Genomic DNA, 57923 nt, shown 5'->3' on the forward strand with positions numbered 1-57923 from the left:
CTGGCCCCCTAGCCCTCGTGCCAAGCCAGGCCGGGCTGGGTCGTAGGGCAGGGGGGGAGTCGGGACCAGGGGCACCGGGCCGGACTGGGCTGCAGGCGGTGCCACATTCCGGAGAACCAGCATTCGCTGGCGGCCGGTGCCAGCAGGCGTTGGCAGGTTTGGAGCTTTGCAGCGATTCCAGGCACAGATGTTCTTGTTTTAACTCCTCGGTGATGGAGCCTGGCAGGCCGGGCGGGGGGAGGGGGCGGCTCGACCGCCCCCGGAGCGACGGGGACCGCTGCCAACCCAGCCCACCCCGGCCACGGCTCCGGGGACCCCAGCCCTCCGGTTTCCCCATGGCACAAACCCGGGGTCAGCCCCCCCGCCCTTCGAACTCCTGGGCCCCCACCCCCTGCCTCCCCGGGCAGCCCCCGGACCCCTGAGTGGGGCCACCGGGGCCGCCCTCTCAGCGCGACGAGCGCCCGGCGCCAGGAGCCTCCTTTTTTTTTTGTTGGCTATTGTTTTTGGGTTTTTTTTAGTGTTTTTTTTTTTTTTTTTATGGCATCTGCAATTTTGGCAGAAATCTGTCTTTAATTTAGCCGTCCATATAAAAATCCGCACTGTATAATAATGAACAGATGCCATGAAATTTAAACTAAAGCAATGACTCCTCCCTCCCCCCGCGGCTGGCACTCGCCAGTGGCAGCGGCGACCCAGAGCTGGCGCTCGCCCCATGCCCTCGCCGCGTTCCGCCGGGCCGAGCCGGGGGCACCGGGGGCACCAGGGGCGGGGGGACGGGGGGACGGGGGAGGTGAAACCCACCTCCCCATCTAATCATGCCTGAAAATAGGGGAGCTGAGCCCGGGTGAACTCGGATTCCTTCCCGGTGCTGACCCCGCTCCGGTCCTCCCCGACCGAGACGTGTGAGGTCCCCGGTAACACCCCCAACCCCTTTCCCGAGGTGATTTTGATCCGACGATCACGCAAAACCCTCGCAGAGCCCGGCGGGTCGCGGCGGGTCGCGGCGGCAGCTCCCCACCTCCTGCCTCTCTCCTCGGGAGCGGCTGGTCACCGCCTCAGAACATCGAAGCCGCGGTCTGGGCCGACCAAGCACTGGGGTCGAGCGTCGGAGACAAGTATTGGAGCCTTTTACCGAGGCCATGCACCAGAGCTCTGCACAGGAACGTGCACCGGAGCTTTGCAACGAAGCCATGCACCGGGATCGTTTTTCTCCTGAGCTTTGCACCAGGACCGTGCATCGAGTGCGGGGCTACATTGCAGGGCCGTTCCGTGATGGAGTAACTGGGAGTATTCCCGCATCCCTTCTTCTTGTCGGGGCCGGGGAAACAAAAATATGGTGAATTGAAGGCAAACAGCAGCCTCGCCACCGGGACCAGTACCCCCGGCACAGCCGGCCTCGAGCCCTTCCCGGGAACAGATTTTGGCGGCCCTCCCGCAGCCCCCGGGACCCCGCGTCCCCTTCCCTTCAGTTGAGGCATCCGCCCTTCGCCACCGCATCTCCGGGACGCGGCCCCAGTGCCGTCGGTTGCAGGTGACGGCCCAACGGCCGCGCATCCCGCCCCGGGCCCCACGGAACGCCGGCCCGGGCTTCCTCCAGGGGCTTTTTTTTTTCAGGAAAAACGAGGCCCTCCCTTCCAGGAAGAACGCTCGGGCCGGGGCCGTCGGAAGAGGCTTCTCTCCTCCATGAAGAGCGGCGATCACCGGGGCTCGGCCGGGAGGTCTCCGTGGGGCCTCGGGGGCCGCGCTCCGCTGTAGCAGCTCAGACGGTCAGTTTCCCGCTGGCCCCTTTCCCGGGCTGGGCCCGTCACGTCGGGGCTTTGCTGGAGCCATTTCCCATTTTCAGAAGTTTCCAGCCCCGGGTCCGGCCAGGCTAGGGGGTCCCGGGCAGACCCCAAATCTGTCCAGATTTTCCCGAAAAGGGTGCGGGTACTCACGACCTCTTCTGGGAGGTAACCGGGGACTCTGTCCTCTCGGCCCCAGTGCTGCCCCGACTCCCGCTGCCTCCCGCGAGGAACCGTCCCGCCGCGACCCGTGTGTACGTGGGCAGCAACACCGTGCGATCGGGAGCCTGGTCCCGACCCTGCCCGGAGCTCGGTGCCGTCGGGCGGTGATGAGCCCCGGTGGCGGGGATGGTAGATAAACCAACACCCGTGGTCCTGGGGAGTCGACGGGGCCCGGGCGTTCGTTCAGCACTGGCGCAGCGGACAGCTCCACACCGGGCCCAGGCAACCGGCACCGGGAACCAGGCACTGCGCTCGGGCTCCAACGGGCACCGGGAACCGAGCACCGATACTTGGACACCGCGCCGGAGCTCCAACAGAGACCGACATAGGCACCGAGACCAGGCGCGGCGCCGGGGCTTCCGGGGCTCCAACGGGAACTGGCAGCGGGAACTGTGCCGGAAGCCGACCGGGTACCGGGGCTGCCTCCGAGGAACTCGGCCTTGGCCAGCGCGCACTCTCGCCGAAGACACTGTCACGGCGGCCCGGTGCCAGCTCCGGGCACCAGTCTCCGAGCTACCGATCCTAGGGGAACCGGAGCAGTGTCACCGCCGCGGCTCGCCCGTGACGGCGGAGCCGGGGCCTAGCCGGGCTGTCGCTTGGCGGGGGAGTGGGGGGGACACACTGCCTCCCCGGTCTCAAGGGGGAGACCCGTGGGGCAGAGCCGCGTTATATCAGCGCCGCCCCACCGCGGGCCGCTCACTCGCTCGGCGGGAGCAGTGAAGGTCCAGGCACCGGCCGAAAGGCACCGAGGGCTGCCCCGGCAGTGGCGACGGGGGTCGGGCCGGTGCCCCACCATATCCCGGGGCGAAAAGAAAGTGGAGAAAGAAAACCTCGGAATCAACATTGAATATTTATTAATCGCCGTCGGAGGACGCTTGGTAATTACAGGTTGGCCGCGAATCGCACCGGCGGCAGCTCGTCACGGCCGACGAGTCCTTGGCGGGGCCACCCCGCCGGGGACCGGGCTGCAAGCGTCCGGCGAGGCGAGAGGGGAAGCCTGGAAGGAGGCTGGGAGTGCGCCCCGGGGGAGGGGGGGGAGACGGTGCATGCAGTATCGCCAGATCCCGCGGCCCCCCGCCCCCGCGCTCTTCCGCCGCCAAAGCAAAGTGTCCGCGGCGGCGGGACCGGGGAGCGGGAAGCGGCTTCCGGCGCGGGGCGATCTTGCATATCGTTAGTCATAAATATTTATTAATCGAAACGAAACAGAACAGAAACACGAAAGCACTTCTGGTGTCAGGCAGGCAAGTCCCCTTTGCTACAACGGTTTGTGGCTTCTTTCTCTTTTTTTTTTTTGGTTGTTTTTTTGTTTTCTTTTTTTCCCGGCTTTTTTTTTTTTTTTCAAAATTTGTTTGTTTGTTTTAGGGTTTTGTGGGTTTCTTTTTTCGTTTTGAAAACATTTATCAGAAATCCTCCTCCTCCTCCTCCCTGGTCTCTAAAAATGCTGGTTTCTCGAAGGTGGCGCGGGCAAGTTCCAAAAAAAGGAAAAAGAACAGAAATCGCGTGTTCTCTCTCGCTGTGCGGCGTCTCCTGACCGAGGAGATACAGTGAATCGGGGCGAAGACCCACGATGGGGGAGAATTGGCCCCGCCAGCCTCCCCGGCCCCCGCTTGCATAGCTGCGGGCTGCCCGACTGCGGCCAGCTCGGGAAAACCGCGACGGCTCCGCGGGGCGGGGCATTTCATTTTTTTTCTTTTTTTTTCTTTTTTTCTTTTTTTTCTTTTTTTTCTTTAAATTTTCTTATTTTGTTTGTTTGTTCGTTTTCTGTTTCAAGTCTTTAAAACAGGTAAAAAACCGTCCTGACACAGGCGCTGCGAGAGGAGGCTGTCGGGGGGCGGGAGCGGGGCCGGGACCCCCCCCAAAGCAAAGTGCATCCCGGAGCGTCCGCCGGGCGGGCCCGCTTGCATAGATAGAAACGTGGGATCCTCCCTTCGCCTCGTTATTGCTTCGGAAAGGTTCGCTCCTCTCACTCCCACGGGCCGGGGCGGCGGGGGTCCGATGTCGGGGGGGGTGAGTGGGATGGGGACGGCGGTGGAGGGGAGAAACAGCTCAAAATCGGTGTGGGGAGAGGAAGGAAAAAAAAAATAAAACGAAGTGAAAAGGAAAGGAGGCGGCTCGAGCCAGTGGGACGAGCGGCTCACTCCTCAGGGATAATGATAATAATAATTATTATTATTAATAGTAATAATGTATTAAATAAAACTAATAACAACAATAATAAAAACTATTATAAATTATTATTTAAATTATAATAATCATTTAAGGGGAAAGGGAAATACTCCCAAAAAAGCACTTTGACCCCACGGGGTGCAGAGACCCGCCACCGGAGACGAGTCCCCATATTGCACCAAAACTCGTGGCAGAATCCCTGGGACCGGTCCGCGGGACAGCCGCGGGTGTCCCCCGTGTGCCCCGCCACCACCTCCAGGGATGGGGCGGCTGGGAGGGGAGTGGGCTCGGGGCATGGGGGGGTTAGGTGTAGAGATGGGGGGTCAGTCAGTTGTGGAAGAAGGTATTGAGCTCCTCGTACATGGGGCCCCGCTCGTGCGGGAGGTGCATGTCATAGGGGAAGATGTTCTCGGAGTGGACCCCCCCGCGCATCCCCGCCGAACCGAAGACCAGGTTGTGGGCGGCGGGCCGGGAACCGGGCAGCGCCGAGTAGTGCATAGAGTAGTGATAGCTTTTCTCGTGGTCGGGGGAAGAAGAGTCCTGCTTGAGGGAGAAGTTACCATTGATGCAGAGCGGGGGACTGAGCCCACCGTCGTACTCCGAGCTGTTGTAGTCGGGGGACGCGTTGCCGTAGAGGCTCTCGTAGGCGGCGGCGCAGTAGCTGTGTGTCCTCAGCCCGTGGGAACCGGGACCGGCGGCGGGCGGGCACTGCGCCGCGGCCAGCCGCGAGCAGGGGTAGGAGTAGGGGTGGACGGCGAAGGAGGCGTTGGGGCCGTGGAAACGGCCTCCCTCCTGACCCTGCTCCGTCAGGAAATTGCGGGAATTGAGCTGCAAGCAACCGGCCACCAGATTGGTGGTGGGCTGGGAGAGCCCCTTGCACAGAGTCTGCACGTAGGAGACCAGGTCGGGCCGTTTGCCCGAACGTAGGATCTCGGAAAGAGCCCAGATGTAGTTCTTGGCCAAACGAAGGGTCTCGATTTTAGAGAGCTTTTGGGTTTTGGAATAGCAGGGAACCACCTTCCGAAGGTTGTCCAGGGCCGCGTTCAGGTCGTGCATTCGATTCCGCTCCCGGGCGTTCGCCTTCTGCCGCCGCAGCTTGGAGCGCTCCAGCCGCGCCTTGGTCATCTTACGCTTCTTGGGGCCGCGTTTCTTGGGCCGCTCGCCCTCCGCCTCCTCCAAACCTTCCTCCTCCTCCTCTTCCTCCTCCTCCTCTTCGTCCCCGCCTAACTCCCCTTCCTCCTTGCTCTCCCCAAGAGAACCCTCGTGCGGTTCCTCGGGGAGGGAGCAGCCCTTCCCCACCCGCGCCTCCTTCTCGCTGCGGGCATCCTCCTCGCAGTCCTCGGCCCAACCGGCGAATTTCGGGACTTCGGGGACCAGGCTGGGCTCGCTGAAAAGTCGCGTCAACATGGTGGCTGCAGCGGGGGGCAAAGAGCCAGGCGTTACCGGTAGTCTCGCCGTCCCCCCTCCTTCCGCGCCTTCCTCGCCTCCTCCACCACCCCGCGCTCTCCGGGAGCGGCTCCGTGGAACCGAGACAGGCGAAAACGAATTGGGTGTGGGGACGCCCGCTGCCACCGCCCACCTCAGCCATCCAACCCCGGGGACACCGGATCTCCCTTTGGGCGCAGCAACGACTCCCGTGCCCCGATATCCACCCTCCTCGCCGGGGCTCCCGGCGGCCGCCGCCCGCGTCCCGCTCCCCGGACCCGGCGCCCGCCGCGGTGGCGTCCCCCCGGCCCAGTCGGTGCTCTCCCCACCCCCGGTGCCCCACGGGCCGGGCCCGGTGCCGCCGGCCACTCTTTGACGCCTCGAACTTTTCCTCGCCGCGGGCGCGGAGCGGCCCTCTCCACGGCTCAGTCACCACCGTCCCGGGGCCGGCGCGTCAAGGCGCGGCCGCCGCCTTTACCCCCCAGCCGGCCCCATACGCTCTCCGGCCCGGTCAGCCCCGCCCGGGGGCCCCTCGCCCCGGGGCTCCTCCCGGCCACCGGAGCGTGGCCCGTAAAATGCGGCGGCATCAAACGGCGACGCGGCGGGAGCAGCCGCGGCCAGTCCCCCCCCCCCATCCCCGGGGTCAGCGCGGAAGTGTCGAGCAGCGACACTGCCGGGGTCGCCTCCGGGACCGGTGGGCGCGGCGGGGTCGGAGCTGGGGAGCCAGGGGAGGACGCCCGGGGCGGAGGCCACGTGCGCAGCGGGGAAGTGGGGACGTGGCCCTGCCGGACCTGGGACCCGGGAGTGGCGGCGCGGCGGCTCCGTGCCGATTTCGTTGATGCCGCTGGGCCACCACTGCCCACTCCGTCCCGCCGGGATCGCACCGCCCCGGACGCGCCCAGCCGCGAGGAGGGGGCCTGGGAGGGGAGCGAGGAGGAGAGGGGGTCGAAGCCCCAACAATCCTCTCACCTCGGGGAGGGGAGAGTGCTTCGGGGGTGGGATGGGGCGAACCCCCATCGACGGGGTCGGCGGGGAGCAGGAGAAGCGAGGGCCGAGGGAGAATGAAAGATGGGGGGAAAAAAAGATGTGGAGGAGAAACACAATCAACATGGAAGTTGCCTTTTCTCCATGCAAGTTTCCTCGCTGCCCTCCCAGCCCTCCACTTCTTACACAACTCACCTTTGGGCGGACCGGAGGAATTCTTATTTCATTGTTCCCAGCATCTTCTGGTACTGGGACGCGGCTCCTTGAGGTGCTCCAGCCTCCTGCAGTCCTCTATCCAAAAGGAGGCGAGAGTGGCATCTCTACCCAGCAAAGGGGGTACCAGCTCTGCTGCCAGTGCCATATGGTTGGCACGTCATGCGCGAGAGCTATCACATGAGAGCTAATGATTGACATGCGCTTGCATTCAGGGAGATTTGTCTCTCTGGGGAAGGAGGACTCGCCATCTGTCACTCTGTTCTCAAAAAAAAAAACCCCTCTTCCAAATCTCCATCTCTGCCTACACGCCGCAAAATGGGACCCGGGCGAGATGCAGGCGATGGCGGGGCCATGCTGAACAATGGATCCAGCGGGAGGGTGGCAGGGGAGATCAACCATCCTGTCTGGGCCAAGCGTGTTTGGGGTGGCGGATAGGCACCAGGGCGAGGCGGGAGATGCTACAGGGACCCTCACTGGGAGCTGGCATCTGCGGTTGGCCGCAAAATAGACTCACCTGGGTCCATCCCCACCCTCAGCCACTAGCGGAACAGGGATGGCTGTGGTGCCGAGGGCTTGGCATGGGCTGCAGGCTGTGGCTAGGCAGGGACTGAGGGGGAGGTGGTGGTGGTGGCAGTGCCCAGTTTGGTCACACTGGCATGGACAGGGGACTGCAGGTGTGGGTATGGGCAGGGCTGGTGACTGCAGGGCTGTGGGTCCCACACAGGTGGCATATGGCTCCTCTGGCTTCCTGCTGCCCCATGGCCCCCACTGACACCCTCCTCAGCCATAGAGCTGTGCCAGCCTCAACTGCAGAGCCTGGTGTGCATAGACACAGCCAATCCTTGGCACACACACCCTACACGCACATACAGGCATGCACACACATGTGCACACTCATGCCCTCCCCTGTGCACACAGGGCCGAAGCCCTCTGTGGATGACAGTCTCATGGTGGCGGAGGTCTGGCCATGCCATGGCACAGCCAGTGAGGCCTTTGTGTGATGGCACCTCCTCACCTGCTGTGGCCCTGTGCAGAGGCATCATCACCTGCCTGGCAGAGGCATTATCACCCCCTGGCCTCCAAATCTGTCCCCACCAAAGTGTGTGTGGAAAAAAATTGCTGCAGCCCTTTCCCTTGTGCTTGAAACTGGTGGCAGGCAGCAGCAAGGCCAGGGAGGTCATCACAGGGGTGTTGTGCTCCTGAGAGCTGGATCTCGACCCCCTGGCTACAGCCGTTGGGACTGAGCCGTGGGACATTCCCAGGATATCCTCTGTCCCCACAAGCCTGATAGGGCCGGGACCTGCCCAGCACATGCTGGCCATAGATCACAGGCAAAGGCAATGTGGCCACGGTGTGGGCACGGCTGGGACGTGGTGGCAGTGATGGCTGGGGGCTGGCCATGCCCAGCTGTCAGGTCTGTGCCAGTGGTGTTGGTGTCGCCTAACTCCCCCAGTGCAGGTGCCAGGGCTGGCATGTGATAGAGGGGCCTCCACTGGCAGCAAGCATCCCCCCCCCCTACACTCCTGCTGCTGAACCCTCCAACTGTCACTCATGGCTGCAGTTGAGCAGATGGCACCTGGGCTGGGGACGGCCCCCAGGGATGGCTGCAGGGCTCACCCCAGCCCTTGCTGGTGCTGGTGTCATGCTAGGGCACCAATTCCTGGGCAGCCCTCCTGGCACAGCGCAGGCCTTCCCTGCAGCACTGTTCAGCTCCTTCTGTTGCTGCCATCTTCATTTAGCAGGTGGGTGCTGAGTGAGCATCACCATGCCCTCGGAGCCCACCCTTGCCTGGTGACCATGGTGCATCAGTGCTGCCTGTTCCTGCCAGCTCTGGGTAAGTTCCCACTCTGCTGTTCTCAGTCCCCAAATCAGGGTATCCCCCAACCCTTGGCAGGTTACACGGCCCAGCTCCAGCCTGACTGCACCCCTGACATCTGGGCAGAAAAACCAGCGGTGCCCCAGTTCCTGACATCATGCGGGAGGTGCAGGGACACCAGGGCTGCCTGAGGCTGAGGAGATGCCACAGCTAGGCTGGCTGGTGTGGGGACAGGGATGGGGACAGGAGGTAGCCACAAGCCCCTGGCCTGGTGCATCCATTCCAGCTTAATTAGCAGCCGGCGAGCGGCGAGGGTGGGCGCCGGTGTGAGACTCACCAGCATGCACAGCGCTTGGAGGGAGAAGAAAGTGGAGACATGAAACGAGGACTGGAGATGAAAGGGGAGCAGGGAGATGAAAACCCAAACGGCTGCATTGTGCTGGGGCAGGGCAGGCATAGCCGACCTGTGCCGGGACAGGGCCTGTGGTGCAGGCAGGAGGGATGCTGGTGCCAGTCCTGGTGCCGTCCCCTCTGCCGCAGCTGATGATGGTACAGAGCAGAGGCACCCTGGTCTCTGGGTGCCTTTGGAGTTGGAGGGTTCATCTGAGGTGGTGAGTGGGGCTTCCAGCATCATGGCACGGGGGCTGGAGGAGCAGGATCTGGCCTCAGGGGAGATGGCGTGACCCTGGGCAGTAGGAGGAAGTGAGTTTGATGTGAATTCAGGACTAGGCACAGCTGGAGGGGGGGGGGGGGGCGGGGCAGGGGAACAGAGGCAGGGCTGGGTGCTGGTTCTTTGGGTGCAGGGCTGGGTCAGCAGGTTCCTCCGTCCCCAGCAGGTCGGGGTTGAGGCAGCTGGGCCCGACCTCATCTCTGGTCCCCATCCTGCTGCTGGTCCTTGCGTGCAGGGACCAGTTTTCCCAGCACTGCCACCTCCACTCCCTGGCCACCCCAGCCATGTCCCCTGGGATCTTGCTGCCCAGTGGGTGCCACAGTGCATTTGGCTGGTGCATTTGGCTGGTGCTTTCCTCCTCCAAAATCCATCTTTCATGCCCCTTCCCCTCTGTCTAACAGGAGATGATGGATAGGGATGAGGACCCTGTCTGGAATAGTGGCCACTGCATCGCAGAGGTGGGTGCCCAGGGCACATGTGGCATCCGGAGGGACATGACAGGGGCACAGAACTGGGTCGGCGCTGGCAGAGCCGGGGATGAGAGCTGGGTGCTGGATGGTGTGGGGACCCGGCTGGGAGCCAGCTGGGCCCGAGGTGGCTCCCGGGAGCCTTGTGTGGGAAGAGTTTGCCATGGCTCAACCGACTGCCGCATCCCCAGCGTGGGGCTGGTGCGTGGCATTGCAGCCTCCTGCCTCCGCCCGGCCGCACCGTCCCTCCCTGGCATGGGACAGGGATACTCGAACTGTCCCCCTCCCCCGTGCCACCTTTGTGGGGTCGAACCACGCAGGGCCCGTGCGGAGGAGCCGGCGGCGGTGTCTCCCCGCGAGTGGCGGCAGGGGGAGGCGGGGGCCGCGCTGCCAGATGGAGCCGGCTGCAATATTTCTGGGAGGTGAAGGCTGGGGAGAGATGGATGCGCAACGCGCGGCGGAGCCACCGCCGGGAATGTCAGCCGAGGGGAAGAGAGCAGCGGGAGCGCAGCCCATCTCTGGCCCCGTCCCCACTGCCTGCGGGGATGGAGCGGCCGTGGGGCGGGTCCCCGGGGTAGCATCCGCTTATGGGACCCGTCCCCGGGCATCTCCCGGGGTGAGTCATCGGGTGAGCAGGGCCCCATCTGCGTGGGACTCGGGGGGACAGGGATGGGGATGTGGATGTGTCCCTAAAGGTCCCTGCAATGAGGAATGCGAGGTCATGGGTGGGTTGAAGAGCCTGGGGGGAGGAAGTTGATGGTGGAGAGAAACTGAGGCACGGAGGGAGGGAGGAAAGGGGCGGTCCTGACGCAGCTTGAATGGGGGGAGCTTTATCAAAGCCCCTCTTCTTTTGCTGGAGGATGGGTAGATGTTGTGCCAGCCTCAAGACTCAGGTGCCAGTGCCAAGCAAAGCCCCCAGATTGCAGCCGTGGGGCAAGCAGACACTCTTCTTGTGCCCCCCAACCTGTGCTCCCCCTGTCCACTACTGCTTGCAGACTGGGGGCTTAGCAAGTGGATTTTAAGCCCCATTTAGGCAAACAATGCCCTGGGAATTGGCCAGTGGGAAACTGATGGAGCTGCAGTGGCATGTGGGCAGCTGAAGATGAGTGGTCCCTGGGTGGTCCCAGGGGACTTGTGTCCCCCTCCTCGTGCTCCTCCATCACTCCACAGTCACTGGGTTCATCCCTGTCGGGGTCAAATGCTTTTTGGGGACAGTGGAGTGGGTGGGACGGGGGCCCAAGCCCAGGATGCATGGCTGGAGGGGACTGCCATTCCTGCCAGTGAGGTAAGAAGGCTGCTCTGGTGAGGCCACAATGGGCTATGACATCACAACCACTGGCTTTTGATGTCACAAGGCCCCAGGAGTGGACGGGAAATCTCCCATGGTCACAGTATCCCTCCCTATGGCTGCCCTAGCTGGGTCGGGGGGGCATGGGGGGGCGGCATGCAGCGTGGTGGTGCCACCAGCACAGGCACGGTGCAGATGAAGGAGTGCTGTTGGCACTGGCCCCCAGCCCTCCCATGGCAGATGGCGGCCACTTGGGCTCATTTCAGTGGGATCTGGTGGGGGGGATGTGGGATGTTGGGGCTGCCTGAAGCCAGATCTTCTTCCATCACCTCCCCACTGCCCCTCTTGCCTGCACCCTTCAGCGTTGATGTCCCCAAAGCTGGGGGAAGGCAGCCAGTGTCTCTCCCAGATATGTACCGAGTGGTGTCAGGCCTCAGCAGGGAAGGTGGGCACAGGAGTCATGGGTGAGAGGGGACCAGGATGGCACCAGGGCTGGATTTGGGGCTGGAGGGGACAGATCTCTGACCTGTGAGAGACTTGAGTACCTGGCTCTCAAAGGCTGATTCAGCCTGTTGCAGGGCTTGGCTGTCCTTGCCAGCTTCATCAGGCTGGGGGGACTACCAGCATCAGGCACCCTTAGGCCCTCGCTCTCATCCTGGGGTGCTCTGAGGGGAGGTCTCATCCTTGGGGACTTTGGGGACCCTCAGACTGGGGAGCAGCATCCCCACCCCAACACCCAGAACCATGGAGGGGTTGGGGGAATCCAGCAGGGAGTGGATTTGGGGTGGATGGGGGAGTCTCCGTGGTGACAGGGTGCTGATGACGACAGTCGCCATGGTGAGGCTGCATAGCCTGGCCCGTTGCCATGGTGATGCGCCTGGCACAGCGAGTCGTCATGGAGATGGTCAAGAGAGGGATGGCTGGCTGGCTGGCTGGCTGGCTGGATGGATGGATGGAGCAGCCCCCATGGTTGAGGCCTAGGGCCAGGTTAGGCCTTTTGCTAGGGGTATGTGGGGGTCCCTGGGGGGAGGGATGAGCTCCCTGAAACTCCCACGCGTAGAGCCTGGTGCCCTCCTAGCGTCGAGTGGGATCAGTGCCGCTGCTTGCCTGATGCTGCCACCCGGATTCATTTGCACGAGGCTTTTCCACTCCAGTTCACACTACCATCTGACAAGCCCAACTTCTCATTTTCAGAGTAATCACTCCACTGCACTAATTGCACATGCAAATATGCAAATTCATATTAATTAATTACTATACTAATTAGTTCTGTGGTATTTGTGAGTAATAAATCATTTGGAGGGGAGCGGGAAGCTGGAGACCTGGCCCATTTACACTTCGCATAAAATTTTAATAGGAGCTCTGGCTGATCCAGGGCAGCTTCAGCTTAAAGGCACAGAGCTGCCGTGCCATGATCTGGCCACGCTGCCCAGCTCAGGAGGCACTGGCCTCCCTGGCCCTGGGGTCTGGGAGAGGGTGAAGGGAAAGAGAAATAGGGAGGGAAAAGGGAAGAAGGGAATGGAATAGAATCAAATCACTTTGATTGGAAAAGCCCTTTAAGCTTATGGAGTCCACTCCTTGCCCTCACAGTGCCCAGCCCATCACTAACCCATGGCCCTCAGCACCTCAGCTCCACGGCTTTGCAATAGCTCCAGGGATGGGGACTCCCCCACCTCCCTGGGCAGCCTGGGACAGGGGCTGACAACCCTCTCAGGGAAACAGTTCTGCCTCAGCTCCAATCTAAACCTCCCCTGGGGCAACTTGAGCCCATTTCCTCTTGTCCTGTCACTAGTTACCAGGGAGCAGAGACCAACCCTCACCTCACCACAGCCTCCTGTCAGGGAGTTGCAGAGTGCTCATATGTCCCCTCAGCCTCTTCCCCAGGCTGAACACTCCCATTCCCTCAGCTGCTCCCAATCAGACTTGTGCTCCAGCCCCTTCCCCAGCTCCATTGCCTGTCTCTGGACACACTCCAGCCCCTCAGTGTAGATTTTGTAGTGAGAGGCCCAGAAGTGGAGAAGAAAATGGCTGTGGGGAGGAGGGGCAGGAGTGGCATGATGGTTCTATGCCCGGTGGCTACAGTAGCTTCAGCGATCTCCTCCTGGAGAAACTGAGGCATGTGCTGCCATTAAGCAGGATCTTGACCAGCTTGAGAGTTGGGCAGAGAGGAACTTCATGAGGTTCAACAAGAACAAGTGCAGATTCCTGCATCTGGGTAGGAACAACCCCATGCACCAGTACAGGCTGGGGGTTGACCTGCTGGAGAGCAGCTCTGCAAAGAGAGAGACCTGGGAGTGCTCATTGATAATAAACTAATCTTGAGGGAGCAATGTGCCCTTGTGGCCAAGAAGGCCAATGGCATCCTGGGATGCATCAAGAAGAGTGTGGCCAGTAGGTCAAGGGAGGTTCTGCTCCCCCTCTACTCTGCCCTGGTGAGGCCTCATTTGGTGTCCTGTGTCCAGTTCCGGGCTCCTCAACTCAAGAGGGATAGGGAACTTCTGGAGAGAGTCCAGCACAGAGTCACCAATATGATCAGGGGACTCTTCCTTATGAGGAAAGGCTGCAGGGAGAGAGCCCCAAAGATGGGGTACACCCAGGGCACTCTGATTTGCGGCTGCTCCAGATCCTACTGGCCCACATCACCCCAGTGAGCACGCCAGCCCCACACAACCGCTCCCTGCCACCACCTTTGGGGATTTGTCATAAGCACAGATTAATTAAGCAGCAATAAACACAAAACCATGCATTATTGATGAATAAGGGTGAGTTCAGGTTGATGCAAACGCAATTAAATATAAACCTGAAGTTGCCCGTTGTTAACGGACAAATTATACCCCTATCATGACATGTTGGGGCACATGGCTGGGAAGGTGCTCTGGCCCCATGGAGAGGGGATGTGGGGAGGTGTGGGAGTGGGGTCCCCCCACCTGGTCCTGCTCTCCAGGGCCCTCTCTGTCTGCATCCATCCCAGCTGGGTGAGGAGGATGTTCCACAGCAGCACCCCCAGGAGGGGGCTTCTGTCGGGAGGGACACACACAAAGGGGTTGGGCACAAGCACATGCATCTGGTATGCTCTTGGACATATGCACATACACACACAGAGTCCTGTGCATACTCCTGGCACATCCGTGCAAGCAACCCCCCCACCCCCCCCATACACACACACATATGGATGAACACACATTCCTATCCCTGCAGACACATACAGAGCCCTGGCACATGCACATGCTCAGCCCTGACATACACATGCATACACACACAAAGTCCTAGCACATATACACACATCCATGGCACATATGCACAAACACACCTGTGCACACACATGTATGCACACACATGCACAGTCCTGGCACACACACATTCCTGGGCACCCATGCACAGCCCTGGCACATGCACACACATCCATGGCACATATATACATTAATGCACAGACATGCACTTACACACATGCACACATGGATGTACACACCTGCAGAGCCCTGGCACATACATGCACCCCGCCCCCCCTGCACCCTGGTTCCCCCTACAGCAGCACCCCCTCCAATTCTCCCCTTGGCATGGCAGACCCCCATGTCTCCACCTCTCCTACCCATGCACACTCCCACATCCCCATTGCCAGATGGCATGGCTGTGCCATCCTCCCCATGAGCACTAGGGTCTCCCCAACAAACTCCATCCCTTTGGGCAGCCACACCCCCTGGGGCCTCCACTGTCACTGGGACCAGTGACAATGACACTGTGGGATCACTAGGAGGGCAGGTGAGCCCAGCCAACTGCACATGCCCACTCCCCCATGCCCCTCACCCAGGCGGGGGCTGGCAGCTGGTAGCTATTTATTAACCAGTTATGGTTAAATTGGTTTATAAATTAACAAATGTTTTAACTTTACTTTTTCTTCTGGAAATGGAGACAGCAAACTGGGCTGTGCTGGTATCCAGGCCCCCTCCCAGGGAGGATCTCAGTGATTGGGGAAGGTCAGAGCAGGGCTCCAGGATGGGCTTTTGGGTCCCTGAAGTCACAGGTCCCTGAGGAAGGGGGCTTAAGCCATGGAGGGCCTGTGATATAGGTGAGTAAACACCACATCCATCACTGATGTCCCCCCAAGAAGAGGAGACACATCCTTGCCCCTGGCTGCCTCCCCCGATCTCACTGCTGTGTCTCCTCCCTCCCCAGAACCTCTGGGCTTGTACCTCCCCTATATCCCCCCCTGTATCCCCCCCCAAGGTTTTCATCCTCCCTGGGACAGACAGACCCCGTATGCACATCCCCACTCCCAAGCACAAGGACCCTCACCTCAAGTTGTTGTCCCCCCTATGGGTGCTGGGTGGGATGCCCACCCCAGGGGGTGATGTCCCAGGACCCCTCAGTGCCCCCAGCCCCGGTGGCAGCCCCCACTCCCCCCCCCCCAGCTGGATGTGGGCACAAGGCTTGGTGTGGGCCAGAGGTCAGGGACTGCCAACTGGGATGGCTCTGGTCACCCTGTGCCAAGCTCTTAAGCCTATGCTCAGGCCTGAGCTCGCCATGCAGCTGTGCCAACCTGAGGGTGGCTGTGCCAGCCCGGCCTTGCCAGCATCGGGCACCACCATGACAGCATCGTGATCAAAATGGATGGTATCAGCTGGCAGCATGCTGCAGCACCGACGGACACCACCAGGCTGGCAAGGGCACCAAGGCTGGACACAGCCCCCTGCCCACCCCACTCCTCCTCATCCTGCCAGGACACCAGCATTCCTGGTGCATTCCTGGGGGTGAGGGGGGGGAGTCAAAGCCCCCCCACCCTGTCCCACTGGAGATGTGGGGACATGTCCTCTCCTCATCCTGGGGTTGAAGCCCCCAGGGATATGGGAGTTGCATCCCCCTTGTGCTGGGGATGTGGGGTTGTAGCCCTCTCCCCCCCCCTCCCCCGGCCGTGGTGGGCTTATGGGCTTGCAGCCCCCCGAAGTCCTGCCATTGCTTCAGTTTCCACACGGCACCCTCCCCAGCCACCATGCCGCAGTGCTGCCCAGAACAATGCTACTGCCAGTGGGGATGCCACTATGAGGTGGCACGTCCCCAGCTCTCCTCATGCAGCCCTATTTGGGGAGGGGGCCGACCCCAGGTCACTCTTCCTTCTCCTCTGCAGCACCCCAGGTTTGTCGCTGGATGGGGGGTGCTCCCAGCAGGGAAGGGGTTAAGGTCCCCGAGCGCCACCCCCCTGCCTCCCGCCGCCCCCTCGGGCTCCCACGTGCGTTCCCACACATGTTCTCACTTCCACACCTCCTCTGCGCCCAGGGGAGCATCGTCCGCCTCCGCTGCAGCTCCGGGTTGGGGGGGTTACCTGAGTCCCGGGGTGCGTTAGGGCTCGGGGTGCACAGCTCCGGGGGAGCGGCGGGGGGGGGGGGAGAGAAGACACCGTGGCGGGGGGGAAGAGGCGTGGAGGTGGACAGCCAGAGTGAGGGGCACTGGAGGGGTCCCGGTACCCACAGCCCCCCTCCCCTGCTGAGCCCCTCCCCCTCCATGGCCCAGCCCCCCCACCTTTGTGAGCGGACGTCCTACTGTCCTCTTGTCCCCGCCATGCCCCGTCCTCACGATGCCCTGTCCCCATGGCACCCCGTCCCCACCGTGCTCCCTCCCTGGTGTCCCCCTGTCCCCACGATGCCTCGTCCTCAGTGTGCCCCATCCCCAAGACACTTCATCCCTGATGTACTCTATCCCCATGATGAACCATTTTCATGGCACCCTGTCCCCTTGGCACCCTATCCCCAGTGTGTCTTGTCCCCAGGGTGCTCTGTCCTCACAATGACCCATCCCCATGGCATCCCAGCCCCACGATGCCCATCTCTGTGGTACCTCATCCCCACAGCACCCCATCCTCATGGCACTCTGTCCCCATAATGCCCCATTCCTGTGGCACCTCCTCTCCACAATGCCCTGTCCCCACGGCATCCCATCCCCATGATGCCCCATCTCCACAACACCCTGTCCCAACGACACCCCGTCCCCATGATTCCCTGTCTCCCCATGCACTCTCCCTCCACCTCGATGCCCCAGCCCCATGGCCCCTCCGTGCCCACTCCCTTGGCCTCGCTGGTGCCCACTGCCAGGGGGCGAAGAGCTGAGCACTGCTTTCCCCAACCTACTACTTTTGCTCTCTCTGCAGGAGGATTCACTGCTGTGCAGAGCTGCAGCCCCCACCACATGGCACAGCATGGCACAGCACGGCATGCCATGGCCATGACACAAACACTGGTGCCTCTGCACCTGCATGCCATGGAGAGTGCCAGCGCATGCCCATGGTGCCAGGATAGGACTGACCCAGTGAGGAGCAGAGCCATGCATGGCACACATGAGCCTGGAGCTGCATGGCAGAGATGGGGCTCGGGCACTGTGTCCCCTTCCTGGCACAGTGCGGTACCCCCTGCACTGAGCTGCGTGGGTGCCAGTGCGGGCGGTGCGTGCCGTTCACAAGGGGCTGTGGGTGCTGCTGTTACTGCAGTGCAGGGAGGGGAGGGGGGACGGGCCACCCCCTCACACGGTGCCTTCACAGGCAGGGGAACAAAAAAGGCAGTGGGAAGGAGCCTGAACCTGTTGCCATAACAACTTGGGATGGGGACAGGGATGATGCTCAGAGCCTGACATGGGCACCCTGACATAGGCAACCTGGCACAGGACCAGCTTGGCCATGGAGTCATCAAGGGACCCTGTGTCCCCCCACAGCTCAGCCCTTAGTCCCTTCCACAGGCACATGGGCTCTGTGGGTACCCAGCCCTGGGCTGTCCTCACCTGGGGTGGGCACTGCTGTGTGGATTGTACTGTGCCACAGGGCCAAGCTTGGCTGCCCAGAGCCTGGTTTTGCCACGCAGAGCTGAGCTTTGCCATGTTTTGCTGTGCAGAGCCAAGCTCTGCCGCGTTGTGCCACACAGGGCTGGGTGGTCAGGAGGCTGGTCCATGGCATGGTGCCACTCGGGTAAATATTTTGCTGGAGCGGTGGCTGCTGGCCCGCGGCCACTCGCAACCGTTGGAGCACCAGGAGATCCGGGGGTCAGAATCAGCTCCTGACTCCCCTTTCCTCTTTCCTCAGAGGCAGCTTCCTCAGCCCCAGCTCCCCGTGACACCATCCCAGTCCCCTGGCAGGACACCCCATGAGGGGACGAGTGCCACCTCACTGTCCTCCTGCATGGGGATGCCCCCTCATCTGTGCCCCTCTGATGGGGCTGTGAGAGGTGCCCTTCGACAATCAGGTGCTGGCTGGCACATGCAGTGCCTGGGGGGGGAGAGCCCCTGTTTTCCTGGGGAAAACTTCAGGTTTGCTGGAATTTTCCACCAGGAAAATCACCGAGGACAGGGGCATAGGGCACAGCACTGGGCAAGGGCACAGTCCCCTTCTTCTGGCACACCCCAGTGTCACCAGGGTTATGACTGGTGGTGGCAGGAGATCCCTGGCACATGAATGTTGGGGTATTTTAGGGGTCTCATGTCTCCCTTGGCCATATTCCCCCGGGGCTCCTGTTCCTGCTGGAGCATGGTCTCTGTCTCATGTGGCACAGGGCAGCTGAGGAGGATTTTCCCCTTTGCCCATCCAAGGGGAGTGGGGAGAGTGGCTGGTGCCCCTCACACACCAGTGGTTCTGTGGCGAAACTGAGGCACGAGGGATGAGGACTCACATGGAATCACCTGTTCCCACCCTCATCCCATCCCAACTGGCCACCACATTCAGGGGACATCCTCCTTGGCAAGGAAGGGGTTAAGCTCCCCCACCTCCCCGAGTTGGCTGAACCCCCTCAGGGGCTCCCCAAGGGCTCATTACCTAGGCCTCAGCCCCCCTACCCGGTGTGTGTATGTGTGTGTGTGGGGGGGATGAATAATTCAGCGCCTGGTAGGAGACATGTCCTCCCTCCCTCTCCTTCCTCCTCCTCCTTGCCGGCTCTGCCTTCTCCACCTCCTGCCGCTCTCAGTTCTCACTGTACCCAGTCCCGGGTGCTACTGAACTCTGCTCGGCACCAGTGACAGAGGAGATCTCCCCTCCTACCCATCCCCCCCTTCAAGCCTTCCAGCTCTGTGACGGTCAAGGCCATGGACCCCAAGGACCACAAGAAGATCCAGTTCTCAGTGCCAGCCCCTCCCAGTCAGCTGGACCCCCGTGCCGTCGAGATGGTGAGGGTGGGAATCAGGGTACAGGATCGCTTTGGGGGAACCTTCATCACCCCAAGGTCACCAGCAGCACTCAGCGCTGCTGGTGACCTCAGGGTGATGAGGGACCCCTAGTGTAACTTGAGGGGGGGTACAGGAGAGCCCCAAAGTGTTGGTGGGAGAGGGATGGGGCCAGATGGGATGGGGCTGGTGGGACAGGAGGGATGGAAGTGAGACAAAGGGGATCAGAAGGGACAGAGCACAGGATGGGAGGGACGGAGGGGACAGGATGGGATGGGTGGGAGACAGGGAGAGATGAGAGAGCTCTGAGGTCCATGTGTGAGCTGTCAATCCACAGAGGAGAGTTGTGCAGGGGGACAGGGATGAGATAGAGGGGACAGGATAAGGACAGGGATGTGACAGGAGGGAAGAGATGGGACAAAGGGGACAGGATCCAACCAGTTGTGCCTGGCTCAAGGGAATGTCCCCAGGACACACAGGACCCAGAACCTCCATGGAGGGGCCAGACAGGAACTGGGGCTCTCGTGGAGCTGGGAGGGACCTGGGATGCTGGGAGGATGGGGCCATGGCAATGCTGGTGGGACTCCCGTCCTATCCCAAGCTAGGTGCCCACATCCCCTCTTCCCCACTGGTGGCCCTGGGCTGGGTGCTCCCCTCCCCATGCCGGGCGGGTGCATGGCCTCGCACACTCCCTGCCTACTCACATGCATCCATGCACTCACACGCACACAGGCATTTGCATGGGGCCTCAGTGCTGGGACACAGGGCAAGGGACAGGGGAGCTTGGGTGTCCCCGAGTGGTGACACCCCACTGACACCCAGATCCGTCGGCGGAGGCCCACACCAGCCATGCTGTTCCAGCTCTCTGAGCACTCCTCCCCAGGTGAGTGGGACAGAGAGCAGCACCAGCCGGGGGTGGGACACAGGGCAGGGATAGATGTGGTGGTGGAGAACATCTGGTCCAGAGACAGGAGGTGGTGGCAGGGATGGGACATGGTGTCACTGAGAAGATGAGGTGGCAGGGAGGGGATGCAGTGTCATGTACTATATGAGATGTCCTCAATGGGATGTGGTAGCAGGAAGGGGACATGGTGGTGAGTAGGGGATGTGGTGGCAGGGAGGGGATGTGGTGTCATGTATGGTATGGGATGTCCATGATGAGTGGTGGTGGTGGGGATGGGACATGGTGGCAGTGACAGGGAGGGGATGTGGTGGGGGAGAGGGGACCTGGTGGTGGGACAGGGCATGGTGCCACCTATGGTATGGGCTATACAGAATGGGATGTTGTGTCAGAGAGGGAACAGGGTGTCACACATGGAAGGGGTTAGCAAGGACAGGCCATGGTGGTGGGACAGGAGACAGCGGCAGGTCCCTGGCAGGCAGGGTAACCCCCTGGAGCAGGATTTCAGGGGTGGGCAGGGACCTGCCTGGTTCCCTTGGGTGCCAGCAGCCTCCCTCTTGCTCACCCCTCTCTCCCCGGCGCTGCCAATCCAGAGGATGAGTCTCTGCCCTACCAGGTGAGTGAGTGCCAGGACCTCCATGGCAGCCTTGCTGTCCCATCCCGCGGCTCCCAGGGCACCAGGGGTGTTATTGGAACTCAGCCCCAGCACCTGCTGCCCTGGTCTGGCCTGGCCAGGCCTCAGTGCTTATCACTTCGCTGCCTGGCACTGGCACCATGAGGACAGGCACACAGAGCCAAACCGCCTCATGACCATCATGGGGACACCATGGGGTCCCCAACACCTGATCCCTGTGGTGGGGTCCTTGTCTGGGGGGAGGGGTCAGCCCTGGGTCCCCATTGCAGGACTCTCATCGCAGCATCCTCATTCTGGGGTCCCCATCATGAGACCCTCCATTCCCCCCCCTCCCGGCACAGCACCCAGGCTGCCCTGGGGCTGCAGTGACCCTCAGGGCTGTGGTGACCCTCAGTGTGGGGTGGGGATACTGGAATCCCCTCTCCGATGCCACTCCCTCCTGTAGCAATCCTCCGTCGAGGGCTGCCTGCTAAAACCAAAGAGGACCAACCCGTGTGCCTACACACCACCCTCGCTCAAAGGTACCGGGGAAACTGAGGCACGGGGGCTTAGCAGGGTGGGTTGGGGGGCACCCAGGTATGCCAGACCCCCACGCCTGGCTCCATGGGGAGATCCCAGTGCTTGCAGTGCCCGGAGAAGGGTTCTGAGGCCAGCATCTCCCCAGCGGTACAGCGCATCGTGCAGTCCCACCTGGAGAGTGGCCTGGCTGGGAGTGACAGCTCTGATGGGGAGCCTGACGATGGGGAGCATGAGCTGGCCCGCGCCTGCGACCCCGACAGTGGCCTCGAGACTGGTGAGGGGGATGGGGCTGCAAGAGCTTGGGGAGGGCTGGGGACATCGGGAGAGGGATGCTGCAGCCCAGATGATGTGGGGCAGGGATGTGGGGATGGGACTGTTGGAATTCAGGGGACGTGGGGACAGGGATGCTGCAGCATGGGGGACATGGGGAGATGGGGATAGGGATGCTGGAGCCCAGGGGATGCAAGGACGTGTGGATGGGACTGATGGCACCTAGGGGACATGGGGACAGGATTGCTGGAGTCTGAGGACACAGGGAGATGGGGATGCCAGAGTCCAGGGACATGGGGACAGGGATGCTAGAACCCAGGGGATATGGAGACAGGGAGATGCCAAGCCCAGAAGACATGGGGACACGGGGACAGGGATGCTGGAGCCCAGAGGATGCGGGGATATGGGGATGGGACCGATGGAGCTCAAGGTACATGAGGACAGGATTGCTGAAGCCTGGAGACACAAGGAAATGGGAATGGGGCTGCTGGAGCCCAGGGATGCAGAGATGGGCGTCACTGCCCCCTGTAGCACTCGGGGACAGGGTGGGTGCCCCGGGAGAACAGACAGGCTGGCTCCTACCGGTGCTGCCTACTAGCCCCGGGCTGGGCAGAGCCCTCGGGGGCCACCACGTCCCCCCGCCGGGCAGTGTTCCCGTCCCCCATCGCGCCCGCGCTGACGCCAGCCGGACCCCTGGCCGCTCGGCTGACGTGGCGGCTGCCGGCTCCGGCGGTGCCCCGGTGCCACGCGTGCCTTCCTCTGCCCTCGGCTCATCGCTGCCTGCCCGCGAAGCCCCGGGGAGCCAGGCCAGAGCCGAGCGGAGCTACTTCCCCGTCGGCCTCAAAGCGCACAAGCGGAAAGGTAACGGGATGGTAGGACGGGGGGGAGGGGGAATGAGAGGACACGGCTGTCCACCCGCCCGCCGCAGGCCCCTCGCCCCAGGGAGGGTGCTGGGGCTCAGAGTCCAGTGCCCCCACGCTGCCCGGGTCAGGACGCAGGCGGATGTGGGAGTCTCGGAGCTGGGGGTGCCCAGAGGCCACCGGGCTGGTTGCCCGCAGGGGGACAGAAGGTTTCCTTCGCCGGCGGCATAGACGAGCGCGGGGAAGATCTCAAATCGCTGACTGTGTCCGAGATCCCCGAGGACTCCGAAGGAGCGGAGGAGGCGCAGCCCGAACGGGAGCAGGAGGACGGCGGCACCGGGGGTACGCGGGCTGCCATCCATCCCCTCTCGTCCCCACCACGGCTCCAGGGCCTGACCCCGACGCCTTTTCCCCCCCTCCCCAGAGCGGAGACACGTCGGCTTCGCGGAGGTGCTGTCGCGCCCCATCGGCACCGAGCGCCACTCGCCCACCTTCCCGTTGGGCACCAGTTAGCCACCACTGGCCCACCGGCCACCCCGGCTGCCCCCTCCCCGGCCCGCAGCAGCTTCGCCTGTGCCCCCCTCCTCGCCCACTGTCCGCTCTGCCTGCACTTCGCCCGCCGTGACAGGGGCCCCCCCCAGGGCCATGGCCACCCTCTCCCCAGTGCTGCGGGTGCCATCCCCGGTGCTGGGAACCTCATGGGAAGGGCCAGCGAGGACTCACGCTCCCCCCCCTCACTCCCCACGGCTGCCGGGGCAGGAGCCGGGAACGGGACTCACCCCCCAGCTCCTGCCCCCTCATCGAGCTGAGCACCCCGCCCGCAATAAACGGCTGTACAGAGGCTGCTGGAGACGGCTTGAAGGGATTGGGGCTGCAGCCAGCGGGGGGGACACACAGTCCTGACCCTCGTCTCCGAGGAGGGGTGGTCTGGGCATCAGGGGGGCGAGAGCTGTGGGGCAGAGCTACGGGGTCAGGACACTATGGACACACACTCTTCGCCAAGAGGAACGGTCCTTTTCACCTCACTGCCACCCCTTCCCACAGGGAATGGTCCCTCCCACCCCATTGACCCCCCCGGGAATGGTTCTCCCCCCGCGGCCGAGCGATGGTCGGCGCCGCCGCAGCCTCGTTCAGACGTTTCTCTTCCGGGGTCAGAGGTGTCGGCGTCTCTTTCCGGCAGGGCCCGGAACCGTGCGGTGATAGGTACCGGGTGGGGGGGAAGGAGATGGGAGCTCGGGGTTTTGGGGGCCGACGCAGCCCCGGTGCGGGTGAGCATCGATCGGGAGCGGAGATACGGGCAGTTGAATAGTAATTGATTGATAATAAACTAACCGTGAGCCAGCAATGTGCCCTTGTGGCCAAGAAGGCCAATGGCATCCTGGGATGCATCAAGAAGAGTGTGGGCAGCAGGTCAAGGGAGGTTCTGCTCCCCCTCTACTCTGCCCTGGTGAGGCCTCATCCGGAGTACTGTGTCCAGTTCTGGGCTCCTCAGCTCAAGAGGGACAGGGAAGTGCTGGAGAGAGTCCAGTGCAAGGCCACCAAGATGATCAGGGGAATGGAACGTCTTTCATACGAGGAAAGGCTGCGGGAACTGGGCTGTTTAGTCTGGAGAAGAGGAGACTGAGGGGAGGTCTTATTAACATTTATAAATATCTAAATGGTGGGTGTCAGGAGGTTGGGACATCCCTTTTTTCTATAGTAGCTAGCAACAGGACAAGGGATAATGGGATAATGGGATGAAGCTGGAACACATGTTCCACTTAAACATAAGAAAAAACTATTTCGTGTGAGGGAGCAGTGGCACAGGCTGCCCAGAGGGGTTGTGGAGCCTCCTTCCTTGGAGGTCTTCAAGACCCGCCTGGACATGTTCCTATGCGACCTGATCTAGGTGAACCTGCTTCTGCAGGGGGGTTGGACTAGATGATCTCTAAAGGTCCCTTCCAACCCCTACCCATTCTGTGATTTGCATCAGATGCTTTGCATCTGCTCACAGAGGCTCTGGTATCCTGGGGATTACTCCTTTTCAGGCCTCCACAGAAATACCCTGAGGTTCCTTTTCCTGCTGCTATGGTGTCCAGGTCTGGGCTCCCCAGTTCAAGAGAGGGAACTGCTGGAGAGAGGCCAGCACCAAGGCTACCAAGATGATCAGAGGAGCTCTGATGAGGAAAGGCTGTCTCTGTCCCTGGCACTGCAGAGTGGCCCCAGGGCGTGCTTGGCATAGGGGGAGGGGAAGAGCAGAGCTGACAGCGAGTCTTTCGCAGGGTGATTTTAAACCGCTGTGAAAGTTCGGGGGGAAGGGCTGCCTGTTCAAAGTGGTGTCGGAGAGAAGGAGTCGAGGAAGTCGTGCCGTGGAGGAGGAGGCAGCCAGTGTGTGAGGTGATGTATTATTTAGGGCTCACAGCTGTCTGTAACTTTGCTCAGTCCAAGGTGGGCACCACGACAGTTTCTCGCTCGATGCCCCCATTCACCCCTACCCTCGTTAAGATGGCGGAGGACCCAGCGAAATGGGAGTAAAAAGATAATCAAGATTGTTGTGGATTGAGACAAGGGCAGGGAGGGCTCACTGCCAATTATGGTTCTGGGCAAAACAGACTCTAGTACTCGACTTAGAGAGGAAAGTAGGAAAGTTTATTCTACAAGAAACAGAACAGAATAAAAGCAAAAAGGGAGTAGGATGATGAGAAAATTACAACCAGCACTTTAAGATCTCCCTCCCCCATCCCTCCTTTCTTCCCGGGCCCAGCTCACTGCTCCCCATATCTCTACCTCCTCCCCCCACAACGGCTCAGGGGGGCAAGGAGTGGGGGATGTGGTCAGTGGATGTGGTCAGTCTCTCACAGATGGGCTCTGCCGCTTCTGTCTTCTCAGATGAGGACGACTCCTGGCATTCTTCCCCTGCTCCAACACGGGGTTCCTCCCCCGGAACACAGTCCTTAACAAACTTCTCTGGTGTGGGTTGTTCCCAGCAGCTGCAGCTTCTGCCCATACAGGGTCCCTCACACGGGACACAGTCCTTGGTGAATATCTCTGACGTGGATTCTTCACCGCGGTTGCAGTTTCTGCACTTGCAAGGTCCCTTCCTCGGGACAGGGCCTGCTCCGGCCATAGTGATAAAGGGCCCCTCCTTCGGGACAAGGCCTCCTCTGGCCAAAATCACTGTCCCTGGCTCGGGGTCTTTAAAGAAATGAAAATAAATCTCAGCTTCACCAGTTCTCTCCATAGAATGCAGGGGAGTCTCTGCTACAGTACACCTCCTCCCTTTCATCACTGACCTTGGAGTCCGCATGGTTGTTTCTCTCACCGTTCCTACTCCTTGCACCACCACCAGCCAGAAGAAGAGAAGAAGGGGCAGAAGAAAGAAAGAAGATGGAGGAAGACACCTCCCCTTCCGGCTTCTTCTTAAAAAGTGATCGTGGAGGCGTCTAATTGGCTCAGCCCCAGAAGTGAGCCTTTTCTGAGCTGGGGAGAGTTGTGAGCAACTTCTTGCAGGAGTCATCTTTGCAGCCCCTTCCCCCATACCAGAAAAGGCTGTCATGTCAAACCATGACAGCCCCTCGCTCGGCACAGCCAAGGGCGCGGGTGGTCGCGGCTGATCCTAAGTGACATTCCAGCTCCTACCGAAGTGCCTCCAAGAGAGACTCTAGGGACTTGACAGGAGGCCAGCTTTGTTCCCTCCTCAGCCTTGCCACTCCCCAGGAAATGGGAGGCAAAAAACACTGCTGCAGGGACCCAAAATGGTCCAAAATCAGGCTGTGCTCAGCTCTTGCAGTTGTTCCAGTTCTCAGTGGGGCTCAGCAGCAACTCTGGCTTTGCCTGCTTTGTGGATTGACCCTTCCCACAGCTCCTGTGGCTTTTTTTACCTCAGTCTGGCTGCAGCCTCCTGGTTGTTGCAAACATGGACCTGCTGCAAGCAAACAAAACTCCCTCGGGTTCCAGAGGGTGCAGCACCTCCTCGATAGCAGCTAGTGCAGGAAAGAAGCTCTTTTTTTTTGAGGCAGAACGTCCTTGAGCAGGAGGATTTTGCAGAGGAGTTTGCCATGGGTGACTGGGAGGTGGTGAGGCTGGGGACTGACAGCTCCCTGGCCTGACCTGTTTTGACAACCTCTTCCCTTGTTTGTCTCCAGCATATGTGCTTGGTTGCGCGTCCTTAGCACAGTGGCCTCTTTGTGTGGCACTGACGGAGAGGAAAAAATGGTCGTAAAATGGTTGGCATGGGCTGGGTGAAAACAGCCCTGCCAGGATCTTGTACCCAGGGGCTGCCAGGGTTTGTGTGGCCAGGCTGGAGAGCAGAACTTTCCCCTGCCTGCCTTCCTGCTGCTGCACTAGGCTGGGGTCGGGTGTGTGACCCCAGGAACTGGAACATGAAATCAGGGAACTGGAACATCTCTCTGATGAGGAAAGGCTGCAGGACCTGGGGCTATTCAGCCTGGAGAAGAGAAGATTGAGGGGAGATCTCATCAATGCTGAGAAATCCCTAAAGGGTAAGTGTTGAGAGGATGGGACCAGTGTTTGTTCTGTGATGGCCAGTGACACGACAAGGGGTAACGGGCACAAGCTGGAACACAAAAAGTTCCGCTTAAATACAAGGAAAAACTTGTTTGATGTTGAGGTGACGGACCCTGGCACAGGCTGCTCAGGGAGGGTGTGGAGGCTCCTTCTCTGGAGGTTTCCAAACCCATCTGGACATGTTCCTATGCCCCCTGATTGAGGGGAACCTGCTTTAGCAGGGGGTTGGGCTGGATGAGCTCTGGAGGGCCCTTCCAGTCCCCACCATTCTGGGATTGTGGGATCTCTGTGGGGCTTGCCATCTGCTGCTCTGGACGCTGTCTGTAGCCTCCAGCTTGGCTCATTCTGCTGCCAGCATCTTCTGGGTGGCTGCCTCTAGGTCCCAGTGACACTTGCTGGTGGCTCTATAGACCCACTGCACCTCTGAGCCTTTAGCAGCTGATTTCTCCTTCCCTGCAGTGAGGAGAGGGAAGGAAGGTGACCATGGGGTGGGCCCTGGATGTCTTTGCTTCAGAGGGGGAGGCTCACTGGCAGCCCAGCATTATTAACCTTTTCCCACAGGAACTGTCCAAAACGGGCAGGATCTGATGTAGTAATGGAATATTTGCCTTTAGAAGGAGAATCCAGAGACCTGAGGGTTCCCTTTGTGTCTCCCTGCAGGTGATGCACCGACTTGGCAAATGTTGCCCCAACTGATGTAGACCCCAAGTCTACAAGGATGAGCAAGCCCACAGACCTGGAACGAAGCCTCCCAGCCATTACCTCCATCAGCACCTCACTCTCCCACAGCCAGGGCTTCTCCCCCTACTGCTACTTCTCTCCAGAGAAGAGGAAAGCCGTCTCGGATGTGAGGAGAACCTTCTGCCTCTTCGTCACCTTCGACCTGCTCTTTATCTCTTTGTTGTGGATAATCGAATTGAATGTAAGTTGAGGGAAACAAATCCCTGGAGACTTTGCCCTTTTTAAGTGCTTTTACAGTTCAGCTCCCTCTGCCTTAATCGCTGCCTTTCAGAAGTCTTGGGCCAAGTCTTTGTTCTTCCCAGCGCTCTGCTGATCTGTTGCTGGCTGAGAAGCCTCTGCTAAGGCAATGTAAACTAAAGTCCAGCTCAGTTTCCTGCAGCCAGCCTCTGTTGTGGCTGCTCAGGGTCATTATCACCATGTTTTGTAGCTCCCTGTGTTGGAGCATAACAAGATCTGGGACTTGTGGAATCCCCAGGTCAAGCATTTCTCTCCTGCTCCCCTTTGCCTTAGAAGGAAAAGCAGCTGCCGCCTTTGCTGCTGTGCTGGAGGAGCTGGGTAGGATGTGTAAACCCTCCTCTCACCCACCCAGCAGAGACAAAAGGGCCTTTGAGATTTGCTCCCAACACTCTAATCCCAGCTTCTCAAAGCAGGAGGGATGCTGCTCCTCTCATGAAGGGGAACACAAGGGGGTTGGCCCTCCCCACAGCGCTGTCATAGCTTTGTTTGCTCACTCAAGGACCAGGGAAATCCAGTTCATTTATTTCAATGCCCTCCGATCAAAGTTACTCCCTGGGCTTTATTTTGATTGTATTTTTGCCTGAACTGGTCCCGACTGGTTTCAACTGTGCCGATGACAGGTTTTGGGCACTACATGTCCTCCCAGGGAACAACCTGAGCAGAGAGACCAGATGAAGAGATAGACCTCAGAGCTCCTGCCTGTAGCCCTGACAGTGTCTGGCTTTTATTTATCACCACTGAATCCTGCCCTCACTTAGCAGCTCTTATCTCTACCCTGTTTATCTCCTGGGTGTCTGCACTTAACAGATTGTCTCAGCCAGCAGCTCCCTCACCCTGCATGGTCTCTAGAGCCTGAAGAGACCCCAGTCCCCCCTCCTGCTGCTTAGGAAAAAGCCTCTTCCAGCCAGCATTCCAGCCATGCCAATGGTGGCCCTCACACTCAGTTTGTACCCTGGCCTCCTGCTCCTGTCCCTCTTCTCTGTGCTCTCTGGAGAGGTACTGTCTACAAATCAAACCCTCCAGCCCCCAGGGACGTAATCCCCCAGCGCGTTCACCAGGGAGATTCTGAGCTTAGGTCTTGCAGGTAGCCATTAATAAGTGACTAACTGCTGATATTTGGGGCCCGAGATGAGATGCTGCATATTTAAAGCTATTAGGAGAGCTTATTTTCTTAGTTATGAAGAGCAACAATTTTTTATATCATGACTAATGTTTTTTTATCAAACAGTTTTCTTTGCTGTGAGATAAGCTGAGCAAATTGGCCCTTGTTAAATGTCTGTTGCCTGCAAGCTGTAACCAAAGGCAGAGAAGATGCCTCAGATGGTTCTTCTCCCTCGTTCACAGCAGTGGCCTGTATTTAAACTGAAAAAAACCCACCTCCCAAAAATCATCCTCCAAAGCTTTCCCTGCGTCCCGTTCCTCCTGCAGTGGAGTCATGGGGTGGAGAAGAAGCTTTCAGTGGTGGCTCAGCAAAGCTGCCTGGCACAAGGCCTGGAGCTATAGCTCAGATCAAGCTTTGCCACCCCCCTCTCCTCCTCTCCCCTCCCTGAATGTTCAGCACCAGCCCTGACTTAGAGGGACCGTTTCCCGATGGCTGCCTCTTCTGTCCTTGGCCTGTCTGACAAGAGGGTGCCAGGACACCAGGCTGCCAAGAACTGGCCTGAGATCCACCAACTTGTTTCTCCCAGCTCATCAAACAGCTGTCAGCCCATACCAGCGACCAGGCCAGCTGGGCTGCATTCAAACCAATAGCCTAAAGGTAAAGCATTTGTTCCAGTTACCTGAGCCATCCTATTCCTCCCCTTCCAGGCTCTCGAGACCAGGATTTACAGTGTCAAAAGAAACAGGGCTGTCTGGCCCCACATCACCTTGGGGTGAGGCACAAGAGCTCTCCTGTGGGCTTTTTCCACACCCCCACACAATACCCCAGCAAGTGGTTTTGTCTCTTTCAGATTCCCTTGCAGCCTCTCTGTGTCTATGCATGTCCCTCATCCTACTCTCCTCCCTCTTCCCCTTTGCACATTTGAACCAGACAGGTGACTTCCTCCCTGGGATTTCTTGGAGGGCAGCTCCTCACTCCCACGAGTCATGGAGGGGAGGAAAAGGATCCCCTCAGTGCTTTGCAGCTGAGATTCCATCAGGTTGCTGAGTGACCCCCAAGAACCCTCACATGTTTTGTTGGCCCAGCTGTGGGAGATGTTTTGTTCAGTGTGTTACTGAAGGTGCTGGAGAAGCAGTTTCCTGTGGTTTTCCATTTTTTTTCTGTGCCTTCTCCAATACAGCTGAAATCTGTCAAAGGAGATTTTCCTGCCTCTCTACTCTGCCCTGGTGAGGTCTCATCTGGATTCCTGTGTCCAGTTCTGGGCTTCCCAGCTCAAGAGGGACAGAGAACTTCTGGAGAGAGTCCAGCACAGGGACACCAAGATGATCAGGGGACTGGAGCATCTTCCTTATGAGGAAAGGCTGCAGGACGTGGGGCTGTTTAGTCTGGAGAAGAGAAGGCTGAGGGAGGATCTTATCAATGCTGAGAAATCCCTAAAGGGTGGGTGCCCAGGGGATGGGACCAGTGTTTGTTCTGTGGTGGCCAGTGACAGGACAAAGGCACAAGCTGGAACACAGGAAGTTCCACTTGAACAGGAGGAGGAGAAACTTGTTTGGTGTTGAGGTGAGGGACCCTGGCCCAGGCTGCCCAGGGAGGGTGTGGAGGTTCCTTCTCAGGAGGTTTCCAAACCCACCTGGACACATTCCTGTGCTTTAGCAGGGGGTTGGGCTGGATGAGCTCTGGAGGGCCCTTCCAACCCCCACCAGTCTGGGATTCTGTGAAACAGTGGGCACAAGCCAGAGGTGTCCAACAGGCCTTCAGGCTGTGAGGGTCGTGATCCGGTGGTGCTGGATGTGCTGAGCCAAAGGAGCAGCTTTTTGGTGTTACAAAGTTCTGGGTGGGAACCCTGGGTGAAAGGGGCCATTGCATCCTCCCACGGTCCTGTCCTGGCAGCTGAGCCCACACAAGTGTTCATGTGCCCAATGCACAACCCAACCCACCGGGAACCTCTGCTCACCCCTGTGGTAGTTTGAGCCTGGCTGGATGCCAGGTGCCCACCACACCGCTTTATCCCCCACCTCCTCAGCAAGCCAGGGAAGGGGAGAAAATAAGATGGGAATCTCGTGGGTTGAGATAAAAGCAGTTTAATAAATAAGCAGCAAAGCCGCGCGCGCGGGAAGCAAAGCAGAAGCAGATAAAGCTGTTCCTCTCTACTTCCCATCAGCAGCGATGTCCGGCCACCTCCCGAGAAGCAGGGCTTCAGTACGCGTAGCGGTTGCTTTTGGAAGGCCAGAAATGAATCTCGCCTCCCCTTCCTGCTCCTCTCCCCCAGTTTATATTACTGAGCTGACGTCATATGGTATGGAATATCTCCTTGGTCAGCCTGGGTCAGCTGTCCTGGCCATAGTCCCTCCCAAGATCATGCCCACCCACAGCTATTGGTGAAGGTGGGGGAAGGAATGCTGGAGGGACAGCCCTGATGCTGTGTGAGCGGTAGTCATAATATTGATATCAACAGTAAGCACAGCACTGCAGGAGCTGCTGTGGAAAATCACTACCATCCCAGACCCACTACAACCCCTCAGCCACCTTCTCCCTACCATTCCTTTCTTCTTAGGGCACTCAGTAACTTTCTGCTCTCCTGTCTCCCCTTCAGACCAAGGATGGCATTCAGAAGAACCTGTAGAATGAAATAATTTAGTACAAATTTAAGACCTCATTCTTTGATATATTTGTGAGTATCCCAAAATGCCACAGGGGAGGAAACAGCTTTGGTGCTCAGGATGGTGGGGCTGGGTGAAACAGGACAGGTCACAGTCTTGCAGCCTTGACCCCATCCATCTCGATGCTGAGGTCCAGGGGATCTGGGCTCACCAACACCTCTCCCAGCACCTGGCAGAGGGCCCAGGGCAGTAACTAAGTGTTGGTGGCTTTTTGGTTTGTTTTTTTTTCACAGGTCTTGGCTTTCTTTCGTTTCTTTGTGCTGCTGTTAACCTATGCCGTCAGGCTGCGTCACTGGTGGGTCATAGCGGTAAGGAGGTTGTTTCTGCTTTCCTGTTTTCAGTTTTCACCCTCTGATTGGGGTTCTCAGGGATCTGAGAGACATTGTGTTTTCTTTTTCAGATCACTACCCTGGTGTCCAGTGCCTTCCTGATTGTGAAGGTTATCCTCTCCAAGGTCAGTTCCCTTCGGCTCACAGGGGATTACTTTGTGATGCTGCTGTTTTCCCCTTTGTTTAAGCTCCCTCTGGTTTCTGCCTTTTGGTTTTTTTTTCCACACAGCTTCTGACCAAAGGAGCTTTTGGCTATTTACTCCCCATTGTCTCGTTTGTCATCGCTTGGCTGGAGACTTGGTTCCTAGATTTTAAAGTCCTAACTCAGGAAGCAGAAGAGGAACACTGTGAGTATTTTGCTCCTCTCTGGTAGGAGTTTGGCAGATGAGTTTCCCAGGCCTGGGGTTTCTGCTGTCTTGGCAGCACCTTGACAGATATGACATTTATGGAGAAGTGATCTCCAGGCTGGCCGTGATGGTAAGTGCCTGACTCAATTCTGTTATGGTATACAAGTCCCTTCAGGGGGGGAAAATACCAGCTTATAAAAACCAACTTTTTATTGGGTGGAGAAAAAAACATGCTAAATTCCCCAGTGTCTGGATCCTGAAGCCAGACATATTGGAAACGGAACTCACCTCTGCAGCAGAGAGAATGTTTTGAAACAGTGGAACGAATGCCAAGGGGTAACTGTTGGGCTCTCCTCCCTCCCTGGATATCTGTGTTTAGGTCCAAGATGGAGACCTTTTGGTCCCAGCCACATTCCAGTGGTGCAGTGTGTGTTACAGGGTGTGAAATTTTACAGTCACTGAGGTCAAACTCTATGGAGATTGAATCTGACCTAAAGCATGAAAAATTCCCCTGCACTTCTGGGCACCCATAACTTCCAGGGATTCTTCTAGGAAGCTGGATGCTCAGCCTGGACTGTCACAGGCTGCCCCGTTCCTAAAGCAGCAGCAGGAGTTTGTCACTCTCCCAGACTTTGACAAAAGGGGACTGGGAAATTGCACAGAACTGAAGAGGTATTTGTCAAGTGGAGCTTGATCAGAAAGCCACTGACTGATCAGAAATCATCAGAGGATATTTGGGTCTTGCAAGGAAGCTTTAAGATGAAAAGTGATCAAGTGTTTAATGCCTCTATTGGATTAGGCTAAGGTCCCAAATTGCTTCCACAGGGAAAGCTCTTATTTAATTAGATGCTTAATCACCTTTGGATTTGACAGGCAGAAGAGCCCATTGATCTCCATGCAGATAAAATGTCTCAAAACAAAAGATGAGGCAATAGGAGCTGAAAAGCTTGTGGGCTGGCTGGTGTCAGCTCGAAAAGAGGAGCTGTGTCAGGAAAGAAGTGACTGGGAGGGTGGTTGAGCAGTGCTGGATGTGGTGAGGGCCTCAGCATCCTTTGTGTTGAAGCAGTGGGTGCTGTTTCAATGCAAAACCTGGTGCTTTGGCTCACAGGGTGCCTGGCAGCCCAGGCTGCAGCCTCTCATGGGCCCCTGCTCTATCCTGGAGCCCTTTCTGAGGGGCAGTTCTACTCCCCACTGGAGTCCTTCGCAGGTGAGATGTCCTCTCTTGCCCTTCAACCCGCCCTGCTTCCCTCGTGGCATTTCTCCTGGGTTGCCACAAGCAGGTGAGGGGCCCTTATCAATGCTGAGAAATCCTGAAAGGGTGGGTGTCGGGAGGATGGGACCAGTGTTTGTTCTGTGGTGGCCAGTGACAGGACAAGGGGTAATGGGCATGAGCTGGAACACAGGAAGTTCCACTGAAACAGGAAGAAAAACTTCTTTACTGTATAAAAGGGTGAGGGACCCTGGCCCAGGCTGCCCAGGGAGGGTGTGGAGTCTCCTTTTCAGGAGGTTTCCAAACCCACCTGGACATGTTCCTGTGCCCCCTGATCGAGGGGAACCTGCTTTAGCAGGGGCTTGGACTGGAGGAGCTCTGGAGGGCTCTTCCAACCCCCAACATTTTGAGATTCTGAGGAGAAGAGCTGCCCTGTGACACTTATCTCTGGGGACCTCCCTTGCTCGGGAGTAAGAGGACATCAGCCTGTGCAGTTATGTGGGTGCAGCCAACACCCACTTTGTGCTCAGCCTTCCCCAGAGCAGAGTGGGGCCTTCAGGGAGGCCCAGCTCAGGCTCTGTCAGACTCATTCCCCCTTTCCCTCCATCCCCACTGACATCTCTTCCTGTCAGACAAGGCATGGGGATCAGTCTTGATCTCAGGGCAGTGTTACTGTGGCACAGGCTGCCCAGGGAGGTGGGGGAGTCCCCAGCCCTGGAGCTATTGCAAAACCGTGGCGCTGAGGTGCTGAGGGCCATGGGTTAGTGGTGGGCTGGGCACTGTGAGGGTAGGGGGTAGACTTGATCTTTAAGATCTTTTCAAACCAAAACCATTCTATGTAGGCTCTTTGTCAGCTGTATGTTAATTCTGTGCTTCCCCTCAGGATCAGACAACGAGTCAGATGAGGAGGGTGCAGGGAGGAAGGCAGTGACAGCTCAGGTAAGCAGAGGCTCTGTGGCCCGTGGCCAGCTGTACCTGCCCAGTGGCTTTGGGCCAATTCAGGGCTGTGGGAGCCCCTGACAGTCCTGCAGCCCTATCAGGATGCTGTACCTGCAGAGCCCCAGGGGCTGCCATCCCCCAGTTCACAGCCTTCTGTACTGGGGACACTGGCTGAGGAGCTCTGCCCACATTCCTCTCCCCGTTGCCATGAGCACGGTGGCATCGTGACCACCCCAGGATGGGGCCTCTGGGTAAGGCCTGACACTACCTCCCACTTCAAGGCTGTGTGTTCCCCATAGAGATGTGATTCTGCCTCCCCTCTGTTCCTCTCTCCCCTTCCCTCCTCACCCACACGCTGGGCATTGCCTCATCCCTTCCCCCTGAGCCATGGCCGCATGGGGCCATCCTTTGCCTCCCCCAAGCCTGACTGGCCACAGGCCACTCCAAGCCCTTTCTCCAAGTGGTTCTGCTGCTGTTTAGCCCCAGCCCTCCCAGGCCTGGCACCCCCACAGAAGGAAGCCCTTTGCCTGCTGGAAACCCTTACATTTAAGGCAGGAGGGCTCACTGGTAGATGCAGCTGGTGTGTGTGGTCATGAGTCAGGGTGAGGAGCATGACTTTGAGCTCCAAAATGAGGCCTCTGTGACCCAAATTAAGAGATTGCTGCAGTGTGGTGATGGGAGTTCTCCCCTTTCTCTCTGCTAGCCCTGGGAGTGGGGGGTAGCAAGCCAGCTAATGAAATCCTCTTCTCTCTCCTAGGAGAAAGAATATGTCCAACAAGGCAAAGAAGCAATGGAGGTCATGGACCAAATCTTTGCCCAGGAGGAGAACTGGAAGTTTGAGAAAAACAATGCAAGTGTCTGTGTCTTCCTCCCTCCCCCCAAAACCCCTTCTGCCAGGCAGTGCTGCTGCAGAGAGCATGGATGGCTTCAGAAGCAGGAGGAGAGACGAGTCTTTGGAAACCTCCTTGTGACAGGAAAAATTAATGAGTGTTACAATTACCTGATTGAATTAGGAGTCTCGTCCAGTTCAGTTAAATGTAAAATGCCCTCTTATTTAGACGTTTAATTGCCTTCCTGTTTTACAGGAGACAGCCCCTGGCTCCTCCCTTTAGATGGTGGGTGCGGGGGGCTCATGTTGGGGTGGAGAGGAGTGGGGACCCAAAGGCCCCGTGGCTGAGCTCAAGGGCCCCATTGTCACAGCTTAGAGTCATAGGCTTGATTGGAAAAGACCTTCAAGCTCTCCAGGGCTGGGAACTCCCCCACCTCCCTGGGCAGCCTGGGACAGTGGCTGACAACCCTCTCGGGGAAAAAGTTCTTCCTCAGCTCCAATCTAAACCTCCCCTGGGGCAATTTGAGAATGTAGCTTCTTGCCCCACAGCCTTTGAGCATCCTGGGAAGACTGAGCCACGGTGGAGCTTGGCCTTTCTGGCCAAGAGAGAGAGTGGGGCACGAGCTGTTCCTCCCACCCCAAGGCTGTTTGTGTCCCCAGGACAGGGTCTTTGTGGGTGCTGGTGTGGAAACCAGGGATGTGTCTCTGCTCTACGTCCTTCCACTGCAGCCTGGCCGAAGGGTCTGTCTGCAGGGGCACTTCTAGGCCCTGCCCTGCCTCTCTCCTCAGCACAATGGTTCTCTCCCCGCCCTGCAGCAGTTTTCTGGGCTACTTAGAGCTCCTTTCTGTCCCCAGAGACTGGACAGAAAGAGGCAGGGTCTCTGTCCTCCAAAAACCAACTTTGTTTTCTACTTGTGGGCTTACAACACAACTAGGGTGTCCTACAAACTGCAGTCTCATCTGGTGTTCAACATTCCCCTGTCAAGTGATCAATTGTCTGATGCCGAACTAGCTGGGCAGATTGTTTTCTTTATCCAAAGGGGGATAGATTTAAATAGACTAGAGTTTAACACAGGGCTAATGATGAAAGGTTATCATCTGTCCATCTCCAGCCCCTCCAGGGAGGCTCTTCTCAGATGTAGGTAGCAACAGCAGTGTTGGCAAACAAACCCCTCTCCTCTTCCCTGGATGTTTGTAGCTTTGCTACAAAGGGAATTTGACCTTGACGAGGAGTTTGCAGCCTGGCATGGAGTGGATTCTTTTTCTGTCTCCTCACTGCTGCTGCTCTGGAGCTTGTTTTGCTGATGGGGATTTGGGCACAAGCATCTGAAACGGGCTGGGGGTTCCTGAGCCAGAGTCACTGCTGGGGTGGGGGATGTTTTGAGGCTGAGAGGGTAATTTGGGACAGGGCAGGACTGCTCCTATGGCCTCTGCAGAATCTACCCTAGATACAAACCATAGATAGAGCATCTCTCTGATGAGGAAAGGCTGTGAGACCTGGGCTGTTCAGCCTGGAGAAGAGAAGGCTGAGAGAGGACCTCATCAATGCTGAGAAATCCCTAAAGGGTGGATATTGAGAGGATGGGGCCAGTGACAGGACAAGGGGTAACTGGCACAAACTGGAACACAGGAAGTTCCACTGGATCAGGAGGAAAATCTTCTTTACTGTAAGGGTGAGGAATCCTGGCCCAGGCTGCCCAGGGAGGGTGTGGACGTTCCTTCTCAGGAGGTTTCCAAACCCACCTGGACACGTTCCTGTGCCCCCTGATCGAGGGGAACCTGCTTTAGCAGGGGCTTGGACTGGAGGAGCTCTGGAGGTTCCTTCCAACCCCCACCATTCTTTTCACTAACCTAAAATTGACTTTTTTTTAATTCCTTGAATAGGACTTTGGGGATGTTGTTTACATTTTCGAAATCCCTTTCCATGGCAAGACCTTTATTTTAAAGGTAAGAACCGTTCCCTGGTCTCTTCCTTTAGCCTGTGTGGTACAAAGAGCCAGTGCTCTGCTGGCACCTGGGTCAGGCTGCCAAACACTCTCTCTTTACCTGAGAGAGATGAACTGCACCACACGCTCTGGGCAATCTCTCCATGAAAGCCCCTTAGCTGGCAAACTCCCCAGTAAATAGACTGAGCCCCAGTTTCTGCTGGTAGAAGTGGGAGCAGGTGACTCCAAACCTTCCTTCCAACCTCAGCATCTAGAAACTAATCTGACCAAGGAGGCTAATTGGAACTAATTGCCAGCAAGACCAGGGCTGAGCGTACGTCTGCTGCTGCCTTGGCATGGAGCAGAGCTGCTGGGGGGAGTGCCACACTCCCTGCTCTCTCACTGGAGCTCCTTGGCTGCAGCCCATGCTTTAATAAAGCATCACTGCTGCGGTGCCTTTTCTTTGTTCCAGTGCATATGTTGCCTCATTGGCAGGAACCAGGGCAGCTCCACGTTGGAGAGGGAAAGCTGGATGGGTCCTGCTTTCCTGCCTGAACTGTTTGCCTCCAAAGATTCCCCCCCCTCCCATCCCAAGGGAACCAAGCAATGATGGTTGGCTTGTGCTGGAGCTCAGAAGAGCTTGTCAGGCGCTTCCTGAAGCAATCCAAGCAAGGGGAGAGGAGCCAAGGCCTGTCCATGTTGCAGACAGACAGACACTTGCCCTCTCTCACATGGCCCTCAGCGCACAGTGGCTGCTGAAACCAGAGGCCTGGGCTATCCTCTGGGCCTCAACGTGTGCCCTCAGGGTCCCACAGTGGCAGAGGGGTGACAGCCCCTGGTTTTACCACCTCTGCTCCTCTTCCACCTTATCGCCCTCTTTCTTTGTCATCTGCCCTGTGTTCCTTAAAAACAACCCTCCCCGAGGGGAGCGAGGGCCAGGCTGAGTGCTCTGCCTCTCTCCTCAGGCTTTCCTCCAGTGCTCTGCTGAAACAGTTTACCAGGAGCTTATTCTTCAGCCTGAGAAGATGATCCTGTGGAACAGAACAGTGGCAGCTTGCCAGGTGAGCGTGCTGGACAAAGATGGCTTAATCACAGGAGCTTCTTGGAGCGGAGTCAGAGCTTCTGGATCCAAGAGCGGCTGCGGGAGCTGCCCAGGCCCTTCCAGGGCACCGAGGCGTTCAGACACAGCCAGGGGGTCTGAGGGCACTGTGGTGGGCAGCTGCACACATGTGCCCACCCAAGAGCCCAGGAGATGGGCAGGGATTCGGGCCAACTGCCTGCTTTTGCTTGAGAGGATTGGGACGTTTTGTGCTGGTGATGTAATGACTGTGTGTGTCCCCTCGCTCCCCGAAATGAGAGGGACCCAGAGCAGGAGCCAAACCTGTGTGTCCTATGCCAAAGCCCTCAGCCCCCTCAACCTTGGGTCAGCTGCTGAAGGGCCTCTGAATCACAGAATTATTTTGGTTGGAAAAGCCCTTTAAGCTCCTGGAGTCCATCCCCTGCCCTCACAGTGCCCAGCCCACCACTAACCCATGGCCTTCAGCACCTCTGCTCCACGGCTTTGCAATAGCTCCAGGAATGGGGACTCCCCCACCTCCCTGGGCAGCCTGGGACAGGGGCTGACAGCCCTCTCAGGGAAAAAGTTCTTCCTCTGATTGCTTTGAATCCTGCTCCTTTTTTTGGAATGGTCCATTGTCACCAGTGACAGTGGAGCAAAATGTTCTACTTAAACACACGGAGAAACTTGTTTGGTGTTGAGGTGAGGGACCCTGTCCCAGGCTGCCCAGGGAGGGTGTGGAGGCTCCTTCTTGGGAGGTTTCCAAACCCAACTGGACATGTTCCTGTGCCCCCTGATCAAGGGGAACCTGCTTTAGCAGGGGGGTTGGGCTGGATGAGTTCTAGAGGTTCTTTCCAACTCCCACCATTATATGATCTTCAGGCACACAGTGGAAATCTCTCTCCTGTTTTTATATCCCTCCCCATCCAGATCTTGCAGTGGATTGAAGATAGCACAATTGTCTCCTACGATGTGGCAGCTGGGGTTGCAGGAGGGGTTGTTTCCCCAAGGTGGGTTTCTTCTGCTCTCTGATTTATACTGAGCCCCTAAACACTCTTCTAAAACATAGAGGGAGGCAGGACTGGCCATGTGGGTGATACACCCAAAGGTCAGGAGCCTCCCAAGTCTCCTCCAGATATTTCTGGCAGGAAACAGGTGAATCACAGAATTGCCTCCCTGATCACTCCCTGTGATCAGCCTTCAGAGCCAGAGCGGACTGTCCCCAGGCAGTCAGTGGAGCAGCCAAACAGAGGTGGAGGGGTTCATTTTACTTGGGCTGGGCTACACGGGGTGTTGTAGGAATCCGGAAGATCTCGGGCTGTAACGCGAGAGGTTGAGAGTACAGAAGAGGTGGGCAGGGAGTGGAGTGAAAGGAGGTGCTTGTGTTAGCAGATAAAAGCACATGGTGTAAACAATTAGTTGGAATAAAGCATCATCCATACTGAGTATGTAGTGTCTTGTCCCCTCAGTGGGGGTGGGCTGAGTGATCCATGCGGGTGGCCTGGTGATGTTGCCGGTAGCAGCAACACGGGGTCAGTGGCATGACCCCTTCACTGATCCAGTGTCCCTTGCGAGGGAGGAGGGGCCAGCTGAGGCCACAGCCACAGTGGGAGATTTAAACGCAAAATCGAGCACAGGGGCGCAGCTGGTGAGTCATCCAGGGGAGAGGAGTTGCTGTGAGCTATTGGTGGGGTGAGCAGCTATGGTAGCAACCCAGGTGAAACGTATTTTTCAAAGAGACGTGGTGACCCAGACAGAGGTCCCTTGTAAACATGTAGGTGGCCAGGTCTCTGGCTGCAGGGAGTGCTGGGGTCTGGCACTCTTAGCAGGTGATGTAAAAGTCAACATCTGTATTCGATGTGACCAGGTGAATGACCTCCTTAGCCTGGTGGTTAAACTGAAGGAGGAGGTGGAAGGACTCTTCAACATCTTCATCAACGACCTGGATGAGGGGACAGAGTGCACCTCAGCAAGTTTGCTGATGACACCAAACTGGGAGGACTGGCTGATTCCCCAGAAGGCTGTGCTGCCATTCAGCGGGATCTTGATTGACTTGAGAGTTGGGCAGAGAGGAACCTCATGAGGTTCAACAAGGACAAGTGCAGAGTCCTGCATGTTGTAGTGGTGCAAGCAATATTCATTCAAAGATGTAGAGAATGTAGGTAATGCACATGCAGAGACATCCACAGGCAACATAGTACAACCAATAGAGTTGACTCAAAGCCACCCTTCCTTTGCTAGCTACTTCCTTATACGCTGCTTCTGCCCATGTGATCACACAGGGCCCCATTGATTAACTTGCAGCACCAGTTCCTGATAATTGGAAGTAACTTGCCAGCTGCATTAACTTTTCCCTGCCATCTTTATTCAAGCTGGCTGGTCCAAGCCACATTTGTGCCTACAATTCCCCCCTTTTTCTTTTTTGGACCAGCCAGCCTTCAGCAACACATTTCAAAATTAAAGGCACATGAAGAAAATATAAATATTTTTACCCATGGCCACGGGTTTACAACAACAGGTCAATAACAGCTACATTGCTGAACAATATAACACAAAAATCCATAAACTCAAAATAAACATAATCTGATATCTGTTGCTAGGAGGGACGCATACTGGCACGAAGGGATGAGTTCTCTGTAACTCCACTGATGTTTCTGTTTCCTGAATGTAGTTTCGGACTTTTCTTCAACTCCTTTAGCATATTGATCTGTGAGCATTATCTGTAAGATGGAAGTATCTCTTCATCCGTAGAAAACACACCATTTTTGCTTTAAAGTTTCCATTGGCTGTCTTGTTAAGTTCTTCAATTCTTTTAATGCGATACAGATTGCTGGAGGAATTTACAGCAGCATACGTGGTGCCACAGTTTACAGGATTTACATTTTAATAGGGTGATGGATTGAGGGTGGGTCACTTGGTTCTTTCCTCAAGATTGTTTTTTCCATCGGTCTTACAGTCATTAAGTCCTTTCGGTTGATGAGACTTGATCCATTTTGCTGGAATCCACCGAGGACCTTGATCTGTAATGACACAAGCATAGCCTCTTCCCCACGTTAACAGATCTGCAGGTCCTTGCCACTCTCCAGTAGTGGGATTCTTATACCAAACTTAAGGTTTGTCAGTAAAATCCAAATCCCGACTCATTTGGGCAAAGTGTGTTAATGCTGGTGGTTCATTCTGGTTTGCCACAATTCTGAGATGATTCATTGTATAAAGGGCTTTCATTAGTCTATCTTGAGGGCTCACCCCCTCTTCCTCTATTTTTTTGTTTTTCTAGCAGTCCTTTTAAGGTTTGATGAGTACGTTTGATAATGACTTGACCGGTAGAATTTCCTGGGATTCCAGTAGTATGTTTAACACCCCATAAGTTCAGAAACTTACATGTTCTACTGGCTATATATCCCAAGCCATTATCAGTTTTTATCTTTCTTGGAACACCAAGGACTGCAAAGCAACTCCTCCAATGTCTTATGACGTCTCGAGAACTGTCACTGGTTAAGGCTGTGGCCCAAACCATGGCTGAATAAGTATCAATAGTGACATGTATACGTTTAAATCGTCCAAAGGGAGCATAGACAGTGATATCCGATTGCCATATTCCTAATGGTGCCAGACCCCTGGGATTGACTCCTACTCCTAGGCCGATTTGATTCTGTCATGCAGGGCACATGGAAACAATACCCTGAGCATCCAATAAGTTCAGGTCAAACTGCTTTGCCAGCATTTTCGCACTTTGGTGAAAAAAGTTGTGTGATCTTCAGGCTTGAGAAAATTTGTCAATTATTGGCCCCATAGGTATCAATAAAGGAGCTGCCACTATCTTGTCAACAATTTCATTGCCAACTGATAGGCCATCTTTTAAGCCTTAATGGCTTCCAATAAGTCCACTATAATAAGCAGTTTGTTGTTCATTTATCTGATGCCAGAGCCGCAGAAATAAGTTATACAGATTCTGATTAGAGATTTCTTTCAACAAAGCACTCTGTAATCGAGTGACGGCATCGACCACATAGAGGGAATCAGAGATGATGTTTAATGGGACGTCTGGCCATTTCTCGAAAGTTTTAACTACAGCCATCAGTTCCAGCAGTTGAATTGAGCTGCCTGGGGAGTGAACAGTTAGGTTTTGACATTTTCCATTCTCCCACCAAACCACTCCTGCTTTGGCTTGGATCTGACTTGCATCAGTAAAAAGAGTCAGGCCTTTAATGTGTACTGCTGATCTCAACGGCCGGTCTTCCATTTGATACTTAACAGAAGACAATTTATGGGCTGGATAATGATTATTTATAGTCCCTGGATATGACAATAAAGCCCACTGTAATTCATCAGATTGTTGCAGTGCCCAGTTCAAGAATTCATCTGCGAGAGGAACGAAAATGACGTCTGCCTCAATCCCTGTTATTTCCAGCAGACATTTCCTGGCCTTAACTATTATTTTCACAATTGCTTCTAGTCTCATGGTAATTGTTTTTTGCAAATTATATGGCAAAAATATCCACTCCAGGATCCTCAATGGGTCTTTTGCTACTGAATCCCATTGTATCAAGACTGCCATTACATGCTGGTTTTGACTTATCACAGCAATGTTAATTGACAAGTTGTCGTGGTTTGGCCCAGCTAGCAGAGCAGCACCATGACAGTCTCTCGCTCGATGCCCCCATTCACCCCCACCCTTGTTAGGATGGCAGAGGCCCCAGCAAAATGGGAGTAAAAAGATAATCAAGATTGTTGTGGATTGAGACAAGGGCAGGGAGGGCTCACTGCCAATTATGGTTCTGGGCAAAACAGACTCTAGTACTCGACTTAGAGAGGAAAGTAGGAAAGTTTATTCTACAAGAAACAGAACAGAATAAAAGCAGAAAAAAGGGAGTAGGACGATGAGAAAATTACAACCAGCACTTTAAGATCTCCCTCCCCCATCCCTCCTTTCTTCCCGGGCCCAGCTCACTGCTCCCGATATCTCTACCTCCTCCCCCCACAATGGCTCAGGGGGGCAGGGAGTGGGGAATGTGGTCAGTCTCTCACAGATGGGCTCTGCCGCTTCTGTCTTCTCAGATGAGGACGACTCCTGGCATTCTTCCCCTGCTCCAACACGGGGTTCCTCCCCTGGAACACAGTCCTTAACAAACTTCTCTGGTGTGGGTTGTTCTCAGCAGCTGTGGCTTCTGCCGATACAGGGTCCCTCACACGGGATGCAGTCCTTGGCGTGGATTCTTCACCATGGTTGCAGTTTCTGCAGTTGCAGGGTCCCTCTCTCAGGACAAGGCCTCTTCTGGGCATAAGTTTAATGAGCTGCTTTGTCGTGGGTTCCTCCCCACAGTTGCAGCTGTGGATATTGGGTCCCTTCTTCGGGATACGGCCTCCTCCGGCCAAAATCACTGTCCCTGGCTCGGGGCCTTTAATGAAGTGAATCGCTGCCCCTGGTCCGGGGTCAGCTATAGCAAAATAAGTCTCTACTGCTGATGCGGGGTCTTTAAAGAAATTAAAATAAATCTCAGCTTCTCAGAATGCAGGGGAGTCTCTGCTCCAGCACACTTCCTCCTCTCTTTCATTACTGACCTTGGAGTCCGCATGGTTGTTTCTCTCACTGTTCCTACTCCGTGCACCACCACCAGCCAGAAGAAAGAAGGGGCAGAAGAAGGAAAGAAGATGGAGGAAGAAACCTCCCCTTCCGGCTTCTTCTCAAAAAAGTGATCGTGGAGGTGTCTAATTGGCTCAGCCCCAGAAGTGGGTCTGGCTCTGAGCTGGGGAGAGTTGCGAGCAACTTCTTACAGGAGCCATCTTTACAGCCCCTTCCTCCTTACCAGAAAAGGCTATCATGTCAAACCATGACACAAGTCAGGATCATATCGATGACTGTAGTTATTGACTATCTTGTTTCCTATCTTTTCTATTGCTTGTATTTGCTGCCGGGACAGTTTTTGCGCACTGTCAGCCTCTACTGACCCTTTTAGCAAAGGCATTAGTGGCGCAAGATCCTCATTCGTGATACCACATATGGTTCGTACCCATTGGATATCACCTATTAGCTTTTGAACGTCTGTTAAATTAGTAATTTCTGTTTTAATTGCCACCTTCTGAGGATAAATGCGCGCATCAGTGATAATATCACCTAAATACTTCCAAGAGGTGTGCATTTGTACCTTCTCTGGCACGATCACCAACCTGGAGATGCCCAACTGTCGCTTCACTTCTTATAGAATCTGATGCTGATCCAGGTCTTTTCCTGTAATCAAGATACATCCATATAATGGTAAAATAAAACATGAGGGTATTTTTTGCACAGAGGTGCTAGCGCCCAGGAAACATAAGTTTGACGAATAGTTGGCGAGTTCTTCATTCCCCAAGGTAAAACAGTCCATTGGTATTGTTTTGCTGGCTCGTTTGTTAATAGATGTTACTGTAAAAGCAAACTTCTTGCTGTCATCCTCATGTAGGGGAATTGTGAAAAAACAGTCCTTTAGGTCAATCACCAACAGGGACCATTCTTTTGGAAGCATTGCAGGAGAGGGTAATCCTGGCTGTAAAGCACCCATGTCCTGCATCACTGCATTAACAGCTCTTAGATCGTGTAACAGCCTCCATTTCCCTGATTTTTTAGGGATAGTAAAAATTGGTGTATTCCATGGACTAGGGGATGGCTTAATATGACCTTTCTCTAATTGTTCATTTACTAATTCATGAATCTGGGTGAGCTTTTCTTTGCTTAGTGGCCATTGATCAATCCAAACTGGTTTATCTGTGAGCCAGGTTAACTTCAGGATTGGTCGCCCATCAATGGCCGCCATTAAAAATTTTCATTCAACAAATGAAAGCCCATTTGACTTAAGGCGTCTCTACCTAAAAGCCAAACTGAAGTATTCATTACATAGGGTTTAATTTGTACACATTTTTTCTCTTCATCCTGTATCCATACCGAAATCAGGTCTCTGCTAATTTTTGTCATCTGTATTCCTCCTACTCCAACAACAGGGGTGTCTAAATTCTCTAAAGGCCAGCTTTTTGGCCAATAGGATAATGGAACAATGGTAACATCTGCTCCCGTATCCAGTAACATATTGTACCCAACCATGTGTTCACCATTTGGATGTTGGAATACAACCGTCTGAGTGGGCTTCCCCTGTGAAAGTGGCATTGCCAGTCTTACCTCAGGTACTCCAGTGGATCCAAAACCACAGTCTCGACGCTTACGACTACCTGCAAATGGAACTTTAGCTCTGAAAGGAACTAATTGAGCTATTTTAGTTCCTTTAGGTATATGAACTGGTGGCTGCCAAACTTTAACCATTATTCCAATATTTCCTTCATAATACGCATAACACCAGGGAGCACAAAAATACCCTGTTGAGAGGCCGATGACCATCTTAAAAGCAGAGCACTTAAACCATAGCCAAGGAGTCCATTAGGATTGGATGAGATAACCATTACATCTGTATTGTGGATGGTTACATCTATTGCTCTTTCCACATCCACTCCTGCACTTCGTGCAGTGGCTGATCTGAGGCCATCCAGGCAGTCATTGGTGTTGAAGGGCGTTTTTGTGTCATTGCCCTCACCCTTTTTGCGCTCCTTAACCTATTTCCCTTAGGCATTACGTGTCTGGCCACTAGAGAGCAGCACTCAGTGTCTCAATGCTGTTTCAATGGTTTCAATGCTGTTGCCATTGCTTCACATGTCCTATTTTTCACATGTCCTATTTTTCCACAGTTAAAGCATTTTGGCCTCTGATTTCCTTTGTGAGGTTGAACTAATGGTTTCAATGCTGTTGCCATAGCTTCAGCTAAATGTGCTGATGATCCTACCTGAGAGCAGGCTTCTATCATGTCGACCAAAGTTGCTGTCCGAGGGAGAGCCTGCAGGATCTTTTTCCAGTCATGGTTAGCGTTAGCAACTGCTAAGTGTAACCCTATTTCCGCTTTTACTTCAGCTGACATGTTTGGTATATGATCCAGAGCTGCTCTTAGACGGTCTAAAAAGGTCATAAAAGGCTCATTAGGTTTCTGTATAATAGGGCCACCAAGATGATAAGGAGACTGGAACATCTTTTATATGAGGAAAGGCTGTGGGACCTGGGGCTGTTTAGTCTGGAGAAGAGGAGACTGAGAGGAGGTCTTATTAACATTTATAAATATCTAAATGGTAGGTGTCAGGAGGTTGGGACATCCCTTTTTTCTATAGTAGCTAGCAACAGGACAAGGGGTAATGGGATGAAGCCGGAACACAAAAAGTTCCACTTAAATATAAGAAAAAACTCTTTCACTGTTCAGGTGAGGGAGCAGTGGAACAGGCTGCCCAGAGGGTTTGTGGAGTCTCCTTCCTTGGAGGTCTTCAAGACCCACCTTGTCATGTTCCTATGCGACCTGATCTAGGTGAACCTGCTTCTGCAGGGGGGTTGGACTAGGTCCCTTCCAACCCCTACCATTCTATGATTCTATGACTTGGGAGCATCAGGGAGTGTGAGAGAGAGATAAATTGGTAGGCAGAGAATCTACAGTCTCTGAGGTGTAAGCTACAAGCTGAGCCTTCACAAGTAGTACAGGATCCCCTACTGTCTTGTAGCCAGGTTAACAGAGGGGACCTAAGAGATGGAGGGGAATGGATACAGGTCCTTTCTCGGGGAGGCGGGTGAATCTCTTCCCAGCCACCTGCTCCTCCCCAGTTGCCCTTGTGTAACAGGGCCTTTGGAAATTGAGAACCAGGCAATGGAGGATGAAGATGTAGGGCTACTTGAATCTCCAAATGGTGGGGGTTAAAAGGGCCCTCCAGAGCTCCTGTAGCCCAACCCCCTGCTAAAGCAGGTTCCCCTCGATCAGGGGGCACAGGAATGTGTCCAGGTGGGTTTGGAAACCTTCTGAGAAGGAGCCTCCACACCCTGCCTGGGCCACGGTCCCTCACCTCAACCAAAGGAGTTTTTCCTCCTTTTTTTTTCTGAACTGAAGGAGGAGATGGAAAGGCTCAGGAGTGTTGGGGAGTGCAAGAGAGAGAGATTGATGGACTGAGAATCTACGATCTCTGAGGTGTAAGCAGCAAGGTAAGGCTTCACAAGAAGTACAGCATCCCCTACTGTCTTGTAGCTGGATTAACAGGGGACCTAAGAGATGGAGGGGAATGGGTACAGGTTCCTTCCCAGCCTCCCATGCCTCCTCAGTTGCCTTTGTGTAACAAGTATGGGGCTTTGGAAGTTGAGGGCCAGGCAATGGAAGATGAAAAGGAGTCGCCCAGGGTGAGTCAGTCGCAATCATGCCTTAGGACTACCTCAATTAAAAAGAAAAGGAAGGTTGTAGTAGTAGGTGATTCCCTTCTGAAGGGAACTGAAGGCCCCATATGTTGACCGGGCCCATCCCACAGAGAGGTCTGCTGCCTCCCTGGGGCCTGGATTAGAGATGTTGCCAGGAGCCTTCCTGGTCTGGTGCAGCCAACTGACTACTACCTGCTGTTGGTAATGCAGGTTGGTACTGATGAGGTTACGGAGAGGCATTCAAAAGCTATTAAAAAGGACTTCAGGGCACTGGGGAGAATGCTAGATGGCTTGGGAACACAAGTAGTGTTCTCCTCCATCCCTCTCATGGTAGGGGGGAACACTGAACGAATAAAGAAAACCCATCTGATTAACAGGTGGCTCAGAGACTGGTGCCACCAACACAACTTTGGGTTTTTTGACCATGGTGACATTTTTATGATGCCAGATCTGGTGACAGGTAGAGTTCACCTGTCTCAAAGGGGGAGAAGGATCCTTGCAAACAAGTTAGTGGGGCTCATAGGAAGGGCTTTAAACTAATTTTGAAGGGGGAAGGGGATAAAACCAGGCCCACTGGAGTTGAGCCTAAGAGTGGCAAGCCAGTGCCAGGGGTGAATCCTAAGTGATTGGCTTCCTTCTTGAAATGCCTGTAGACCAATGCACACAGCATGGGGAATAAACAGGAGGAGCTGGAAGACTGTGTATGGGCAAGAAGTTATGATCTAGAGGCAATTGCAGAGACATGATGGGACAGCTCAAATGACTGGAATGTGATCATCGATAGCTATGTCCTTTTTAGGAAAGACAGGACAGCCAGGCAAGGTGGTGGAGTTGCTCTTTATGTGAAAGAGAAGCTGGAATGTACTGAATTCTGTCCAGGAGAGGATGAGGAGTAAGTTGAGAGTTTGTGGGTGAGAATTAAGGGGCAGGCTAGCATGTGTGACACTGTTGTGGGTGTCTATTACAGGCCACCTGATCAGGATGGGGAAGCTGATGAGGCCTTCTACAGGTAGCTGGGAGCAACCTCAAAATCACAGGCCCTGGTTCTCATGGGGAATTTCAACTACCCAGACATCTGCTGGAAGACCTACACGGCTAGCCACTAGTCCAGGAAGTTCCTTCAGTGCATCAACGATAACTTCTTGATGCAAATGGTGGATGTGCCAACTAGGAGAGGAGCACTACTGGATCTTGTACTCACGAACAAACAGAGTCTGGTTGAAGTGGTGGGGGTTGAGGGCAGCCTTGGCTGCAGCGACCACGTGATGGTGAAGTTCAGGATCTTGTGTGGTAGGAACAGAATACCAAGCAGGATCACAACCCTGGACTTTAGCAGGGCCAACTTTGGCCTTTTCAAGCAATTACTAGGGGACATCTCATGGGACAGGGTATTAGAGGATAAAGGGGCCCAAAATAGTTGGTTTCTCTTCAAGGATCACCTTTTCCAGGCTCAGGACCAGAACATCCCAGCAGTTAAGAAATCAAGCAAGGGAGCCAGGAGACCTGCATGGTTAACAGGGAACTCTTGGGCAAACTCAAGCGGAAGAAGTGAGTCTATAGATCATGGAAGGAAGGGATGGCCACTTGGGATGAATATAAGACTGTTATCATAGAATGGTAGGGGTTGGAAGGGACCTTTAGAGATCAACTAGCCCAATCCCCCTGCAGAAGCAGGTTCACCTAGATCAGGTTGCATAGGAACATGTCCAGGCAGGTCTTGAAGACCTCCAAGGAAGGAGCCTCCACACCCTCCCTGGGCAGCCTGTTCCACTGCTCCCTCACCTGAACGGTGACATAGTTTTTTCTTATATTTAAGTGGAACTTTTTGTGTTCCAGCTTCATCCCATTACCCCTTGTCCTGTTGCTAGCTACAGCAGAGGATGTAGGGAGGCAACTAGGAAAGCTAAAGCCTTGTTGGAGTTGTGCCTTGCAAGGGAGGTCAAGGACAAGAAGGGGCTTCTTCAAATACATTGCAGACAAAACTAATGCTAGAGGCAATGTAGGCCTGATGTTGAATGAGGTGGGTGCCCTGGTGACAGAGGATACAGAGAAGGCAGAGTTACTGAGTGCCTTCTTTGCCTCTGTCTATACTGATGGAGACTGTCCTCAGGAGCCCCAGACTCCAGAGGAAGTTGGGTTAAATGAGGATTTTTGTTTGGTTAATGAGGACTGGATTAAGGATCAGTTGAGCAGTCTGGATGTACATAAATCCATGGACCCTGATGGGATGCACCTGGAGGTGCTGAGGGAGCTGGCAGAAGTCATTGCTAAACCACTCTCCATCATCTTCAGTAAGTCATGGAGAACAGGAGAGGTGCCTGAGGGCTGGAGAAAAGCAAATGTCACTCCAGCCTTCAAAAAGGGCAAGAAGGAGGACCTGGGTAACTACAGACCGGTCAGCCGCGCCTCCATCCCTGGAAAGGTGATGGAACAGCTTATCCTGGGTGCTGCCTCCAGGCATTTAAAGGACAAGAGGGTCATTGGGAGCAGTCAACATGCCACCCCAGGGAGAGGACTCAGAGATGAAGCTCTTTGCTGGTGGCCTCACAAAGGACCCCGGGGACGGGTGGCCGGGGGAGAGGAGGCAGGGGGAGGGAGCAGAACTGTCCCCCATCCCTTCTTCCACTGAAGGTTGACTTGGAAACTGCAGTGTAGTAGTCATCTGGAAGATCTCGGGTTGTAACGCGAGAGGTGGAAGGTACAGAAGAGGCGGTCACGGGGTGGAGTGGGAGGAGATGCTGGTGCTAGCAGATAAAGGCACATGGTGTAAACAAGGGATTGGAATAAAGTATCATCCATGCTGAGTGTGTGGTGATCTTTGCCCCCTCAGCGGGGTGGGCTGAGTGATCCATGCGGGAGGCCTGGTGGTGTTGCCGGTAGCGGCAACACTGCAGCAGTGAGCACAAAGGCTCCGTTCATCTGCTCTGCTCCCTCCCACATCCCTCCCTCCCCACCAACTCCAGCAGCTCCAGTTTCCCTCCCCAAATGCTTTTTCCCTCCTAGCCTTGGCACCAGGAATGCCTTTTTCCTTGGTGGCTTCAGTTCCTGTGCTGCTTCACCTCCCGAGCTGGGAGGGTAACCAACCCCTTTGGTGTTGTGCAAAATGAGGCTGAGAAAGGAAAGACACTTCTTGTGCTTCCCAAGCCAGGGAGCACTCATCCACCCACCGGCCCCTGCTGCTGCAAGAAATGCTGAGCTATTAATAACCCGCCTGGCCACAGTCTCCATCTTCCTGAAGGGCTCTGCTCCTGCCCAGAGCCCTCTCCTTGCTGTTGCCTCTGGCTCATCCCTTCCTGCATCCAAAGGCGAGAATTTTTGTGTGTGTGTGGGTCCGTGCTGGAGCTTTCATGGCTGAAATGGTCCCTGGACCAACAGTCTCACTGTCTCCTGTCCCCCACATCACAGAGAAAAACTGCTCCAGGAAAAAGCTTCTCTGCCTCCTGCCCTGGAAATGCCTCAAGACAGGGCAGGAGGCTTCCTCCTGTGCCCCCCTCCCCACCCCCCATTGCCAGCCTGACCATCCCAGTCCTGCCCCTAGTTCCTTTCCCAAGGCTGAGCCATTGGGATTGAGTCATGTAGGGCTTTTTTTTTAGAAATCATTGCATTTTTTTTTAAAGAGAAATCACGTCCCCTGCCTTTTTAGTTCCTCCCCCGGAGGCAGTGTGAGATCCCTCAGCCTGGGCTGATACTGTTGGCTTGGGATAGAGCTCAGCCCCAAACACCACTCCTTCTAACCTCATAGGGCCTTGGTGCTGCCCCTGACCCCCTTCTCTCTCCCCCCAAGGTCACCTGCCTCAGTACCTGATCCACCAGAGCCTGGCTGCCACCATGTTCAAGTTTGCCTTCCACCTGCAGCAGTGGGTCAGTGAGCTCTTGGGCAAGCCCTGAGCACTGGAGACCTGCCCTCACCAGACATTCCTCTGCCCCCTCTCTCCTCTGGGGTAGGGGGGACAACCAGGGACAAGCACCCTGTGGCCCCCAGGGCCTCCCCAGGAGAGGCCACCCCCTACTAATGTCACTGAGATGAGGCCAGGGGATCTCAGCCCCTTCTCCTACCACAGTTTCCCCTCTCCAGGATCCTTTGAGTGCTGTTCCTAGTCCTTAGGGCTGCCCCTGACTCCCTGCCCAGAGCCATGGCTGTGAGCTCATCCCTCTGACCTGCAGCTGCAGGCAGAGGCAGAGCTTCATTTGCCTGGAGTGTTTGGGTTTTGGGGGTTTTTTTGGTGGGGGAGGGAGGCGCAGTTGCAGCTCCATCCTACCTGTGAGCCCTGGGGCCACTTCTGCACTAGAGATGGAAACTCTGCACAGCCATCCCCACACACAGGGGGAGTGGGGGGCAGTGCCCATGCCAGGCCTCCCGGGCTCCCTGCCCCCTGTTCTGGGAGTCTTCCCTCCCCTGTGCCTGTGAGGGTTGACACCTCCAGTCACAATTAAAAGCCTTTGCATTGTTTGCAGCCCCATGTCCTCCCTGTACCCTGCATGGGATGTGGGCATGAGACTAGTTCAACCTCCCCCTAGGCTCAAGGACTGGCTCCTGCAGGCTCCTTTGGCTCCTGGCCACAAGGGTCACTGCCCCATCCTGGGGTGGCATCAGCATGGAGCAGCCACATCTGCACCAGTCACCCTGGGCACTGCTTTCCCCAACTTGTCCCTTGCCCTGGGTTGTTGCCCCAGGAGTGGGACCACCATGTCTGTGGGGTGGCTCAGAGGGGCTGGAGACCACGTGAGCCCCAGCCCCTGGCACCCATCTGTTCACAGCCCCCAGCTTTTGGGCCTACAAATAGCCCATCTAGGGGAGTGCTGAAGGGAGCCAGCACACCCCCAGCCTGTCCTTTGTGAGGGGGTGGGGGAACACAGGGATGGGACCCCAACAGCAGCCACATGGCCACCAGGATAGCCCAGGGTAGCACAGCCACCGTGTTTGTCCATGAAGTCACAGACACCAACGGGCACCATTGCATTGGCCAGTGGCCGTGCTGGCATGGTGACCACCATTGAAAGGCCAGCTGTGCCCTGGCCACATGCCGGGGGACCGATGGCCACCGAGCCCAGGGCCAGTGTGCCCCTAGACCCAGCAAGCACACGGAGCTCAGCATGGCCAAACAGACACACAAGGTGACACAAGTGTCCCTGGTGCCACCCCCAAGGTGGGGGGTTGGCACCTTCCCAGCTCTGCCGTGACAACAACACAGCCCAAAATAGCCCTGGCGGGCTGATATAAGGGGGTTGGGGAGGGGAGTGAGGAAGCGGAAAGGTGGCAATGTGGGGGCCCAGCATGGTGGTCCGCAGTGGGGGGCTGCTGTCGGGCGCCTGACTGGGCTGTCACCTGCGGGAGGAGGATGTGGGGCAGCACGAGACCTTCAGCACAGAGTGGCTGGACCTGGAGCTCAGCACCCGGCCTGAGGAGGGGTGAGGGGCACCACTGATTTTTTTGGGGGGGGGAAAGTTCATCGAGTACCAGGTCTTTAAGGGTCATGGGGTTTCTAGGGGGTTTTGGGGTGGTGGAGGGGGCTCTAAGGATTCTGCTGGGGATGGAAGAGGGTTTTCTAGGGGCTCTGAGGGTCCCTGTGAGGTCATGGGGGCTCCAGGGAGGTGGGAATCCAAGAGGAGTTCAGAGCATCTCAAGGGGGTTTTCATGAGGCTGGGCATCCATGTGGGGCCATGAAGGATGTGAGGGTCCCCATGGGGTAGCCTGAGCCCTGTGGGGCTGGACAAGTCCTGGTCCCCCCGGGGTGGGGTAGGACATGTGGGTCTCCAGAGCTTCTCACAGGATGGGGTGGGACACAGAGGTCTCAGGGCTTCTTGTGGGATGGGACGGGACTTGGGGGTCTCCACGGCTCCCTGTGGAGTGAGGTGGGAGTCTCCACAGCTCCCTGCAGGGTGAGGTGGTCCCAGTGGGGCAGAGAGGGACTTGAGGGTCCCCGTGGGGCTTTGGGGATTCCTCTCCCACCTCCATGATAACCCTGTGCGCAGGTGGTGCCGGCGGGAGAAAGATGAGCAGCGCGGGGAGACGCGGGTGGTGGAGCAGCACTCACCCTGGGGGCTGCTGCGAGTGGGGGTCCTGGGGCAACCCCTGGCCCAGCACCTCCTGCCCTACGCCCGCACCCTGCCTCTGCCCCTCTTCGTCCCCCCGGACCTCCGCGGGGCCAAGGCGGGGGTCCGCCGCACGCTGTCCCGCTCCCTCTCCCACGAGGCTCAGCGGGGCTGAAGATGTCGGGAGGGGCTTGGAGTTGGGATGGGAGCTGGGAGGTGATACTGGGGGGGGCGGAGAGTCCCAGAGCCCTGGGTCCGCTCGGCCGCCCCGAACAGGCAGCGCAGGAGGGTGGGGGCAGGTGCGTGTGTGTGCCCTGCTTGCCTGGGACCTCCACCTCATGGAAGGTGGTGAGGAGAGGGCAGAGGCATAACAGATTCCTTGGCGAAGAGAAGAGGGTGCGAGAATAAAGAACCGAATCCCGAACGTCCTGGGGCCGAGGGGGGCCCGAGGGGGGGAGGGGGGCGTGGAGAGTTGAGGGGCTGTGGCGGGTCGCTCTGCGGGGCTTTGCGGACTATGGTCTTTGTACGGCAATAAAATGCCCCGCCTGAGCCGGCGGCATCATTTTGGGGAAACTAAAGCACGGAGCCTTGTCAACAGCCACCCAGGAATCCTGCAGGGTTGGAGGGGGTGGGTGGGCAAGGGGGCTGGACTCCCTCCCCCCCCCCCCCACCAGCTGGTGCCAGGGTCCGGGATGATCCCAGCGCCAGCGCCAAGATTAGCTGTTCCCGCCGGGTTGGATCCCGCTGTCCCTGGGCCACTGCCAGTCCTCGGCCCCTCTTGTCCCCTCCCCGTCCCCATCCTCCCCATGAGCCCGGCTTCGACGCTTTTGTCCACCTACAACTCTAGCACAGACAGGATTTAGGATCTTTAACCTCGCCTCCCCGCTTCTCAGCCTCATAAGCGGGTTCCCATCCTGCCCCTTATCCCAGGGTACTGGGAGTTGGTGGTGCCGGCTCCTGCCAGGGGCTGGGCTGAGGTCCAGCACACTCAGCTCATTGCTGATGGAGGCACCGGGGAGAGCTCAGACCGACTCCAATCCCATCTCACTCCCAGCCCCAGTCCCATCCTATCCTCATCATCTCCCAATCCCCATTCCCAGCTTCTCCCCATCCCCTCCCCGTCCCAGTCCCAGCCTCAGCCCAACCCCAGCCCCATCCTCTCCCTATCCCATTCCCATCCTCTCTCCATCCCACCCTCAGCTTCATCCCCGTCCCCATCCTCCCTCCCCATCCCAATCTCTCCCCAGCCCCATCCCATGGGACACTCCCGAGCATACCAGGTGCCGGGGCAGCACATGTTGGTGGTGGGGGGGGGGGGGAGGACAGCCACCGTTGTCGCTCGGCGCGGGGCCGAATCCGGATCCGGCTGCGCTGCCGCCCAGCCGCGGCCCCCGGTCCCGGGTAACTTCGTTAGCCACGATGGATGGCCGCGGCCGCCGCCGCCATCGCTCGCCATGGCTAGCCCCCCAAAGCCCAGCCGGGGATATAAAGCCAGTTTGGGGTCCGACGGGCAGATGCCATCGCCGCAGCCCTTCTCCATGAGCAGTTTGGCCGCCCTCCAGGAGGGCTACGAGCACTTCGACCCCTGCACCTACCTGGAGAACAACTACTTACCCCCCCGCGCTGACTTCTCCGAGGAGTTCATGGTCTCTTGGAAGCTGCGATGCCTGGCCGAGACCTTCGCTAGCAGTGAGGGGAGACGGGGAAACTGAGGCACGGGGCGGGAGAGCACCTCGGCACCCACCCTGCCCTGTTCCCCCCTTGCCCCCAGTCCCCCCGCCAGTGCCTGGCTCAGTGTGGGACCCCTCCCTCCATATCCTGCTCCCTCACTCCACTCCCAGGTGAGATCCACACACTGGGCACACACTGATCGACGTGAGCTCGGGCCCCACCATCTACCAACTACTGAGCGCCTGCAACCACTTCGAGATCATGGCCACCGACTACCTGGCAGTGAACCGGGAGGAGCTGGGGCACTGGGCACGGAGGGAGCCCGGCACCTTCGACTGGAGCCCCTTCATCCAGCACATCTGCAAGATTTAGGGACGCGGGTAGGGGGGCACAGGGTGCTTGGGAGGAGGGGGGTGATGCTGGGCTGGACCTGGTGGGATTGTGGCCCATGGGATTATAGCCCCATGTCCCTGTGAACGTTGGGTTGATCCCTGCAGAATCCCAGCCTCATATGCCTGTGAGATCCTGTCCCTGTGGGTGTTGGATCAATCCTTGTGGGATCCTGTCCCCACATCCATGCAGATACTGGGCTGGTCCCTGCAGGAGTGTGTCCCCAAATCCCATGGGATCACAGCCCCACAGTGCTGGGGATACTGGACTGATCCCTCCAGGATCATGCTTCCTCACACAGGGCCGATCCCTGTAGGATCCTGTTCCTGTGTCCCTGTGGACATCAGGTTGATCCCTGCAGGATCCCAGCCCCACATGCCCATGGGATCCTGTCTCTGAGGGTACCAAATCAATCCCTGTGGGTCCCTGGCCCCACATCCCTGCAGACTCCCAGCCCCATCTCCCCATAGATGTGCCCTTGCTCTCTACTGGATCCCATCCCCACATCCCTGTGGGTACTGGGCTGATCCCAGGGGATCCTATCCCTCCTAGCCCTGTCCTGATCCCAGGAGATCTCGTCCCCATTGACCCCAGGCTGATCCCTGGGGATCTTTCCCTGCTAAACTCAGGCCAGTCCTGGGGGATCCTCTTCCTGCTGCACCTGGGCTGATCCCATCCAGATCCTGAGGGATCCCTCCCCACTGACCCTGATCTTGATGATTCCTCCCAGCTGCTCCTCCGCTGATCTTGGAGGGATCCTGCTCCTGCTGATCCTGTCCCAATCCTGGGGGTTCCAGTCTCCACTGACTCCAGGCTGATCCCAGGGGTCCCTGTCGACCTTGGGCTGATCCCGCAGGAGATCTGGGGGACTTCCCCCTCTGTCTCTGGGCTGATCCTGCGGGATCCCTTCCCACTGACCCCAGGCTAATCCTTGGGGAATCTGGGGGATCTTTCCTAGCTGTTCCTGGGCTGATCTTGGAGGGATCCTGTTCCTGCTGACCCTGTCCTGATCCCGGGGGTTCCTGTCTCCACTGACTCCAGGCTGATCCCGGGGGTCCCTGCCGACCTTGGGCTGATCCCAGGGTTGAGGAATCTGGGGAATTTCTCCCCTCCGTCTCCGTGCTATCCCGCCGGATCCCTCCCCGCTGACCCCCCTTTTCCCCCCCGCAGGGAGCTGTGGCAGGAGAAGCAGCGTCGGCTGCGGTTGCGGCTGCGCCGGATCCTGCCGATCGATGTGCACCGAGCGGAGCCGCTGGGCCGGCCGCTGCGGCCGCCCGCCGACGCGCTGCTCTCTGCCTTGTGCCTGGAAGCCGTCAGGCCGGACCGCGCCACCTTCACCCGGGCGGTGGCCCACGTGGGCCCGGTGGCCATGCCGTGCTGCTGGGAGCCCTGGGCGAGTCGTTTTATCTGGCAGGGCCGGTGCGGCTGCCCGTGGTGCTTCTGGCCGAGGCCGACGTGCGCGGGGCTCTGAGTGGTGCGGGGTTCCTGCTGCGCGATTTCCGCGCCTACGCGATGCCGCCTGCGCTGCGCACCGGGGTCAACGACGTCGATGGGGTCTTCTTCGCCCACGCGCAGAAACCGCCGGAGGTCTGAGGGACCCCTAAATTCCCCCCCCCGGGAGGGACGGGGGGGACCACGAGCTGCCGCCGTCACCCCAAAACCCAGACCGTGTGTCCGCGAGCCCCACGGCACCAACCCTACAAAGCCCCCAATAAAACCCGTGGTGCCCGGAGCAGTGTGGGGGTCTTTGGGGGGGGGGGGGGGGGGAGAGGGTCAGGGACTTGGGGAGGGGGGACAAAAGGAGGATGGGGGTGCAATGGGGGAGCACATGAGAGGGTTGGGGCACGGGTGGGATTTGGGGGTACATGAGGGGGTTAGGGGCACACAGAGTGAGAAATGGGGGGCAGCACAGTGCAGACATGGGGTGTGCCACGGGGCACATGGAGGTGGGGGGGGAGAGTGTGCAGGAATGGCATAGCCAGGCAGACATGGGGGGCTGGGGAGAGACACAGAGGTGGGGGAGGCAGTGGGGAGGGGGAGTGTGTGGGGCACAGGGTGCCCATGGGGGTGAGGGGGGGCACAGAGCTCAGGGGCACAGGTTGAACACAGGTTGAACTCAGCATTATTCACATCTCACAAGACACTTAGGGGACCGGAGGGGGGAATGGGGGCTGCACCTCGGGGAAGGAGCACCCCCAGCTCCAAGGCACTGCTCCAGTCCCACACATTCCCCCCCCCTCTGCCCCTCAGCAGCTCCAAGGAACATTCTCCCATTCCCCCCTGTAGCACCAGCACCCGCAGAGGGGGGCGCTTGGGTATCCTTGACCCCTCCCCTCCCCGGAAGGGAGAGAAGC

General features: G+C 57.0%; 3 protein-coding genes and 2 pseudogenes across 3 annotated transcripts; 4 read left to right on the forward strand and 1 right to left on the reverse strand.

Moving 5' to 3' along the window:
• Positions 1-4496: 4496 nt before the first annotated feature.
• Positions 4497-5576, reverse strand: LOC133628555 (neurogenic differentiation factor 2-like). Its single transcript, XM_062016904.1, has one exon. It carries the CDS (start codon positions 5574-5576, stop codon positions 4497-4499), a length of 1080 nt encoding a protein of 359 aa, XP_061872888.1.
• Positions 5577-19087: 13511 nt separating this feature from the next.
• LOC133628495 (protein phosphatase 1 regulatory subunit 1B-like) lies at positions 19088-22923 on the forward strand. Its single transcript, XM_062016728.1, has 8 exons — positions 19088-19168; positions 19988-20048; positions 20660-20682; positions 21146-21221; positions 21365-21493; positions 22282-22350; positions 22548-22691; positions 22774-22923. The coding sequence occupies exons 1-8, from the start codon at positions 19088-19090 to the stop codon at positions 22860-22862; spliced, it is 672 nt and encodes a 223-aa protein (XP_061872712.1). The 3' UTR covers positions 22863-22923.
• A 3486-nt stretch (positions 22924-26409) lies between these two features.
• On the forward strand, positions 26410-39604 carry LOC133628494 (stAR-related lipid transfer protein 3-like). Its single transcript, XM_062016727.1, is given in 12 exon segments — positions 26410-26830; positions 27516-27777; positions 31532-31609; positions 31832-31906; positions 31999-32052; positions 32157-32274; positions 33383-33481; positions 34368-34423; positions 35181-35273; positions 37137-37199; positions 38143-38238; positions 39165-39604. Coding segments are annotated over 11 exon segments (1038 nt in total). The 5' UTR covers positions 26410-26830; positions 27516-27573; the 3' UTR covers positions 39267-39604.
• A 13131-nt stretch (positions 39605-52735) lies between these two features.
• Positions 52736-53683, forward strand: LOC133628464 (telethonin-like; annotated as a pseudogene).
• Positions 53684-55046: 1363 nt separating this feature from the next.
• Positions 55047-57162, forward strand: LOC133628579 (phenylethanolamine N-methyltransferase-like; annotated as a pseudogene).
• Positions 57163-57923: the final 761 nt, after the last annotated feature.

This window comes from Colius striatus, chromosome W (genome assembly GCF_028858725.1).
Source record: "Colius striatus isolate bColStr4 chromosome W, bColStr4.1.hap1, whole genome shotgun sequence".
Classification (NCBI taxonomy): domain Eukaryota; kingdom Metazoa; phylum Chordata; class Aves; order Coliiformes; family Coliidae; genus Colius; species Colius striatus.

What these genes read in the sequence shown, in the direction of transcription:
- LOC133628495 (XM_062016728.1), top strand. Translation starts at nt 19,088, where the DNA reads ATGGACCCCAAGGACCACAAGAAGATCCAGTTCTCAGTGCCAGCCCCT. An exon ending in ACCCCCGTGCCGTCGAGATG is followed by an intron (nt 19,169 to 19,987) that starts GTGAGGGTGGGA and finishes ACTGACACCCAG; the next exon opens with ATCCGTCGGCGGAGGCCCAC. An exon ending in ATGAGTCTCTGCCCTACCAG is followed by an intron (nt 20,683 to 21,145) that starts GTGAGTGAGTGC and finishes TCCCTCCTGTAG; the next exon opens with CAATCCTCCGTCGAGGGCTG.
- LOC133628555 (XM_062016904.1), bottom strand. Translation starts at nt 5,576, where the DNA reads ATGTTGACGCGACTTTTCAGCGAGCCCAGCCTGGTCCCCGAAGTCCCG.